We start from the raw sequence: 72,089 nt of genomic DNA, 5'->3' as shown, positions 1-72,089 counted from the left end.
ATGTAGTCAGTCTCTATAGTAGTGTTGTATGTAATCAGTCTCTCTGATGTAGTAGTCTTGTATGTAGTCAATCTCTGATGTAGTAGTCTTGTATGTAGTCAGTTTCTCTGATGTAGTAGCGTTGTATGTAGATAGTCTCTCTAGAGTAATGTTGTATGTAGTCAGTCTCTCATGTAGTGTTGTATGTAGTCAGTCTCTCTGATGTAGTAGTCTTGTATATAGTCAGTTTCTCTGATATAGTAGTCTTGTATGTAGTCAGTCTCTGATATAGTAGTCTTGTATGTAGATCATCTCTCTAGAGTAGTGTTGTATGTAGTCAGTCTCTCTGATATAGTAGTCTTGTATGTAGTCAGTTTCTCTGATATAGTGGTCTTGTATGTAGTCAGTCTCTGATATAGTAGTCTTGTATGTAGATCGTCTCTCTAGAGTAGTGTTGTATGTAGTCAGTCTCTCTGATATAGTAGTCTTGTATGTAGTCAGTCTCTCTGATGTAGTAGTCTTGTATGTAGTCAGTTTCTCTGATGTAGTAGCAATGTATGTAGTCAGTCTCTCTATAGTAGTCTTGTATGTAGTCAGTGTCTGATGTAGTAGTGTTGTATTGAGTCAGTCTCTCTATAGTAGTGTTGTATGTAGTCAGTCTCTGATATAGTCGTCTTGTATGTAGTCAGTCTCTGATATAGTAATATTGTATGTAGTCAGTATCTGATGTAGTGTTGTAAGTAGTCAGTCTCTCTGATGTAGTAGTCTTGTATGTAGTCAGTTTCTCTGATATAGTAGTCTTGTATGTAGTCAGTCTCTGATATAGTAGTCTTGTATGTAGATCGTCTCTCTAGAGTAGTGTTGTATGTAGTCAGTCTCTCTGATATAGTAGTCTTGTATGTAGTCAGTCTCTCTGATGTAGTAGTCTTGTATGTAGTCAGTCTCTCTATGTTAGTCTTGTATGTAGTCTGTCTCTCTGATGTAGTAGTCTTGTATGTAGTCAGTTTCTCTGATGTAGTAGCAATGTATGTAGTCAGTCTCTCTATAGTAGTCTTGTATGTAGTCAGTCTCTGATATAATTGTATTGTATGTAGCCAGTCTCTGATATTGTAGTCTTGTATGTAGTCAGTCTCTCTGATGTAGTAGTCTTGTATGTAGTCAGTCTCTGATATAGTAGTCTTGTATGTAGTCAGTCTCTATAGTAGTGTTGTATGTAATCAGTCTCTCTGATGTAGTAGTCTTGTATGTAGTCAGTCTCTGATGTAGTAGTCTTGTATGTAGTCAGTTTCTCTGATGTAGTAGCGTTGTATGTAGATAGTCTCTCTAGAGTAATGTTGTATGTAGTCAGTCTCTCTGATGTAGTAGTCTTGTATGTAGTCATTTACATTACATTTACATTTAAGTCATTTAGCAGACGCTCTTATCCAGAGCGACTTACAAATTGGTGCTTTCACCTTATGACATCCAGTGGAACAACCACTTTACAATAGTGCATCTAAGTCTTTTAAGGGGGGGTGAGAAGGATTACTTTATCCTATCCTAGGTATTCCTTAAAGAGGTGGGGTTTCAGGTGTCTCCGGAAGGTGGTCAGTCTCTGATATAGTAGTCTTGTATGTAGATCGTCTCTCTAGAGTAGTGTTGTATGTAGTCAGTCTCTCTGATATAGTAGTCTTGTATGTAGTCAGTCTCTCTGATGTAGTAGTCTTGTATGTAGTCAGTCTCTCTGATGTAGTAGTCTTGTATGTAGTCAGTCTCTCTGATGTAGTCGTCTTGTATGTAGTCAGTTTCTCTGATGTAGTGGCGTTGTATGTAGGCAGTCTCTCTATAGTAATATTGTATGTAGTCAGTGTCTGATGTAGTAGTGTTGTATTGAGTCAGTCTCTCTATAGTAGTGTTGTATGTAGTCAGTCTCTGATATAGTCGTCTTGTATGTAGTCAGTCTCTCTGATGTAGTAGTCTTGTATGTAGTCAGTCTCTGATATAGTAGTCTTGTATGTAGTCAGTCTCTCTGATGTAGTAGTCTTGTATGTAGTCAGTTTCTCTGATATAGTAGTCTTGTATGTAGTCAGTCTCTGATATAGTATGTATGTAGTCTGTCTCTCTGATGTAGTAGTCTTGTATGTAGTCAGTTTCTCTGATGTAGTAGCAATGTATGTAGTCAGTCTCTCTATAGTAGTCTTGTATGTAGTCAGTCTCTGATATAATTGTATTGTATGTAGCCAGTCTCTGATATTGTAGTATTGTATGTAGTCAGTCTCTCTGATGTAGTAGTCTTGTATGTAGTCAGTCTCTGATATAGTAGTCTTGTATGTAGTCAGTCTCTATAGTAGTGTTGTATGTAATCAGTCTCTCTGATGTAGTAGTCTTGTATGTAGTCAGTCTCTGATGTAGTAGTCTTGTATGTAGTCAGTTTCTCTGATGTAGTAGCGTTGTAGGTAGATTGTCTCTCTAGAGTAATGTTGTATGTAGTCAGTCTCTCTGATGTAGTAGTCTTGTATGTAGTCAGTTTATCTGATATAGTAGTCTTGTATGTAGTCAGTCTCTGATATAGTAGTCTTGTATGTAGATCGTCTCTCTAGAGTAGTGTTGTATGTAGTCAGTCTTTCTGATATAGTAGTCTTGTATGTAGTCAGTCTCTCTGTAGTAGCATTGTATGTAGTCAGTCTCTCTATAGTAGTCTTGTATGTAGTCAGTCTGATATAATTGTCTTGTATGTAGTCAGTTTCTCTGATGTAGTAGCATTGTATGTAGTCAGTCTCTGATATTGTAGTCTTGTATATAGTCAGTCTCTCTGATGTAGTAGTCTTGTATGTACTCAGTCTCTGATATAGTAGTATTGTATGTAGTCAGTCTCTGATGTAGTACTCTTGTATGTAGTCAGTCTCTGATGTAGTAGTATTGTATGTACTCAGTCTCTCTGATATAGTAGTTTTGTATGTAGTCAGTCTCTGATGTAGTAGTCTTGTATGTAATCAGTCTCTCTGATATAGTAGTATTGTATGGAGTCGGTTCTGGCTGTGGGGGCTGGAGTCTGTTCTGGCTGTGGGGGCTGGGGGCTGCAGTCTGTTCTGGCTGTGTGGGGCTGGGGGCCGGAGTCTGTTTTGGCTGTGGGGGTCTAGGGGCTGGAGTCTGTTCTGGCTGTGGGGGCTGGTGGCTGGAGTCGGTTCTGGCTGAGAGGGGCTAGGGAGCTGGAGTCTGTTCTGGCTGTGGGGGCTGGAGGCTGTTCTGGCTGTGTGGGGCCAGGGGCTAGAGTCTGTTCTGGCTGTGGGGGCTGGAGTCTGTTCTGGCTGTGGGGGCTGGAGGCTGTTCCGGCTGTGTGGGGCCAGGGGCTGGAGTCTGTTCTGGCTGTGGGGGCTGGAGGCTGTTCTGGCTGTGGGGGGATGGAGGCTGTTCTGGCTGTGTGGGGCCAGGGGCTAGAGTCTGTTCTGGCTGTGGGGGGCTGGAGTCTGTTCTGGCTGTGGGGGGCTGGAGGCTGTTCTGGCTGTGTGGGGCCAGGGGCTGGAGTCTGTTCTGGCTGTGGGGGGCTGGAGTCTGTTCTGGCTGTCCATTAGGGTGGCCAAGGGCCAGGGTCTAATGCACGTCTTCCTCCTCCTCCTCCTCTCCAAATTGGTTGCTCTCTCACTCTTTTTCTGCAGTTTCCATGGAGCAAATGAGGGTCTTGATTAGACCGGGGCTGTCTGGAATACTGCCTGTTCATAACTGCCCAGGCCAGATGGGGAGAGGGAGAGAGAGCCAAGGTCGTGCCCAGTGGTCCTGTGCCAGTAGAAAAATAGCCTGTCTGCAATGTCTCCTCTAGTAGGCTTTCTGTTTCATGGCAGTCTGTGACTCTGCACTATGTGTTAAAACATCAAATAGTTAGTCTAGTTTTCAACATACCTTTATTGACCTCAACTGTTAACATAACATGTTCCAGTATTTGAGTGTCCACGGTACGATGATGTAATCCCAATCTGGTGTGTGCAGGCTCACTCTCACTTTGCTGTGTTTTCTAGTAGAAAACAAGGATGGGAATGATGAATGTGTAGTAGTGTGTTCACTGGCAGCTTAGGGAAGACAGGGGCACAGTTCAAAAAGACTGCCAGTAACTTTTAATCCCCTGAAACAACATCACTCAGCAGCCACGACCATGGATGCATCTTAAATGGCACCTTATTCCCTATATAGTGCACTACTTTTGACCAGGGCCCATATAGGGCTCTGGACAAAAGTAGTGTACTAGGTAGGGAATAGGGTGCCTGTTGGGACACACCCATGTCTCGCCATACGTCTTAGTTACAATACTAATGCCCATTTAGCTATGCAACCCTGATTCGTTTAATTTCTTGAAGCGGAAATTTAATCTGTTCACCCCCAAATAAATTAGATTTGGTGTATGAACTTTTGGAAAGCTTTTAGCATGGACTCATCCTCTGGCTGTTGCTGGGGACCCAATAAACTGAAGCGGTGATGAACAGATGGAGCTGAGGTCCATGGGGCATGTGTGGCTCGTCAAACCAGACCCAAGAAACTTCCTCTTAGTTTTATTAATGCTACAGCACTGCCATAACGCGGCCCAAAATGGCTCCCTATTCCCTATATAGTGCACTTCTTTTGACCAGAGCCCCGGTGAAAAGAAGTGCACTATATAGGGAATAGGGTGGGATTTGGGACAGAGATCATGTTTAATCAGTTCAGAACACCTAAAATACCTGTAGCTTTGAGTGAATTCGTGTTATTGGTGGCTATAGTAATGACATTTTGGTTTATATGAGGGCAGAAGCAGATGAAAACCTCTCATGCCACCTGCTCTTGCTGTTTCTACCTGTCTTTGTTGGTGTGTATCTTCTCTGATCATGTCTCACTGCTTCTCTGTTAGTTCCCTCTGTAATTAATTGTTTTGAGACACCACTGTTGCTCTGGTAATCTAGTAAATATGAAATTACAACTTCCTCTCTGTGTGTTCCGTTTCAGGGTGAGGGTGTTTTACCACCACATGGGCGTGACCTCCGTGCAGGCAGACGATTGTAAGATTGTGAGCGGCTGAGGCGAGGGATTGGTCTGCTTCTGGGAGATGAGGATGGGAGCCAACCTGTGGAAGGTGGGACAAGAGAGTTCTTTCTCTTGGTTGTTTAGTGTGCATCTGTTGATACATCTATTTGTTTATATCACTAAAGGCAGGTAGAGTACTGACATGTGCTGTTCTGCACTTATTCATATCCTCATTTATGTGTCTTGCGGTTCCTGTCACTTGTACGCATTTAAAAAATATTCAGCAATATGCAACATTGACCTATCAGGCTGACATTGGCAGAAAACCAACAGGTGCATCAGTATTGATTGATCAATTCTCAGCTCCTTAGTGAATGTGTTTGGGTTTGTGTGTGTTTGGGTTTGTTTGTGTTTGGGTTTGTGTGTGTTTGGGTTTGTGAGTGTTTGGGTTTGTGTGTGTTTGGGTTTGTGAGTGTTTGGGTTTGTGTGTATTTGGGTTTGTGAGTGTTTGGGTTTGTGAGTGTTTGTGTATGTTTGGGTTTGTGTGAAAAATATGTTTAAAAAAAAATATATAAAAAATATTTAATTGTAAAAAATGGTGTTTGTTGTTTCTCCTTCCTGTCTATTTTCAGGCACCCAGTCAGACACGTCCGGTTCAACACTAGCTCCCTGATGACCACCAACCTCCCAGACAAAAGTCTCCACGAGGGGCCTGCATCACAGATGACGACCTCACAGCCTACTGCAGGTGACTGATAACACACAGACCCTCCCTCATCCCTCTAACACTGACTCCCGCTAACACTCTAAACCCTGAAGGCTGTTTGATGCTAATGCTATTCATAAACATGGCATACCCCGGTTCTAAGTACTTCCTCAGGCTGTCCTATCCCAATACAGATCCTTGCACAAGAAAATACTTCTCATACTTATAAGCTTTGGGCTTAGCGTACCTCTACTCTGATCTACAGAGAACATTATGCAGAGAGCATTGGCTCATTCTCTCTGTCCACACGACACAGGGGACAGAGAGTAGGTGTCTGTTGTTTAACTCACCTCATTCTCTCTGTCCACACGACACAGGGGACAGAGAGTAGTGTCTGTTGTTTAACTCACCTCATTCTCTCCGTCCACATTAGACACAGGGGACAGAGAGTAGTGTCTGTTGTTTAACTCACCTCATTCTCTCTGTCCACACCTCATTCTCTCCGTCCACACACAGGGGACAGAGAGTAGTGTCTGTTGTTTAACTCACCTCATTCTCTCTGTCCACACGACACAGGGGACAGAGAGTAGTGTCTGTTGTTTAACTCACCTCATTCTCTCTGTCCACACGACACAGGGGACAGAGAATAGTGTCTGTTGTTTAACTCACCTCATTCTCTCCGTCCACATTAGACACAGGGGACAGGGGACAGAGTAGTGTCTCATTTTTTCCAACTCACAGGGGACAGAGAGTCTGTTCTCACCTCTTCTCACCACACGACACAGGGGACAGAGAGTAGTGTCTGTTGTTTAACTCACCTCATTCTCTCTGTCCACATTAGTCCACATTAGACACATTCTCTCTGGGGACAGAGGGGACAGTAGTGTCTGTTGTTTAACTCACCTCATTCTCTCTCTGTCCACATTCTCTGTCCACGACGACAGGGGACAGAGAGTAGTGACACAGGGGACAGAGAGTAGTGTCTGTTGTTTAACTCACCTCATTCTCTCTGTCCACACGACACAGGGGACAGAGGGTAGTGTCTGTTGTTTAACTCACCTCATTCTCTCTGTCCACACGACACAGGGGACAGAGAGTAGTGTCTGTTGTTTAACTCACCTCATTCTCTCTGTCCACACGACACAGGGGACAGAGAGTAGTGTCTGTTGTTTAACTCACCTCATTCTCTCTGTCCACACGACACAGGGGACAGAGAGTAGTGTCTGTTGTTTAACTCACCTCATTCTCTCCGTCCACATTAGACACAGGGGACAGAGAGTAGTGTCTGTTGTTTAACTCACCTCATTCTCTCTGTCCACACGACACAGGGGACAGAGAGTAGTGTCTGTTGTTTAACTCACCTCATTCTCTCCGTCCACATTAGACACAGAGTAGTGTCTGTTGTTTAACTCACCTCATTCTCTCTGTCCACACGACACAGGGGACAGAGAGTAGTGTCTGTTGTTTAACTCACCTCATTCTCTCCGTCCACATTAGACACAGGGAAGTGATCTGCCACTAGGACTTCTCTGAAGACTCTTCCTCCCAGGCCCATGTTCTGCCCATCTGCAGTTCTCACTACGTAGAGTCATCTGGTTACAACATCGGCCGTTCCCTATGACATCCTGTCTTGCTCTTACCCTTCCTACTGACCCACGTACACAATCTACAACCAGGACTTTTATACACTGGCTCCGCCTCTGGACACTATATACTGTATGTTATGTGTGACTGCATTGTTCTGATATCCTGGTTAAATTGTTAAATTGATATTCCAAGATGGCGTAGCAGTAAGTCCTTTCGTGTCGTGTCTCTGTATATATCTCTTTCGTTTTTTTACATATTTTTCTTCGCTTATCTCCTTAAAAACTTTTTGCTAAACCTAAGCTTCCAATTACTCTCCTGCAACCCGCCTCACCCAATGTAGCTATTTTTCCTAAAGTATTTATATTTATATTTACTTGGAACCGGAACCCCTCAACTGAAGCTCAACTGAAGCTAGCCAGCAAACCACTAGCCATGCTAGCGGTCTTCAGCTAACCGGTCATCAGCTAACCTTCAGCCCGGAAAGCTCTCGCCAGTTCGAACAACGCGACTCTAACCAGAGCATAACGGACCTATTTTTTTTTTTTCATCCACCGATTTCTTCCCCGGATTCCCACCGCAAATGGAACATTTTTCAGCTGGATCTTCACAACTAGCTATCTAGCTATCTACAAACTGTTAGCTTGCTAGCACAGGCCTGCTAACCGTCTGCATCGCCGCGTCCCAAACACCCATATTTACTTTCTATCTCTTTTTGATTTTAATTTGTTTATACCTTCCGGAAACCTGCCTCACCCAATGTGATATGGAATCGCTATTATTTTTAATTTTTTAGAACACACTCAAGAACCTCCAGAAGCTAACTAGCTACAAGCTATTTAGTCATTGTTTGTTTTTTTTAACCTGGATAACACTCGGCAGTCCAGCTTCCCTGCCCCATCCACCGCTGCCCCCTGGACACTGATCTCTTGACCACATAGCTGATGCACGCTGGACTGTCCATTAATCACGGTACTCCATTCTGCTTGTTTGTTTTATCTGTTGGCCCCATTGCCTAGTCAACGCCATTTTACCTGCTGTTGTCGTGCCAGCTGATTAGCTGTTGTTGTCAAACCTACTGTTTTAGCTAGCTTTCCCAATTCAACACCTGTGACTACTGTATGCCTCGCTGTATGTCTCTCTCAAATGTCGATATGCCTTGTATACTGTTGTTCAGGTTAGTTATCATTGTTTTAGTTCACAATGGACCCCCTAGTTCCACTCCTCATACCCCTGATAACTCCTTTGTCCCACCTCCCACACATGCGGTGACCTCACCCATTACAACCAGCATGTCCAGAGATACAACCTCTCTCATCATCACCCAGTGCCTGGGCTTACCTCCGCTGCACCCGCACCCCACCATACCCCTGTCTGCGCATTATGCCCTGAATATATTCTACCATGCCCAGAAACCTGCTCCTCTTATTCTCTGTCCCCAACGCTCTAGGCGACCAGTTTTGATAGCCTTTAGCCGCACCCTCATACTACTCCTTCTCTGTTCCGCGGGTGATGTGGAGGTAAACCCAGGCCCTGCATGTCCCCTGGCACCCTCATTTGTTGACTTCTGTGATCGAAAAAGCCTTGGTTTCATGCATGTCAACATCAGAAGCCTCCTCCCTAAGTTTGTTTTACTCACTGCTTTAGCACACTGCTAACCCTGATGTCCTTGCTGTGTCTGAATCCTGGCTCAGGAAGGCCACCAAAAATTCAGAGATTTCCATACCCAACTATAACATCTTCCGTCAAGATAGAACTGCCAAAGGGGGAGGAGTTGCAGTCTACTGCAGAGATAGCCTGCAAAGTAATGTCATACTTTCCAGGTCCATACCCAAACAGTTCGAACTACCAATTTTGAAAATTACTCTCTCCAGAAATAAGTCTCTCACTGTTGCCGCCTGCTACCGACCCCCCTCAGCTCCCAGCTGTGCCCTGGACACCATTTGTGAATTGATCGCCCCCCATCTAGCTTCAGAGTTTGTTCTGTTAGGTGACCTAAACTGGGATATGCTTAACACCCCGGCAGTCCTACAATCTAAGCTAGATGCCCTCAATCTCACACAAATCATCAAGGAACCCACCAGATACAACCCTAACTCTGTAAACAAGGGCACCCTCATAGACGTCATCCTGACCAACTGGCCCTCCAAATACACCTCCGCTGTCTTCAACCAGGATCTCAGCGACCACTGCCTCATTGCCTGTACTCGCTACGGAGCCGCAGTCAAACGACCACCCCTCATCACTGTCAAACACTCCCTAAAACACTTCTGTGAGCAGGCCTTCCTAATCGACCTGGCCCGGGTATCCTGGAAGGACATTGACCTCATCCCGTCAGTTGAGGATGCCTGGTCATTCTTTAAAAGCAACTTCCTCTCCATTTTAGATAAGCATGCTCCGTTCAAAAAATGCAGAACCAAGAACAGATACAGCCCTTGGTTCACTCCAGACCTGACTGCCCTCGACCAGCACAAAAACATCCTGTGGCGGACTGCAATAGCATCGAAGAGTCCCCGTGATATGCAACTGTTCAGGGAAGTCAGGAACCAATACACGCAGTCAGTCAGGAAAGCTAAGGCCAGCTTCTTCAGGCAGAAGTTTGCATCCTGTAGCTCCAACTCCAAAAAGTTCTGGGACACTGTGAAGTCCATGGAGAATGTCCTCCCAGCTGCCCACTGCACTGAGGCTAGGTAACACGGTCACCACCGATAAATCCATGATTATCGAAAACTTCAATAAGCATTTCTCAACGGCTGGCCATGCCTTCCGCCTGGCTTCTCCAACCTCGGCCAACAGCTCCGCCCCCCCCCCCGCAGCTCCTCGCCCAAGCCTCTCCAGGTTCTCCTTTACCCAAATCCAGATAGCAGATGTTCTGAAAGAGCTCCAAAACCTGGACCCGTACAAATCAGCTGGGCTTGACAATCTGGACCCTCTATTTCTGAAACTATCCGCCGCCATTGTCGCAACCCCTATTACCAGCATGTTCAACCTCTCTTTCATATCGTCCGAGATCCCCAAGGATTGGAAAGCTGCCGCAGTCATCCCCCTCTTCAAAGGGGGAGACACCCTGGACCCAAACTGCTACAGACCTATATCCATCCTGCCCTGCCTATCTAAGGTCTTCGAAAGCCAAGTCAACAAACAGGTCACTGACCATCTCGACTCCCACCGTACCTTCTCCGCTGTGCAATCTGGTTTCCGAGCCGGTCACGGGTGCACCTCAGCCACACTCAAGGTACTAAACGATATCATAACCGCCATCGATAAAAGACAGTACTGTGCAGCCGTCTTCATCGACCTTGCCAAGGCCTTCGACTCTGTCAATCACCATATTCTTATCGGCAGACTCAGTAGCCTCGGTTTTTCGGATGACTGCCTTGCCTGGTTCACCAATTACTTTGCAGACAGAGTTCAGTGTGTCAAATCGGAGGGCATGCTGTCCGGTCCTCTGGCAGTCTCTATGGGGGTGCCACAGGGTTCAATTCTCGGGCCGACTCTTTTCTCTGTATATATCAATGATGTTGCTCTTGCTGCGGGTGATTCCCTGATCCACCTCTACGCAGACGACACCATTCTATATACTTTCGGCCCGTCATTGGACACTGTGCTATCTAACCTCCAAACGAGCTTCAATGCCATACAACACTCCTTCCGTGGCCTCCAACTGCTCTTAAACGCTAGTAAAACCAAATGCATGCTTTTCAACCGATCGCTGCCTGCACCCGCATGCCCGACTAGCATCACCACCCTGGATGGTTCCGACCTTGAATATGTGGACATCTATAAGTACCTAGGTGTCTGGCTAGACTGCAAACTCTCCTTCCAGACTCATATCAAACATCTCCAATCGAAAATCAAATCAAGAGTCGGCTTTCTATTCCGCAACAAAGCCTCCTTCACTCACGCCGCCAAGCTTACCCTAGTAAAACTGACTATCCTACCGATCCTCGACTTCGGCGATGTCATCTACAAAATGGCTTCCAACACTCTACTCAGCAAACTGGATGCAGTCTATCACAGTGCCATCCGCTTTGTCACTAAAGCACCTTATACCACCCACCACTGCGACTTGTATGCTCTAGTCGGCTGGCCCTCGCTACATATTCGTCGCCAGACCCACTGGCTCCAGGTCATCTACAAGTCCATGCTAGGTAAAGCTCCGCCTTATCTCAGTTCACTGGTCACGATGGCAACACCCATCCGTAGCACGCGCTCCAGCAGGTGTATCTCATTGATCATCCCTAAAGCCAACACCTCATTCGGCCGCCTTTCGTTCCAGTACTCTGCTGCCTGTGACTGGAACGAATTGCAAAAATCGCTGAAGTTGGAGACTTTTATCTCCCTCACCAACTTCAAACATCAGCTATCTGAGCAGCTAACCGATCGCTGCAGCTGTACATAGTCTATTGGTAAATAGCCCACCCATTTTCACCTACCTCATCCCCATACTGTTTTTATTTATTTACTTTTCTGCTCTTTTGCACACCAATATCTCTACCTGTACATGACCATCTGATAATTTTCACTCCAGTGTTAATCTGCAAAATTGTAATTATTCGCCTACCTCATGCCTTTTGCACACATTGTATATAGACTCCCCCCTTTTTTTCTTTCTACTGTGTTATTGACTTGTTAATTGTTTACTCCATGTGTAACTCTGTGTTGTTGTCTGTTCACACTGCTATGCTTTATCTTGGCCAGGTCGCAGTTGCAAATGAGAACTTGTTCTCAACTAGCCTACCTGGTTAAATAAAGGTCAAATAAAAAAAAATAAAAAAATCAAAATCGAATCAAAATCAAATTTTATTTGTCACATGAACAGGTGAAATGCTTGCTTACAAGCCCTTAACCAACAACCAACAATGCTTTAAGAAGTTTTAAGAGAAATAAGTCTTTAGTAAAAAATTGAAAGTAAAAAATGAAAATGACAAATAATTAAACAGCAGCAGTAAAATAACAACAGCGAGGTACAGAGTCAATGTGCTGGGGCACCGGTACAGAGTCAATGTGCTGGGGCACCGGTACAGAGTCAATGTGCTGGGGCACCGGTACAGAGTCAATGTGCTGGGGCACCGGTACAGAGTCAATGTGCTGGGGCACCGGTACAGAGTCAATGTGTGGGGGCACCGGTACAGAGTCAATGTGCTGGGGCACCGGTACAGAGTCAATGTGCTGGGGCACCGGTACAGAGTCAATGTGCTGGGGCACCGGTACAGAGTCAATGTGCTGGGGCACCGGTACAGAGTCAATGTGCTGAGGCACCGGTACAGAGTCAATGTGCGGGGGCACCGGTACAGAGTCAATGTGTGGGGCACCGGTACAGAGTCAATGTGTGGGGGCACCGGTACAGAGTCAATGTGTGGGGGCACCGGTACAGAGTCAATGTGTGGGGGCACCGGTACAGAGTCAATGTGCTGGGGCACCGGTACAGAGTCGATGTGCGGAGGTACCGGTACAGAGTCAATGTGCTGGGGCACCGGTACAGAGTCAATGTGCTGGGGCACCGGTACAGAGTCAATGTGGAGGCACCGGTACAGAGTCAATGTGTGGGGGCACCGGTACAGAGTCAATGTGTGGGGCACCGGTACAGAGTCAATGTGGGGGGCACCGGTACAGAGTCAATGTGTGGGGGCACCGGTACAGAGTCAATGTGTGGGGGCACCGGTACAGAGTCAATGTGTGGGGGCACCGGTACAGAGTCAATGTGTGGGGGCACCGGTACAGAGTCAATGTGCTGGGGCACCGGTACAGAGTCAATGTGTGGGGGCACCGGTACAGAGTCAATGTGGAGGCTATATACAGGGGGCACCGGTACAGAGTCAATGTGGAGGCTATATACAGGGGGGCACCGGTACAGAGTCAATGTGAGGGGGCACCGGTACAGAGTCAATGTGGAGGCTATATACAGGGGCACCGGTACAGAGTCAATGTGCGGGGCACCGGTACAGAGTCAATGTGCGGGGGCACCGGTACAGAGTCAATGTGCTGGGGCACCGGTACAGAGTCAATGTGCGGGGGCACCGGTACAGAGTCAATGTGCGGGGGCACCGGTACAGAGTCAATGTGCGGGGGCACCGGTACAGAGTCAATGTGCGGGGGCACCGGTACAGAGTCAATGTGCTGGGGCACCGGTACAGAGTCAATGTGCGGGGGCACCGGTACAGAGTCAATGTGGAGGCTATATACAGGGGGCACCGGTACAGAGTCAATGTGGAGGCTATATACAGGGGGCACCGGTACAGAGTCAATGTGGAGGCTATATACAGGGGGCACCGGTACAGAGTCAATGTGCGGGGGCACCGGTACAGAGTCAATGTGGAGGCTATATACAGGGGGCACCGGTACAGAGTCAATGTGCGGGGGCACCGGTACAGAGTCAATGTGCGGGGGCACCGGTACAGAGTCAATGTGCGGGGGCACCGGTACAGAGTCAATGTGCGGGGGCACCGGTACAGAGTCAATGTGCAGGGGCACCGGTACAGAGTCAATGTGCGGGGGCACCGGTACAGAGTCAATGTGCGGGGCACCGGTACAGAGTCAATGTGCGGGGGCACCGGTACAGAGTCAATGTGCGGGGGCACCGGTACACAGTCGATGTGCTGGGGCACCGGTACAGAGTCAATGTGCGGGGGCACCGGTACAGAGTCAATGTGCGGGGGCACCGGTACACAGTCGATGTGCGGGGGCACCGGTACACAGTCGATGTGCGGGGGCACCGGTACACAGTCGATGTGCGGGGGCACCGGTACACAGTCGATGTGCGGGGGCACCGGTACACAGTCGATGTGCGGGGGCACCGGTACACAGTCGATGTGCGGGGGCACCGGTACAGAGTCAATGTGCGGGGGCACCGGTACACAGTCGATGTGCGGGGGCACCGGTACAGAGTCAATGTGCGGGGGCACCGGTACAGAGTCAATGTGCGGGGGGCACCGGTACAGAGTCAATGTGCTGGGGCACGGTACAGAGTCAATGTGTGGGGCACCGGTACAGAGTCAATGTGTGGGGGCACCGGTACAGAGTCAATGTGCTGGGGCACCGGTACAGAGTCAATGTGTGGGGGCACCGGTACAGAGTCAATGTGGAGGCTATATACAGGGGGCACCGGTACAGAGTCAATGTGGAGGCTATATACAGGGGGGCACCGGTACAGAGTCAATGTGAGGGGGCACCGGTACAGAGTCAATGTGGAGGCTATATACAGGGGGCACCGGTACAGAGTCAATGTGCGGGGGCACCGGTATCGATGTGCGGGGCACCGGTACAGAGTCAATGTGCGGGGGCACCGGTACACAGTCGATGTGCGGGGCACCGGTACAGAGTCAATGTGCGGGGCACCGGTACAGAGTCAATGTGCGGGGCACCGGCAGAGTCAATGTGCGGGGGCACCGGTACACAGTCAATGTGCTGGGGCACCGGTACAGAGTCAATGTGCGGGGGCACCGGTACAGAGTCAATGTGCGGGGGCACCGGTACACAGTCGATGTGCGGGGGCACCGGCACACAGTCGATGTGCGGGGCACCGGTACACAGTCAATGTGCGGGGGCACCGGTACAGAGTCAATGTGCGGGGGCACCGGTACACAGTCAATGTGGGGGCACCGGTACAGAGTCATACAGGGGCACGGTACCGATGTGCGGGGGCACCGTACAATGTGCGGGGGCACCGTCAATGTCGATGTGCTGGGGCACCGGTATAGAGTCAATGGGGGGGCACCGGTACAGAGTCAATGTGCGGGGGCACCGGTACACAGTCGATGTGCGGGGGCACCAGTACACAGTCGATGTGCGGGGGCACCGGTACACAGTCGATGTGCGGGGGGCACCGGTACAGAGTCAATGTGGGGGGCACCGGTACACAGTCGATGTGCGGGGCACCGGTACAGAGTCAATGTGCGGGGGCACCGGTACAGAGTCAATGTGCGGGGCACCGGTACAGAGTCAATGTGCGGGGCACCGGTACACAGTCGATGTGCTGGGGCACCGGTACAGAGTCAATGTGCGGGGGCACCGGTACACAGTCGATGTGCGGGGGCACCGGTACACAGTCATGTGCGGGGGCACCGGTACACAGTCGATGTGCGGGGGCACCGGTACAGAGTCAATGTGCGGGGCACCGGTACACAGTCGATGTGCGGGGGCACCGGTACAGAGTCAATGTGCGGGGGCACCGGTACACAGTCGATGTGCGGGGGCACCGGTACAGAGTCAATGTGCGGGGGCACCGGTACACAGTCGATGTGCGGGGGCACCGGTACAGAGTCAATGTGCGGGGCACCGGTACACAGTCGATGTGCTGGGGCACCGGTACAGAGTCAATGTGCGGGGCACCGGTACAGAGTCGATGTGCGAGGGGCACCGTGTCGGGGGGGCACCGGTACACAGTCGATGTGCGGGGGCACCGGTACACAGTCGATGTGCGGGGGCACCGGTACAGAGTCAATGTGCGGGGGCACCGGTACACAGTCGATGTGCGGGGCACCGGTACAGAGTCAATGTGCGGGGCACCGGTACAGAGTCAATGTGCGGGGCACCGGTACAGAGTCAATGTGCGGGGGCACCGGTACACAGTCGATGTGCTGGGGCACCGGTACAGAGTCAATGTGCGGGGCACCGGTACAGAGTCAATGTGCGGGGGCACCGGTACACAGTCGATGTGCGGGGGCACCGGTACACAGTCGATGTGCGGGGCACCGGTACACAGTCGATGTGCGGGGGCACCGGTACAGAGTCGATGTGCGGGGGCACCGGTACACAGTCGATGTGCGGGGCACCGGTACAGAGTCAATGTGCGGGGGCACCGGTACACAGTCGATGTGCGGGGGCACCGGTACAGAGTCGATGTGCGGGGGCACCGGTACACAGTCGATGTGCGGGGGCACCGGTACACAGTCGATGTGCGGGGGCACCGGTACAGAGTCAATGTCGGGGCACCGGTACAGAGTCGATGTGCGGGGGCACCGGTACACAGTCGATGTGCGGGGGCACCGGTACAGAGTCAATGTGCGGGGGCACCGGTACACAGTCGATGTGCGGGGGCACCGGTACAGAGTCAATGTGCGGGGCACCGGTACACAGTCGATGTGCGGGGGCACCGGTACACAGTCGATGTGCGGGGCACCGGTACAGAGTCGATGTGCGGGGGCACCGGTACAGAGTCAATGTGCGGGGGCACCGGTACACAGTCGATGTGCGGGGCACCGGTACAGAGTCAATGTGCGGGGGCACCGGTACAGAGTCAATGTGCGGGGGCACCGGTACACAGTCAATGTGCGGGGGCACCGGTACACAGTCAATGTGCGGGGCACCGGTTCAGAGTCACGTGCGGGGGCACCGTACAGAGTCAATGTGCGGGGGCACCGGTACAGAGTCAATGTGCGGGGGCACCGGTACAGAGTCAATGTGCGGGGGCACCGGTACAGAGTCAATGTGCGGGGGCACCGGTACAGAGTCAATGTGCGGGGGCACCGGTACAGAGTCAATGTGCGGGGGCACCGGTACACAGTCGATGTGCGGGGGCACCGGTACAGAGTCGATGTGCGGAGGTACCGGTACAGAGTCAATGTGCGGGGGCACCGGTACACAGTCGATGTGCGGGGGCACCGGTACAGAGTCAATGTGCGGAGGTACCGGTACAGAGTCAATGTCAATGTGCGGGGCACCGGTACACAGTCGATGTGCGGGGGCACCGTACAGAGTCAATGTGCGGGGGCACCGGTACAGAGTCAATGTGCGGGGCACCGGTACACAGTCGATGTGCGGGGCACCGTACAGAGTCAATGTGCGGGGGCACCGGTACAGAGTCAATGTGCGGGGGCACCGGTACACAGTCGATGTGCGGGGCACCGGTACAGAGTCAATGTGCGGGGGCACCGGTACAGAGTCAATGTGGGGGCACCGGTACAGAGTCAATGTGCGGGGCACCGGTACAGAGTCAATGTGCGGGGGCACCGGTACACAGTCGATGTGCGGGGGCACCGGTACAGAGTCAATGTGCGGGGCACCGGTACAGAGTCAATGTGCGGGGGCACCGGTACACAGTCGATGTGCGGGGGCACCGGTACAGAGTCAATGTGGGGGCACCGGTACAGAGTCAATGTGCGGGGCACCGGTACACAGTCGATGTGCGGGGGCACCGGTACAGAGTCAATGTGCAGGGGCACCGGTACAGAGTCAATGTGCGGGGCACCGGTACAGAGTCAATGTGCGGGGCACCGGTACAGAGTCGATGTGCGGGGGCACCGGTACACAGTCGATGTGCGGGGGCACCGGTACAGAGTCGATGTGCGGGGGCACCGGTACAGAGTCGATGTGGGGGGCACCGGTACAGAGTCAATGTGCGGGGGCACCGGTACACAGTCGATGTGCGGGGGCACCGGTACAGAGTCAATGTGCGGGGCACCGGTACAGAGTCAATGTGCGGGGGCACCGGTACACAGTCAATGTGCGGGGGCACCGTACACAGTCAATGTGCGGGGGCACCGTACAGAGTCAATGTGCGGGGCACCGGTACAGAGTCAATGTGCGGGGGCACCGGTACAGAGTCAATGTGCGGGGGCACCGGTACAGAGTCAATGTGCGGGGCACCGGTACAGAGTCAATGTGGGGGCACCGGTACAGAGTCAATGTGCGGGGGCACCGGTACACAGTCGATGTGCGGGGGCACCGGTACAGAGTCGATGTGCGGAGGCACCGGTACAGAGTCAATGTGCGGGGGCACCGGTACAGAGTCGATGTGCGGGGCACCGGTACAGAGTCAATGTGCGGGGGCACCGTACAGAGTCAATGTGCGGGGGCACCGGTACATGATGTGCGGGGGCACCGTACAGAGTCAATGTGCGGGGCACCGGTACAGAGTCAATGTGCGGGGGCACCGGTACACAGTCGATGTGCGGGGGTACCGGTACAGAGTCAATGTGCGGGGCACCGGTACAGAGTCAATGTGCGGGGCACCGGTACACAGTCGATGTGCGGGGGTACCGGTACAGAGTCAATGTGCAGGGGCACCGGTACAGAGTCAATGTGCGGGGCACCGGTACAGAGTCAATGTGCGGGGCACCGGTACAGAGTCAATGTGCGGGGGCACCGGTACAGAGTCAATGTGCAGGGGCACCGGTACAGAGTCAATGTGCGGGGGCACCGGTACAGAGTCAATGTGCGGGGGCACCGGTACAGAGTCAATGTGCGGGGGCACCGGTACAGAGTCAATGTGCGGGGGCACCGGTACACAGTCGATGTGCTGGGGCACCGGTACAGAGTCAATGTGCGGGGGCACCGGTACAGAGTCAATGTGCGGGGCACGGTACACAGTCGATGTGCGGGGGCACCGGTACAGAGTCAATGTGCGGGGCACCGGTACACAGTCGATGTGCGGGGGCACCGGTACACAGTCGATGTGCGGGGGCACCGGTACAGAGTCGATGTGCGGGGGCACCGGTACAGAGTCAATGTGCGGGGGCACCGGTACACAGTCGATGTGCGGGGGCACCGGTACAGAGTCAATGTGCGGGGGCACCGGTACAGAGTCAATGTGCGGGGGCACCGGTACACAGTCAATGTGCGGGGGCACCGGTACACAGTCAATGTGCGGGGCACGGTACACAGTCGATGTGCGGGGCACCGGTACAGAGTCAATGTGCGGGGGCACCGGTACACAGTCGATGTGCGGGGGCACCGGTACAGAGTCGATGTGCGGGGGCACCGGTACACAGTCAATGTGCGGGGGCACCGGTACACAGTCGATGTGCGGGGGCACCGGTACAGAGTCAATGTGCGGGGGCACCGGTACACAGTCGATGTGCGGGGGCACCGGTACAGAGTCGATGTGCGGGGGCACCGGTACACAGTCAATGTGCGGGGGCACCGGTACACAGTCGATGTGCGGGGGCACCGGTACACAGTCGATGTGCGGGGGCACCGGTACAGAGTCAATGTGCGGGGGCACCGGCACAGTCGATGTGCGGGGGCACCGGTACAGAGTCAATGTGCGGGGGCACCGGTACAGAGTCAATGTGCGGGGCACCGGTACAGAGTCGATGTGCGGGGGCACCGTACAGAGTCAATGTGCGGGGCACCGGTACAGAGTCGATGTGCGGGGCACGGTACAGAGTCAATGTGCGGGGCACCGGTACAGAGTCAATGTGCGGGGGCACCGGTACACAGTCGATGTGCGGGGGCACCGGTACAGAGTCAATGTGCGGGGGCACCGGTACACAGTCGATGTGCGGGGGCACCGGTACAGAGTCAATGTGCGGGGGCACCGGTACACAGTCGATGTGCGGGGGTACCGGTACACAGTCGATGTGCGGGGGCACCGGTACACAGTCGATGTGCGGGGGCACCGGTACACAGTCGATGTGCGGGGGCACCGGTACACAGTCGATGTGCGGGGGCACCGGTACACAGTCGATGTGCGGGGGCACCGGTACACAGTCGATGTGCGGGGGCACCGGTACAGAGTCAATGTGCGGGGGCACCGGTACACAGTCGATGTGCGGGGGCACCGGTACAGAGTCAATGTGCGGGGGCACCGGTACACAGTCGATGTGCGGGGGCACCGGTACAGAGTCAATGTGCGGGGGCACCGGTACACAGTCGATGTGCGGGGGCACCGGTACAGAGTCAATGTGCGGGGGCACCGGTACACAGTCGATGTGCGGGGGCACCGGTACAGAGTCAATGTGCGGGGGTACCGGTACAGAGTCGATGTGCGGGGGCACCGGTACACAGTCGATGTGCGGGGGCACCGGTACAGAGTCAATGTGCGGGGGCACCGGTACACAGTCGATGTGCGGGGGTACCGGTACACAGTCGATGTGCGGGGGTACCGGTACAGAGTCAATGTGCGGGGGCACCGGTACACAGTCGATGTGCGGGGGCACCGGTACAGAGTCAATGTGCGGGGGCACCGGTACACAGTCGATGTGCGGGGGCACCGGTACAGAGTCGATGTGCGGGGGCACCGGTACAGAGTCAATGTGCGGGGGGGCACCAGTTAGTTGAGGTGTTTGAGGTAGTTTGTACATGTAGGTAGCGTTAAGTGACTATGTATAGATAAGAAGATTGAATGCGGTGCTCACTGTTGTTTCATCAGTGTTCCGTCTGGTTTAACCAGGATATGGGGTCTGCACAAATCAAACCAGCTTTTATAAATCTGTTTGATTTTCCAAACTGAATTAATTTTAAAATGTTGTTTGTGAAGGTAGTAGTCCATATTTATTTTTAAAGAAACTCATGTTTCCTCATAAAGGTGTAAATGTACATTCAAAGCATTGGTTTTGCTATCCACATTTTGTACAGTGAATTGTTTAATTGAACTTATGATGTCAAATAAATAAATTCAGAATAAATGCATTGTCATGATGGGATTATATTTAGTTAATAAAGAGATATTGAACTTCACACTGATACAGTATGCTCCATAAATTGAACAACAATCAACTAATCGTTCTGCTTAATTTACTTCAGTGGAACTGAGTAAAGTGCTTCTGTATTCACAAGAAGATGCACGCAAAACACAAATAATGTTGACATTTTTCATCACAATTTTTTATTTTTAATTTATAGAAAATGTATATAAATTACTGTCAAGGCTATTACAACTTCTTTGGGCACAATATCCATTTAATGTATTAGAAATTGAACTTAAACAAAGAAGTAGTACATTTAAGTGGTTATTCTTTGGTTTTAGAGGGTAGGAAGGTGAAACTTACAACTTAGAGAGTGCTGTAAGTCTCCCTACCAAGGCCATAGCAGAGGACAGTGTCCAGTGTTTCAATTGGAAAAGCACAGACATAATACAGCTGGGTGAAGTAGATAAATGAGTCCCAAGTCTCTAGCCCTGTAGGAATGCACTGTGCCCCGTGTCTCACGCTCTGAATGTGAGCCAGAATAATAGTGACCCTGGATGCCATTGCCAACTCTGATCCTCAGAAGTGATCCACATAACAGGTCATGTGAACATCTAGGCACTCAAAATGTTAGTACTGTAAACATAACATTGACATGAGGGGGGCGGTATGAAGGGAGGAGGGGGGTATGAAGGCTGAGGGGGGTATATGTAGATAATATTGTGCATTTACATGTCATGTATCACAATGTATTATTCTGATAATAATTTCCCATTAATAATTAAAAGTATGAAAACATTAGTGCATATTAATTGTATTTAAATATTAGTGCATATGAAAGGTATTTAATTACACTTTAGTGCATATGAAAAGTATTTGGCTTTATTACAGAGGAAGACGGGAGAGTCTAATTCAACAAAAACAGCAGTACCATAACGATGTCTCTTAAAGGAGACCGAGATTCATTTAGATTTTCCACATCGCAAGGTTGCAGTGTCCATGTGTAAGAAGCGAACATGCATCCTCGTCTCAATATCGAAGGTGTTTAGAATCTGAGGGGAGAAAGGGTAGTGGAATATAAGACTGATATGGCAGTATACAGTACATAAAGTATACAGTACAGTATATAAATAAACAGTATATAAAGTAAACAGTATAAAGTATACATTATATAAAGTAAACAGCATAAAGTATATCAAGTATACAGTATATAAAGTATACAGTACAGTATATAAATAAACATTATATAAAGTAAATAGAATAAAGTATACATTATATAAAGTAAACATGCATAAAGTATATCAAGTATACAGTATTTAAAGTATACCAGAATTTAAAGACACCAAATGTCACTGTTTTAATAGCTTGTGTTTGTATAACTCATAGTGAAATGGCATTTCCTTTTTTTTAATGAAACAGACCATTTGAATATGTTGTGCAATACACAGTAACACCATACCTGTAGAAAATTTTCAAAAGTGATTCCTTCATAGAATTCATCAGGTTCCTGAAAAACAAAGTAACCCAATTCAAGCAATATGGCATGATGACCTGTTCTTAGGCACGACACGAAGCAGTACACAGTAGAACGGTACTTTGTACTTCAAAATAAGGTGTGGTTCACTAATTAATCGCGCTATCAGCATATCTTACTCATATACCTACTTCATCAACTATTTGATCAGTAGTACAATAAAGCAGTGTTAGTGATTAACCCCGTTACCATTTTGCCCCTTGTAGTGCTTGCCACTTCCAGCATGGCAGCGTCTGCGATGGCTTTGGCGGTCTCCTGTCCGATAGTGCCAGCCTTAGATAGGAGCTCCTCCACCACCTAGATAGAAAACAGCACAATGGTCCATAAAACATTTATTCATTTATTGTGTTATCTTGAATTTCTGATGTACACGCAATTCAGCTTTAAAGCTGCCATGAATATTGGAATAAACTCAATTTATACTAAAATGGTCAATGATAAACCATCCATCACAAAGCGTCACAGGGATAGGAGTGCTGACAGGATCAGTATTGCGTTTTAGATCCTAATGTAAAAGATTACTATGTGGACAGGGGGACCTGATGTTTCATCAGCACTACTTCTCTGAGACACTTTGGGGGGAATTCCGACCCGAGTTAAACACACCCGTAAATGGAAAGTCCCTTATATGCACTTTTCTCTCTAAGAGTATACTGACCTTGAGAATAGCATGCTATTCACCCTACTGTTCGTTTGGGGTGGAGATCAAATAAATGAAGGGTTGGCTGTGGTGTCTACAGATACATCGGATTCTGACCTTGACTTAAATCCCACCTTTACATGCGCTGAAACTGTGAATAAGTGCGAGAAACCTGTCGGCTCCAAGTGGAACAACATCAACTTAATTTTTTTCTGATGGAAATAACACCATTCTCCATGCACTGCAATTTACAGATTGATAAGAACTATTGATAAGAGCTGGGTAAATGAGTAAGCCGTAACGACAGGACCATTGTCATCACAGTTCCATGATTATTAGGGTACATTTATAGGACTACTGTTCAACCCCTATTGTACACTGTTCTCACCTTCCAATATGTATGGATTGAACAATTGAATATGGTAACTTTCAGGATGAATCAAACAACTGTATTTTATTTGATTTTATTCATAAATACTTTCCTAACCCTAAATAATATACAAGATCAGAGTATTTTTAAATCTACCAATTGGTTCTGAAACAGAGATGAATATGCATATATTTAGATGGCTTTCATTAATTGATCCCTAATATTCTGAACCCTTCTCTCCATAAATTCTAGTGAGTCTGTCATGAAAATTCAAATTAAAGATAGGCATACACTAAATTCAAATTAAAGATAGGCCTACACTAAATTCAAATTAAAGATAGGCCTACACTAAATTCAAATTAAAGATAGGCCTACACTAAATTCAAAGGGATGGCTTCAGATAAATTTACTGAAAAACATATTGAATGAAAACTCCACGAGAAAATCTGTTGGCTAGCAAGTGGGAGGGGTTTTCAGCAGTTGAATTAAATGAATTCAGTGCGCCAAGGGAACCATGCCTGCAAAGCCTGTTAAGCACCAGCACAAGGTGAATACCAACTACTGAGAAGTGTGTAGGAAAGGCGTACATTTCCCATGTCTGAATCGGGCCCTTTGTGAATACAGGCCCTGGGCCTGGAGGACTATGGTGAGGAGAGAGAAGTAAAGGGAGGCGTTACCCGTCTGTACTCCTCCAGGTTGATGGTGCCGTCGCTGTCTGTGTCATGCATGTTGAACAGAACTGAAGAGACAATAAAGAGGAACAAGCTAAACAGTATGTTTTTTACCAAATATTTTCTCCCCAAATATAGTGTAACTTAAGGGTCTCTTAGTATCATTGTTCAGGGGAAGGATATGACTCTAATGGCTCTAATGACTCTAATGAATGATTTGCCTCTGAGATTCAGCCATGATTATGAGGATCAATACAGACTGGCTGGTGCACTTTAGGCCGTATTTAGATTCTAGACAAGAGTATGATTACTGAACTGAAACTTTGTTAGAATTCTATCTACGCTTGAAGAATAGCCCTTAGAATAGAAACTCAGAATATGTTATTTTTCTTCAATTATAAATCTTGGTGTTGACTTAGTATCAAACCCATGTATTCTGCATGACTCAAGACCACGTTAGCTCACTGAGTTAAAGCCTAGGCATTAGCCCAGGGTACTAACCCAAGTCTTAGACAATCTTACTTTACTCATCACCAAACCAAACTCACATCGTAGTTTCTCCCTCCTCAGGTTCTCCCTCTCCTCCTCCGTTAGGCCCATGGGTGCTGGGCGGAAGTGAGTCATCACCATAAGGAACTCCTCAAAGCCAATCTCCTGGACTGTACCCGTCTCATTCTGGTGGAGGTTTCTGTATCAGGATACAGAGGAGGCATTTAGCTGGTTAAACCAGGCTCACCAGTGAGGGCAGGGTTCAGTTTGGTTCAACCAAACAATTAGAGAGGCATAGAGTCACAGTTACATGGCAATTCACTGACTGCCATGTGCTGAACATGCTTCACGACTAAAGCCTTCACAGCATCACTGATTACTTCATGAACAAAACTCTTCTCTATGTGTAATAACTTGGTTATAACAGTCAATGGCAGTAAAGATGTATTGCATGAGTGATTTCAATATTTTCAATATGGTTTTTTATTTTATATATTTTTTACCTATTTGTCTCCCCAATTTCGTGGTATCGAATTCGTAGTTACAGTCTTGTCTCATCACTGCAACTCCCGTACGGACTCGGGAGAGGCGAAGGTCGAGAGCCGTGCGTCCTCCGAAACACAACCCAACCAAGCCATACTGCTTCTTGACACAATACCCACTTAACCCGGAAGCCAGCCACCACCAATGTGTCGGAGGATATTTTCAATATTACACTTTGGCTATATACTCACCTTTTATCAAAGAATGCATTAATAATTTGAGCCCGGATTGGATTGTTATCTAGAGCAGGGATGCTGGCCAAATCCTCTCGACTGCAGAAGAAACATGATATGACAATACGTTAGTAACAAGTAAACAGCAAAACAGAAAACATGACATGACAATACGTTAGTAACAAGTAAACAGCAAAACAGAAAACATCATATAATAGTTATTTACCTCTATTAATCAAAGTTAAAGGGCGTCTTTTTTTCTAAAGGTCAAGGTTATTGTTCTGTCAATACATATTATTTAAATTCAGTACAGTACAGAATATCAAAAATAAATACTTGCACACTCCCTCTTTCTTTCTAAAGGGAACGCATGTGCAATCTATCACTATGTCACTATGCAAGGCAACCTGCCAATGATGAGTGATTGTGTGTGTGTGTGTGTGTGTGTGTGTGTGTGTGTGTGTGTGTGTGTGTGCGCCTATGTCTGTGTGCGGCCATAACATAAATACCCACAATGCAACACATTCAAGAGGACTTAGCAGGCACTATTTTAGGCCTAGATTCAATCAGATCATGCGTTAACCGACGATAGCCGACACCCGCATAGCTGATGTTTTGGAGGTGTCGGAGGTGGAACTGCTGAGCAGCTGCTCTTGTTCATTGTCACGAAGCCACACTCATCCCACTAATATTAGTTCAGAAGGAGAAAGTGTGAGCGATATAGAAATAATGACACTCACATTTAAAATAATTAAACAAAATGATGAGGATTTCTATCGGCCTAATCGAGGTGTAGATTACATCTCACATTCAAGTGTTCAAACTTATAAACAAGGCTGCATGAGATTTCTCATAATGCGACTCCGTGCAGGCAGGTGTAGATTTACAGTGGGGCAAAAAAGTATTTAGTCAGCCACCAATTGTGCAAGTTCTCCCACTTAAAAAGATGAGAGAGGCCTGTAATTTTCATCATAGGTACACTTCAACTATGACAGACAAAATTAGAAGAAAAAAATGCAGAAAATCACATTGTAGGATTTTTAATGAATTTATTTGCAAATTATGGTGTAGGGACTGTAGGGGGGCGTTGGTGGACTGTATGAGGGCGTTGGTGGACTGTAGGGGGGCGTTGGTGGACTGTATGAGGGCGTTGGTGGACTGTAGGGGGGCGTTGGTGGACTGTATGAGGATGTTGGTGGACTGTATGAGGGCCTTGGTGGACTGTATGAGGGCGTTGGTGGACTGTATGAGGGCGTTGGTGGACTGTATGAGGGCCTTGGTGGACTGTATGAGGGCGTTGGTGGACTATAGGGCGTTGGTGGACTGTATGAGGGCGTTGGTGGACTGTAGGGCGTTGGTGGACTGTATGAGGGCGTTGGTGGACTGTAGGGGGCGTTGGTGGACTGTATGAGGATGTTGGTGGACTGTATGAGGGCCTTGGTGGACTGTATGAGGGCATTGGTGGACTGTAGGGGGGCGTTGGTGGACTGTATGAGGGTGTTGGTGGACTGTATGAGGACGTTGGTGGACTGTATGAGGGCGTTGGTGGACTGTATGAGGACGTTGGTGTACTGTAGGGGGGCGTTGGTGGACTGTAGGAGGGCGTTGGTGGACTGTAGGAGGGCGTTGGTGGACTGTAGGGGGCGTTGGTGGACTGTATGAGGGCGTTGGTGGACTGTAGGGGGCGTTAGTGGACTGTATGAGGATGTTGGTGGACTGTATGAGGGCCTTGGTGGACTGTATGAGGGCGTTGGTGGACTGTAGGGGGGCGTTGGTGGACTGTATGAGGGCGTTGGTGGACTGTATGAGGACGTTGGTGGACTGTATGAGGGCGTTGGTGGACTGTATGAGGGCGTTGGTGGACTGTATGAGGACGTTGGTGGACTGTAGGGGGGCGTTGGTGGACTGTAGGGGGGCGTTGGTGGACTGTAGGGGGGCGTTGGTGGACTGTATGAGGGCGTTGGTGGACTGTATGAGAGCGTTGGTGGACTGTAGGGGGGCGTTGGTGGACTGTATGAGGACGTTGGTGGACTGTATGAGGACGTTGGTGTACTGTATTAGGGCATTGGGTGACAATACCTTAGTGTCTCCTCATTGTTACTCAGCTGTCTGAATCTCTTGTTGATGTTGCCAATCTGCTCCAGGGAAACTGAAAGAAACCAATCACAGTAGTTTAGAGCAGATTAGCTTTATTGTTTTTCCAGATACACCGCCCTCCTAGACTGGTTGGATATCTTTACACTGCTTTTCATTTTCATTCAAGCTTTCCTTCTGGATTCTATCTGTTGTGAAATGCAAAACATGTCAATGAACTGTAGCAAAAAATAAGGTGCAAACAGGTACAGAACAGATAGACCTGTTCAGAACTGTGACAACAATGGGTCTACGACACAATCAGCCTGATGATAAAAACACAATCAGCCTGATGGAAAAACAAACACACTGGTGTGATTATATTTGCATTCAAAGGGAACGTTGAATTATTGACTTATGTGTGGGCTAATGTCTTCACATGAGCATTTGAATGTTATGGTTGCTAGATACAGTTATAGAACCACAGTTTGTGATATTTGGAAGAGGTTATTTAGCCGACAATAGTGTTTATTTTAAAGGAGGAACTTGCTTCACCTCTCAAATGGATATTTACAGGAGCAACAACTACTGTAGGTGAATATGCTTCAGTAACCACAGAACAATAGGCTACCACACACTAGACTTTGCACAGGCAGGTGTAGAGATTAATGTAGGTGGCGGTGCATTCATTGTCAAGATCTCCATTCTCACTTTACACACATGGTAATAAACTTAAGTTGGAATTTTATTGGAAACGGTCCATGATCAATCAGAGTATTATTATCAGTCTTCATTGAACTCTCTCACCCTCTCTTCTGAAAATCAGTCATTCCGTTTATGAAAGCAGCCAGCTGATAAGATTAGCAGATCAATGTTCCAAACACCTAGCTACCACTTCAAACCTGTACGTGCTATACACTGAGGGGAAGCCAACCTGTACTTCATCCACGTGTTATACACTGAGGGGAAGCCAACCTGTACTTCATCCACGTGTTATACACTGAGGGGAAGCCAACCTGTACTTCATCCACGTGTTATACACTGAGGGGAAGCCAACCTGTACTTCATCCACGTGTTATACACTGAGGGGAAGCCAACCTGTACTTCATCCACGTGTTATACACTGAGGGGAAGCAAACCTGTACTTCATCCACGTGTTATACACTGAGGGGAAGCAAACCTGTACTTCATCCACGTGTTATACACTGAGGGGAAGCCAACCTGTACTTCATCCACGTGTTATACACTGAGGGGAAGCCAACCTGTACTTCATCCACGTGTTATACACTGAGGGGAAGCCAACCTGTACTTCATCCACGTGTTATACACTGAGGGGAAGCCAACCTGTACTTCATCCACGTGTTATACACTGAGGGGAAGCCAACCTGTACTTCATCCACGTGTTATACACTGAGGGGAAGCAAACCTGTACTTCATCCACGTGTTATACACTGAGGGGAAGCAAACCTGTACTTCATCCACGTGTTATACACTGAGGGGAAGCAAACCTGTACTTCATCCACGTGTTATACACTGAGGGGAAGCCAACCTGTACTTCATCCACGTGTTATACACTGACGGGAAGCAAACCTGTACTTCATCCACGTGTTATACACTGAGGGGAAGCCAACCTGTACTTCATCCACGTGTTATACACTGAGGGGAAGCAAACCTGTACTTCATCCACGTGTTATACACTGAGGGGAAGCAAACCTGTACTTCATCCACGTGTTATACACTGACGGGAAGCAAACCTGTACTTCATCCACGTGTTATACACTGAGGGGAAGCAAACCTGTACTTCATCCACGTGTTATACACTGAGGGGAAGCCAACCTGTACTTCATCCACGTGTTATACACTGACGGGAAGCCAACCTGTACTTCATCCACGTGTTATACACTGAGGGGAAGCAAACCTGTACTTCATCCACGTGTTATACACTGAGGGGAAGCAAACCTGTACTTCATCCACGTGTTATACACTGACGGGAAGCAAACCTGTACTTCATCCACGTGTTATACACTGAGGGGAAGCAAACCTGTACTTCATCCACGTGTTATACACTGACGGGAAGCAAACCTGTACTTCATCCACGTGTTATACACTGAGGGGAAGCCAACCTGTACTTCATCCACGTGTTATACACTGAGGGGAAGCAAACCTGTACTTCATCCACGTGTTATACACTGAGGGGAAGCAAACCTGTACTTCATCCACGTGTTATACACTGACGGGAAGCAAACCTGTACTTCATCCACGTGTTATACACTGAGGGGAAGCAAACCTGTACTTCATCCACGTGTTATACACTGAGGGGAAGCCAACCTGTACTTCATCCATGTGTTATACACTGAGGGGAAGCCAACCTGTACTTCATCCACGTGTTATACACTGAGGGGAAGCAAACCTGTACTTCATCCACGTGTTATACACTGAGGGGAAGCAAACCTGTACTTCATCCACGTGTTATACACTGAGGGGAAGCAAACCTGTACTTCATCCACGTGTTATACACTGAGGGGAAGCAAACCTGTACTTCATCCACGTGTTATACACTGAGGGGAAGCAAACCTGTACTTCATCCACGTGTTATACACTGAGGGGAAGCAAACCTGTACTTCATCCACGTGTTATACACTGAGGGGAAGCAAACCTGTACTTCATCCACGTGTTATAGACTGCAACACTTTTCACTTCCAAAAATACTGTGATATTTGTTGGACTGTCAATTAATTTTTAGATACATAATTGACAGTGCAATATTGAAATCACAAATTATACTTTTTACTACAAAGTAAAAAATCTGACTATAGAGTAACCTGTAGACTCAACATATTAATCTTGCATGGAGCCATATTGGCAAGTTGCATGACATTCTATACATCTGGTTCAATAAACAGTGGTCCCTCTGACCTTACATACCACCACCTACCACCTTCTAATCAAATGTTCAATGGAATGACAGAAGGACAATCAACTGTAAGTGCTGTTATTGTGAAGTGGATACATCTAGGAACAACAACGGCTCAGCCGCGAAGTGGTAGGCAACACAAGCTCACAGAACGGGATCGCCAGGTGCTGAAGCGCATAGCACGTACAAATCGTCTGTCCTCGGTTGCAACACTCACTACTGGGTAGCAAACTGCCTCTGGAAGCAACTTCAGCACAATAACTGTTTGTCAGGAGCTTCATGCAATGATTTTACTTTTGCCTAGCAGCCGCACGCACACAAGCCTAAGATCACCATGCGCAATGCCAAGCATCGGCTGGAGTGGTGTAAAGCTCGCCGCCATTGGACTCTGGAGCAGTGGAAACGTGTTTACTGGAGTGATGAATCACGCTTCCCCATCTGGCAATCCAATAGACAAGTCTAGGTTTTGCGCATGCCAGGAAAACGCTACCTGCACCAATGCATAGTGCCAACTGTAAAGTTTGGTGGAGGAGAAATAATGATCTGGGGCTGTTTTTCATGGTTCGGGCTAGGCCAATTAGTTCCAGTGAAAGGGAATCTTAACTCTACAGCATACAAAGACATTCTAGACAATATTGTGCTTTCAATTCTGGGGCAACAGTTTGGGGAAAATGTTCCTGTTTCAGCATGACAATGCCCCCATGCACAATGCGAGGTCCAAAGAGAAAATGTTTTTCGAGTTCAGTGTGGAAGAACTTTACTGGCCTGCACAGAGCCCTAACCTCAACCCCATCGAACACCTTTGGGATGAATTGGAAAGCCAACTGCGAGCCAGGCCTAATCGCCCAACATTACCCGACCTCACTAATGCCCTTGTGGCTAAATGGAAGCAAGTCCCTGCAGCAATGTTCCAACATCTAGTGGAAAGCCTTCCCAGAAGGGTGGAGGCTGTTATAGCAGTAAAGGGGTTACCAATTCCATATTAATGCCCATAATTTTGGAATATATTCAGTGAGCGAGTGTCCATATACTTTTGGACATGTAGAGTATTTTCCCTTCATCAAAGTTTAGTCTGTTTATTGATAAATAAGGAGTTATTTTGCATTTGATTATAATCAAATAGAAAGTGAAATAAAACTGTTGAGAGTATTGTAAAGCCTAGGCTACTTACATCCAGTTCGATCAGCCAGATCTTGGAACTCGTGTTCAGTGCCCGCAGACTGCGAGGCTCCCATTGCGATTATTCTCAAAAGAGCTACAAATGCGCATTGAAGTTCTTTCAGGAGCGCACTATGATCTTAACCGCAGGTAAAACGCCTTGAGTTGTACTGTCCTCACTAGTACCAAGAAGCTCTTTCCTCTGCTTTCATAAGGAAGTTAGTAACCTACTCTTTATTATGGTCCATTGGGAGAGACGCTGTGCTGACTTCCCCAAGGTCCTAAAACAGTGTACCATTGTGGAGGAATATATATCGTTTTTTTTTTTACATGAGTCAATTCAGAATGAATCGACTGTGTCCTTGAATTAATTACTGGTAATGTGATGGATGCACAATCAGTCATTAATAGCAGAATGAGACTTTCATTTCAAATGTAATCTTTGCGTGTAGTGAAAAGGCATTGTCATTGAGTGTAACGTTACAGACCCTTATCTTTCAAAAACATATACCTACTATATTCTCAAGTCAGAGTACATTCTAGAAGAAATAACAGAGAAAAAAACTGCAGTAGGCTTATGTAATAACACAGTCAAGACCAAAAGAAACATTTTATTTATATTTATTAAGTCTGGCAACCCATTCCTGTTTCAAGTCATTGTAGTCCTGCAATGTTTTACTTGTAAATATACAGCATTTTTTAATAACACGTTCTAGAAATGTGAAAGCCATCCTTTCATAAGTGCATGAATCATTATTATAATGTAATGTGACAGAAGAAAAGAGGGACACCTTGTCAGTTGAACAACTGAATGTATTCAACTCAAAATGTGTGAGGAGAAACTGGAACGCTCATGTTCAGATCTTTTCATACTGTAACACTCATTTTCATACTGTAACACTCATTTTCATATGGTTTAATACTGTAAAGTTAATTTTCATATTGTTTCATACTGCAAGGTTCATTTTCATATCGTTTCAGACTGCAAGGCTCATTTTCATACCGCAAGGTTCATTTTCATATCGTTTCAGACCGCAAGGCTCATTTTCATACTGCAAGGTTAATTTCCATATTGTTTCATACTGCAAGTCTCATTTTCATATTGTTTCATACTGTAAAGTATTTTTTAAATATTGTTTCATGTGGAAGTGGAAAGAGACTAGGGAGTCAAGTCTGGGAAGACCTCTTGACAGATGTTGGAGAAAGTATATTGTGGTGGAGAGAGAGTAAGTGTTTCGATCTCAGTAAGTCTTCATGAAGTTAGAGAGAGAAAAGGGGCTTTGGCTTTGACTGGTGTTGGTTGGCAGACGGTGGTACAGCACATGATCCAGGTACTGAAGAATTAACGGGTCAGTATTCAAAATAAGCTTCTCAAGAGTAAGAGCGCTGATCTAGGACCAGTTTTGCCCTTAAGATCATAATGAATAAGATAATATGGACAGGTGGAGAACCTGATCGTAGATCAGCACTTTCTACTCAGACTCTGTGAATACCGATGGCCCTGATGGTTTTGGGGACAGGATGTTGTGTCAAGTAATAGAACTGGATGGGGAACAGAGGGCCCTGTCCAGAAACAACCCCTAGACCCTAGTAGTAGCTCCAGCCTGCCCTATAATAGGCTAGTAGTAATGCCTCCCTGTCCTATGAAAGGCTAGTCGTAGCGCCAACCTGCCACACAATAGGCTAGTAGCACCCTTAGCGGCATTGGCTGAAAGCGGATGTCTGGTTTTCAGGGATAAAGTATTTTCAACCTAACTTCCATTTCCCCTGAAAAACGGAAGTGAGGACTCCGCTCAGGCATCTTTCCACATTAGGTTAGGCTTGTGGTAGCTACAATCTGCCCTATGACAGGCTAGTTGTAATTCTGCCATATTGTTTATACACATCCAATCCTTTCAGATGTACCTGTGCCTAGGTGGTAGGAACTAGGGGTTGTTTTGAATGGGGCCGAGGAGTAGTGAAGGCTTAGCTATGTGGGCATGGTGTCCTGGTTCTCCTGGCTGTCCTGGTTCTCCTGGGAAGGTCCCTCTGGGCCATTGGGGCTCTCCTGTTGCACTGGGCTGGGCATCAGTCTGTGGTAGAGGTCCCGTACGGTGCCCAGGGTCTCTGCCATGTCCTCTGGGTAGCGTGTCTGCAGCTCCTCGTTGGCAACATAGTGGCTGTCATGGAACTCTGAGAAGTAGCGTCCCACCTCCGGGTGAGCGATCTCCAGAGGGGCAGAATGGGGCTCTAGATTTTCTAGGAGACGAGAGAAAAAGAGGCATAAAGATACTAAGTATAGTATCATTTAACAGGAAATCTCAAACTGAGCCGAGGCAAGTTACTGTACAAGATTGCTGCATATTCTGTGTACATTTGAAAGTATATAGGCCTACACCTTAGCAGCACCTTACTCATCCAGCATGTAGAACTCTTCAATAAGCATATCAAGTATTACATTTGTCATGTTTCTTCTCAGAATGCCTCCTTAACGAACTACCACTGCCCTGACATTGAGAATGACATACTGTACATGTCACTGAAAGATAATGTCTCTGGTATAGATGTACCCTGGGCAGCGTATCGGCAGGTGCCGTCCTGCACTAAGACGTTGTAGAAGGGCTGGTTAGCACCGCTGGACAGCTGGTGGACCCTCATGGTGGTAATCCACTCCTGGCTCATGGTGCACTTGGGGTCCCAGCCATAGATTGCACAGTTATAGCCAGACCTGGAGAGAAGGGGGACAGTCACACAGTGTCACACATGGGGAAAGGGCACACTACAGGTTTATAAATCACAATGATTATAATAAAAAGTATTATTCCATAAATAGCTATTCTGCCATTCAACAGAGTACAGTAGTTTTACATTGACAGTGTTAATCAACAGCAGAGGATGGCAGCTTTACCCAGATAGAGGGTGGTGGAGGACAAACAGCTGATTCAGGGATGGATGGAAGGATAAACAGATGGAAAGATTGAGGGATTGATAGACGGGAAGGATTAATAGACGGAATGGATAAACAGACAGACATGCAGACGGACTGTTTGCTCGGACAGGGAAGCAGGCAGGCAGACAGGCTGCTCGGACAGACTGACTGCTCAGACCCACCTCTTGTGTTTCATGATGAGGCCTACACTGTACTGCAGCTCTAGGTGTTCGGGGGCGCTGCGTCTCTTCACCTCTGGATCTACAGGGTGTTTCTTGTGTTGGATGTGTTCCAGGGTGTGTTGTACCAGATAACCCACTGCCCCGTGTTGGGACGGATCCAACGCCTGGATGTGCTGCAGGATGTCGAGGACCTGGAAGAGGCAGGAGAGGGGTCAGCCACCAGTCATTATCAGTTGGGGAAAGCTTGTCCTCTGCTCTGGACTGTAGTAAGCAGGTAGAGGCAGGTTAATGGTTAGAGCATTGGGCCAGTAACTAAAATGCTGCTGGTTCGAAAACCTGAGCAGACGAGGCAAAAAAAAATATCTGCCTATGTGCCCTTGAGTAAGGCACCCTTATTTGCTCCAGGGGTGCCGTGTAAAACAACACATTTCACTGGACATATCTGGTGTATGTGACAATACAACTTAAAAAAAAAAGAAAGGCAGACCAATTTTTGTTGTTTTTTCCACCAAAAATCTGCAGTATCAAAGCCAGTATCAAAGCCAGGGTAAAGCCATTTGGTCCAATTACATGTACACTACATGGGCAAAAGTATGTGGATACCTGCTCGTCAAACATCTCATTCCAAAATCATGGTCATTAATATAGAGTTGGTCCTCCCTTTGCTACTATAACAGCCTCGACTCTTCTGGGAAGGCTTTCCACTCGATGTTGGAAGAAAGTGTTCGATGGGGTTGAGCCAAGTTTTCCCACACTGAACATTTCTGTATGGACCTCGCTTTGTGCATGGGGCATTATCATGCTGAAACCGGGGCACAAGGGCTTTCCCCAAACTGTTGCCACAAAGTTGGAAGCACAGAATTGTCTAGAATGTCTTTGTATGCTGTAGCGTTAAGATTTCCCTTCACTGGAATTAAGGGTCCCGAACCATGAAAAACAGCCCCAGACCATTATTCCTTCTCCAACAAACTTTACAGTTGGCATTATGCATTTGGGCAGGTAGCGTTCTCTTGGCATCCGCCAAATCTAGATTCCTCTGTCGGACTGCAAGATGGTGAAGAGTGATTCATCACTACAGAGAACACGTGTTGAGCTTTACACCACTCAAGCCGACACTTGGCATTGTGCATGGGGATCTTAGGCATGTGTGCGGCTGCTCGGCCATGGAAACCCATTTCATAAAGCTTCCGACGAGCAGTTGCAACCGACGACAGACGACTTTTACACCATACGCGCTTCAGCACTCGGCGGTACAGTTCTGTGAGCTTGTGTGGCCTAAAACTTTGTGGCTTAGCCGTTGTTGCTCCTAGACGTTTCCACTTCACAATAACAGCACTTACAGTTGACCGGGGCAGCTCTAACAGGGCAGAAATGTAACGAACTGACTTGTTGGACAGGTGGCATCCGATGAAGGTGCAATGTTGAAAGTCACCAAGCTCTTCAGTAAGGCCATTCTACTGCCATTGTTTGTCTATGGAGATTGCATGGCTGTGTGCTCGATTTTATACACCGGTCAGCAACGGGTGTGGATGAAATAGCCGAATCCACTAATATGAAGGGGTGTCCACCTACTTTTTGGCCATGTAGTGTATTTGGGTTTCGTGGGGCTCAATTGGTAGAGCATGGCGCTTGCAATGCCAGGGTTGTGGGTTCGATTCCCATGGGGGAGTCGCTCTGGATAAGAGCGTCTGCTAAATTACCAAGATGTAAATGTAGATATGCCGTGTTGAAATATCATGCTAACCTTCTCAGGCCAGATGCCCAGGTGGAAGTAGAGTCTGGCCTGTAGTAGAAGGTACTGAACGTTGTCTGGGTTGATGGTGAGGTAGAGATCCAGAGAGTCTCTCAGCAGCTGGTAGGATTTTTCATTGCCCTCCCTGCATGACATGGCACAGTGATACACAGTGTTGTTTCATACCACAACAGCGACAGCTGAGTGTAGGAATGTATTTTTGACCAACTCTAACATTACCTCAAGGATGAGATCCTGAGGACAACATAGAAAAATCAGGAAAAAAAGAAACATTTGGATTGATTCAATTCCATGATGTACGGTTGGACATTTTCTGATGTCAGAAAAGCATAAATGATATATTAGTCCGAAAAAAAAACCATTCCTATGTTCATAAGTCTTACCCTCGTTTGCCGATGTTCAGCAGATTTCCCACCATCCTTAACAGCACTTCTGTTGTACTGATGGCATTGTAGTAGTCTGCAGTCACCTGATGACCAATGAGGTACTCGCACTCCTTAGCCGTCAGCTGCTTGCCTTTACCGAAGGCGTCAATGTACACAAAATCATAGATGTCCCCACTCCTGAATGAGACATGAGGTTTTATCAATACAAGTACAAACATGTTACTTTGACGCGGTTTCTGGCATGCAATGCAGACAATGCTACATCGGGTATATTGAAAACAAGCATTTTTGGGAGCGCAATACTGAATTTCACCCAATCATGAACTAGTTGAAAGCTAAACGTTAAACTATCCCATCAACATCAATTAATTTTATGATTGTCTCCATGCACAACTATGCCAGTGGATGGAAAAACGTATAGTCCTTGATCACTAAAAAAGCATTTGCCTTCCATTCACTTCCTCTCAGATTTTGGCCCCTTACCCTCTTTGTTGCTGGCACCAGCGAAGCAGGAAGTGATTGGGGAAGTTGACAGGCTCCAGTTGAACCCCCAGTTTCCTGGCCAGCGTCATGTAAAGGACAGAGAGGCTGATGGGAATGCCTGTCCGGCGGAGCAACACCTACGTAGGGAGGAGACATGGGAGTATGAGAGCCACATAATGTCTGTCATGTTTCTTAGTTGATTGATATAGCATTATAAAAGGTCCTATATAGACTTTCACTTTATTTGAATAATCAAGGCCAGGGCCCATTTTCACAAGGTCTCAGAGTAACAGTGCTAATCTTGGATCAGGTCCCCCTGTCCCCTACTGTTATTCATCATGATTGAAAAGACACACAGAAGTAAAACTCTGACACGCTTTGCGAATACTGGCCAAGGAAAACATCATCATCCATGTCCTCTATAACCTCTCTGAGCTACTGTACCTGGTGTATGTAGATGTTGAGAGGGTTGTAGTAGCTCATACCTGGTGTATATAGGAGTTGAGAGGGTTGTAGTAGCTCATACCTGGTGTATATAGGAGTTGAGAGGGTTGTAGTAGCTCATACCTGGTGTATGTAGATGTTGAGAGGGTTGTAGTAGCTCATACCTGGTGTATGTAGATGTTGAGAGGGTTGTAGTAGCTCATACCTGGTGTATATAGGAGTTGAGAGGGTTGTAGTAGCTCATACCTGGTGTATGTAGATGTTGATAGGGTTGTAGTAGCTCATACCTGGTGTATATAGGAGTTGAGAGGGTTGTAGTAGCTCATACCTGGTGTATGTAGGAGTTGAGAGGGTTGTAGTAGCTCATACCTGGTGTATGTAGGAGTTGAGAGGGTTGTAGTAGCTCATACCTGGTGTATGTAGGAGTTGAGAGGGTTGTAGTAGCTCATACCTGGTGTATGTAGGAGTTGAGAGGGTTGTAGTAGTCACACTCGTTGCCCTTGTACTGAAGCTGCTCGTATAAAACAGCATTGAGGGTAACGACCACCTGTCTCTGGAGATCAAAGTCATCTACAGCAAAACAATCGCCTAGAACCAGACACAATCAGAAAACAGGATCACATTGTAAAGTACATCAGTGAAGAATAGGGCTGAGAATTAAACAAAATTATACTTACACTCAAGACCTACAGATGAAGTCGGAAGTTTACATACACTTGCTGTAGTCATTAAAACTCGTTTCTCAACCACTCCACAAATGTCTTGTTTACAAACTATAGATTTGGCAAGTCGGTGCATGACAAGTAATTTTTCCAACAAATGTTTACAGAGATTATTTTACTTATCATTCACTGTATCACAATTCCAGTGAGTCAGAGGTTTACGTACACTAAGTTGACTGTGCCTTTAAACAGCTCGGAAAATTCCAGAAAATTGTGTCATGGCTTTAGATGCTTCTGATAGGCTAATTGACGTAATTTGAGTCAACCTGTGGATGTATTTCAAGGCCTACCTTCAAACTCAGTGCTTTTTTGCTTGACATCATATTAAAATCAAAAGAAATTAGCCAAGACCTCAGAAAAATTGTAGACCTCCACAAGTCTGGTTCATCCTTGGGAGCAATTTCCAAACGCCTGAAGGTACCACGTTCATCTGTACAAACAATAGTACGCAAGTATAAACACCATGGAACCACGCAGCCATCATACCGCTCAGGAAGGAGACTTGTTCTGTCTCCTAGAGTTTAACGTACTTTGGTGCGAAAAGTGCAAATCAATCCCAGACCAACAGCAAAGGACTGTTGTGAAGATGCTGGAGGAAACGGGTACAAAAGTATCTATATCCACAGTAAAACGAGTCCTATATAGACATAACCTCAAAGGCCGCTCAGCAAGGAAGAGGCCACTGCTCCAAACCGCCATAAAAAAGCCAAACTTCGCTTTGCAACTGCACATGGTGACAAAGATCGTACTTTCCCTAGAAATGTCCTCTGGTCTGATGAAACAAAAATTGAACTGTTTGGCCATAATGACCATCATTATGTTTGGAGGAAAAAAGGGGAGGCTTGCAAGCCGAAGAACATCATCCCAACCGTAAAGCACGGGGGTGGCAGCATCATGTTGTGGGGGTGCTTTGCTGCACTGGTGCACTTCACAAAATAGATGGCATCATGAGGTATGAAAATGATGTGGATATATTGAAGCAACATCTCAAAACATCAGTCAGGAAGTTAAAGCTTGGTCACAAATGGATCTTCCAAATGGACAATGACCCCAAGCATACTTCCAAAGTTGTGGCAAAATGGCTTAAGGACAACAAAGTCAAGGTATTGGAGTGGCCATCCCAAAGCCCTGACCTCAATCCTATAGAAAATGAGGCATACTAACCTGACTCAGTTACACCAGCTCTGTCAGGAGGAATGGGCCAAAATTCATCCAATTTATTGTGGGAAGCTTGTGGAAGGCTACCCGAAACGTTTGACCCATGTTAAACAATTTAAAGGCAATGCTGCCAAATACTAATTGAGAGTATGTAAACTTCTGACCCACTGGGAATGTGATGAAAGAAATAAAAGCTGAAATAAATCATTCTCGCTACTATTATTCTGACATTGCACATTTTTTAAATAAAGTGGTGATCCTAACTGACCTAAGACAGGGAATTTTTACTAGGATTAAATGTCAGGAATTGTGAAAAACTGAGTTTAAATGTATTTGGCTAAGGTGTATGTAAACTTCCGACTTCAACTGTACCTGGTTAGATATTTTAAAGGGCGAGTTAACTCTAAAATCAAGTTTGGCATTTTCAGAACAAAAAAGGATCATATGTCAATATGAACGTGCATGGACTCAAAACGACAGACTAATTATTCTGCTTCAAATCCACATGAAGACTATGTTTTGTTGCTTTGGAATACGCTCTTTGTATTCATTCCTAAGAGACACTGAGAGAACATGTGTTTCTCTCCAACTCCTCAGTCCAGACCAACCTTGTGTGACCCTCAGGCTTGGATGAGAGGGGTTCTTTATCCGCAGCATCTTCTTGATCTTGTCAGTGATCTCCTCCAGCTGGGAGGATATACCGTCCAATGACACATCTGCCAGGGGGTTACAATACTGGTCTACCAGCAGAGCTCCTACAACAGGAGAGGAGACAATCGGAGACTGTAAAAATACATGGTTAAAAGCTGGTTACACACATTCATTCTTATGACCTTAACACTTTTACTCTATTTATGTTATTTTCAAAAACCACAATGCAGAGGGAAACACAGACATTGGTTTTTTTCCCTAAACACCTCATTATTTCCAACATTATGCCCAAGATTCCCAACATTATTCACAAGAAGACCATGCTTACCAAGCTGTTTCTCTGAGTTTGTTAACACTAGTCACTAGGATAAGAGTGTATTGTGCAGTGCAGTGTGCAGTGCAGTGTATGGCTAAGCCCACTCCACATGTATGCTATTATGTCCATATTATTCAGCGTTACTTTGTTTGAGTGGTGTAAAGTACTTAAGTAAAAATACTTTCAAGTACTACTTAAGTCTTTATTTTTGGTATCTGTACTTTACATGAATATTTTTTATTTTTGGAAAACTTTTACTTCACTACATTAGAAAATAATGCACTTTTTACTCCAAACATTTTCCCTGACACCCAAAAGTACTCGTTACATTTTGAATGCTTTTCAGGGCAGGAAAATGGGCCAATTCACGCACTTATCAAGAGAACATCCCTGGTCATCCCTACTGCCTCTGATCTGATGACACACTAAACACACATGCTTCATTTGTAAACTGTGTTGGAGTGTGCCCCTGGCAGGCCATAAATATTTTTTTTTAAATAAAAAATGGTGCAATGTGGATTACTTAAAATAAGGAATTTTAAATGATTTATTTACTTTTGATACTTAAGTACATTTTATCAATTACATTTACTTTTCATACTTAAGTATACTTAAAACAACATTTTAGACTTTTACTGAAGTAGTTTTACTGGGCGACTTTCACTGGAGTCATTTTCTATTAACGTATCTTTACTTGTACTCAAGTATGACAATTGGGAACTTCTTCCACCACTGCCTTGTTTACACTGCAAATCATGAAAGTGTATTATCAACCTAAGTGCAATGTAGTGTATGGTTAGGCCCATTCCACGTCCATGACTCACCCTCTAGGGCTGACTGCTGCTCTGCAGGCTGCTCCAGAAACATCTTTAAACTCCTCAGGATGGTCTTCTGGCGCAGGAAATAAAGGATTTTCTTTGCATAGTACTTCAGTGTCAGGCTTTTCCTATGGGAGGCAGAGAGAGTGTGAAGAGAGATAGGAGAAAGAGTGAGCGAGGGAGAGAGAGCAAAAGAGGGAGAGAGCGCAAAAGAAGGATGGAGCAAGGGAGGTGAAAATGAGAGAGAAAGATAGATTGGGGAGAGAGTGATGAGAAAGAAGGCAAGAGAGGAGGGAGAAAAACAGATTTTCATTGTCCATTGTTACAACGCTCCAGGGAGGATTAACACAGAACACAGAATTAATGGCCAAAGATAGTTGTTGTGCTGGACTGGAGTGTGGACATGGTTCTTACCTCCTGTCTGAGTTGAGTATGGAGAGCAGCTCATCTTCACAGAAGTGCTCTGGGGCGCCGAGGGACTCGATCTCAGCAAAGCTGTCCCCCAGCACCTGTCCAACGCAAGGCTGCGTTACAGATCTCTGGGTTAGTGCTAGAGGCCAGCTCACACACACTCAAATACGGACACCACTACACGCACATGCACGCAGCCCAGGTGACACACGCTTGCATGTGCTCAACACACACACACACACACACACACACACACACACACACACACAATGCACATATACACCATCAGGCCAGCCCAGTCACATTGAGCCTGATGTGGTGGGGTTAGGATAGCCAATAAATACAGTATCTTTCATGCTCATTTTTTGCAATGTTAGTAACACCTCTTTCCGTCTCCACGAAGTACACAGAGCAAAAATATTAAATGCAATTCTAGGCCTGCCCAGTCATGTGAAATCCATAGATTAGGGCCTAATGAATATTAAAAATGTACTGATTTCCTTATATGAACTGTAAATCAGTAAAACATTTGAAATTGTTGCATTTATATTTTTGTTCAGTATAGCTAGGCTGAATCAGAATGACAATAACAATGGCAGCTTACTACTAAAGACATCACTTACAACTTCCGTGAAGAATCTCTGGGAGATGGATACAACTGTTCGTCGTATTTGTAGACCAACAGTGTGCCGCGTTCTGTATTCTTTCAGCCAATCACAGCACTCGTTCTGGCGGTAATGCTTCTGCAATCTTGGCCATCTGGGGAGTGTAGGAAAAGGGACTGCAGTCAGAAAGTTAAGGCAGACAGTTAGCCATATAAAGTATAGACTTGAGGTGTGTGACAGTCTGACACATGATCACTCACAATAAAACAATCCAAAAGCATCCAATGTCTGCAATCTGCATTAGGCTTCAATTTAGTGCTGAACGATTAACCAACATTTTTTTGGGGGGTTATTAAACAACTAATTGACCAACGTCGGTTCAATTACTTCAATTCTGTTTTAGTTTTTTTATATTAAATCTTTATTTAGCCAGGTAGGCTAGTTGAGAACAAGTTCTCATTTACAACTGCGACCTGGCCAAGATAAAGCATAGCAGTGTGAACAGACAGCAACACATTTCTCTAGAGAGAAATCAAATCATTCACAAAATAAATCAAATCAAGAACCATGTGGGATGCAGGGATTAAAGGAGTTGTAGTTTTCATTAAGCAAATATTCAACCTAGTTCAGATCAGAAATGTAGTAATTAACAACAATGGTCATAATCCCTTGCAGCAGTTGTTTTTGCAGTTCAGACAGATCAGAGAGGAAGAGGCAAAGCGAAAGGTTTTACTCTCGCCAAAATCAGTCCAAAACAACCCCAATGCGTTTCTATGGGTTTATTTTGGACCTAAGTTTGTCACCTGCCTTCCCACCTATGGGACAACGACTCCCATTGTTAGGGCGGAGACTTGAGCAACTCGTCATTAGATAGATCTCTGGAAGAACACACCTGTACATCTGCTACGTTACGTTAGATACACACAGACCACCTGAGAGAGGAACGTACACAACAACGACAAGAGGGCCAGAGACAATGTGAAAGTATGCCTTATCTACTTTGAAAAACTCGTAAAATGATTGTCTGACAGCTCTGCAGCACACTTTGGCAGCCTAGCTATACTGAACAAAAATATAAAAAAGGCAACATGTAAAGTGTTGGTCCCATGATTCATGAGCTGAAAGAAAAGATCCCAGACATTTTCCATATGCACAAAAAGCTTATTTCTCTCACATTTTGTGCACAAATGTGTTTACATCCCTGTTAGTGAGCATTTTTCCTTTGCCAAGATATTCCATCCACCTGACAGGTGTGGCATATCAAGAAGCTGATTAAACAGCATGATCATTACACAGGTCCACCTTGTGCTGGGGACAATAAACAGCCACTCTAAAATGAGCAGTTGTGTCACACAACACAATGCCAAAGATGACTCAAGTTGAGGGAGAGTGCAATTGGCATGCCGACTGCCAGAATGTCCACCAGAGCTGTTGCCAGAGGATTTAATGTTAATTTATCATAAGCCCCTTCCAACATTGTTTTATAGAAGTTGGCTATAAGTCCAACTGACTTCATGTGTAACCACGCCAGCCCAGGACCTCCACATCCGGATTCTTCACCTGCAGGATCGTCTGAGACCAGCCGCCTGGACAGCTGATGAGACTAAGGAGTATTGTCTGTAATAAAGCCCTTTTGTGGGGGAAAAAAACTCATTCCGATTGGCTGGGCCTGGCTCCCAAGTGGGTGGGCATATGCCCTCCCAGGGCCACACCCCTGCCCAGTTATGTAAAATTCATAGACTAGGGCCTAATTTATTTATTTAAATTTAGTGATTTCCTTAGATGAACTGTAACTCAGTAAAATCTTTGAAATTGCTGCATGTTGCATTTACATTTTAGTTCAGTATAGCTAGGCTAAGTCAGAATGACAACCACGGTAGCTAACTACTAAAGACATCCCAACTTCCTTGCATGTTGCATTTATATTTTTGTTCAGTATAAATAGGATGACTAAAGACAGTACAGTATGGGGATGACAATGTTAGATGGCCTGGCTGACCGCTACTGCCTGAGCAGATGAGATGGTGACTTGTAAGGAATGAAAAATAAGAAAGTAATCAAATAAAAACGAAGTAATATACACAACTGAAATAATACATAGTAATTTCCTATGTTTCTATTGATGTCTACCCAATGTGGACCTGATCAGAGACAATGGGATATTTTCTGTTTAGGCTGTGGAATTGCTATTAAAAAGCTCAGGAAAACATTTTAAAGTCATCGTTTCATAATGCATTTCATGTTTAAAAATAATAATAATCGAAACTGACCTCAAAAGGCACTACCTAAATTGCAAATGATATAAGTAGCTTGCTGATAGTTGGTGGCCTTCAAAGAATACCAATATATTCTGAACCACTACGTTACTGCATGGGACTCATGCAGAAAAACAAAGTGCCATGTCAAGCCAACTGATTTTTACAACAACTAACGTTACACAAGACCTGCAGTTCAATCACTGTATTTCCCACCATTCAAGGTCACACAATTTCAATAGCTGTCATCAGCGGCACAAGACAATAATTATGAAATTGTTATTTTGACTGAGACATTTTATTAGTACAGCTGCCTAGCTAAACTGGCTATAGTACCCACTGCTTTGTGTGATGTCAAATGTGGTGCATCAGCAGAAAGTCAACGGCTGTTAGACAGCTCCCTTTGCTTGCTCGCTATAACGGATCTGTTCTGACTGTACTGAAATAGATCTAATATTTTAGAGAGGCAACTGCGATTTAGATGCCAATTAGCGTTAGAGAGTCAACGCTCTAGTTAGCAAGATAGTTAACAAGATGATAATAATGTCAGTTCACCTGAGTTTGTACTGGTGTCCCCAGACCTTCCCCCTGCCGTGGCAAACGTCGTGTAGCCGCTTGCAGCTACAGGACACGTTGCAAATGTCGACATGTTTGAGGACAGGAAAGCATAAGATGTACTCAAGTAATTCGGCTGGCAGGTCTGTAAATTGTTTCTGTTCTATCTCGGAAACGAACCCGTTCAGGCTGGAGCACCCATCTCCTGCTCCAGACGTCGCCATCTTTACTGTTTACTCCGATTACCTCAATCCACAAGTCCGCCCCTTTCTGGCGCAGGGGGCCGAAATTCGAGATCACCCAAAACTGTCAATAGCGTCTCAAAACCGTCCGGAGGGGCACATTTGGAAGATTATTATTTAAAAATGTAAATTTAAATAGTTTTATGGAATCAATTCACTGTTGTTAGTAACAACAAGACACGTGTATGCTGCATATAGTAGTGATATATCAACATGCCATGGTTAATATGTTAGGATGTCAACAAATGTAATTTCAATTGTACATACACAAAGTATATCTGACCAAATTATGAAAGACAAGCATTGTCAATTTGAATTCCGTAAAGTAAGTGCGGAAATGATTGTTGTCTATCAACAATGACAAGCCACCGTGGTCTGACAACTTGGATGGGAAATTACTGAGGTTTATAGAGGACAATATTGGCACTCCTATTTGCCACATATTAAATGTAAGTCTAGAAAGTGTGTTCCCTCAGGCCTGGAGGGAAGCTAAAGTCATTCCGCTACCCAAGAATAGTAAAGCCCCCTTTATTGGCTCAAATAGCCGACCAATCAGCCTTTTACCGACCCTTAGTACATTTTTGGGGAAAATTGTGTTTGACCAGATCAAATCAAATCAAATGTATTTATATAGCCCTTCGTACATCAGCTGATATCTCAAAGTGCTGTACAGAAACCCAGCCTAAAACCCCAAACAGCAAACAATGCAGGTGTAAAAGCACGGTGGCTAGGAAAAACTCCCTAGAAAGGCCAAAACCTAGGAAGAAACCTAGAGAGGAACCAGGCTATGTGGGGTGGCCAGTCCTCTTCTGGCTGTGCCGGGTAGAGATTATAACAGAACATGACCAAGATGTTCAAATGTTCATAAATGACCAGCATGGTCGAATAATAATAAGGCAGAACAGTTGAAACTGGAGCAGCAGCACAGTCAGGTGGACTGGGGACAGCAAGGAGTCATCATGTCAGGTAGTCCTGGGGCACGGTCCTAGGGCTCAGGTCCTCCGAGAGAGAGAAAGAAAGAGAGAATTAGAGAGAGCATATGTGGGGTGGCCAGTCCTCTTCTGGCTGTGCCGGGTGGAGATTATAACAGAACGTGGCCAAGATGTTCAAATGTTCATAAATGACCAGCATGGTTGAATAATAGTAAGGCAGAACAGTTGAAACTGGAGCAGCAGCATGGCCAGGTGGACTGGGGACAGCAAGGAGTCATCATGTCAGGTAGTCCTGGGGCATGGTCCTAGGGCTCAGGTCCTCCGAGAGAGAGAAAGAAAGAGAGAAGGAGAGAATTAGAGAACGCACACTTAGATTCACACAGGACACCGAATAGGACAGGAGAAATACTCCAGATATAACAAACTGACCCTAGCCCCCGACACATAAACTACTGCAGCATAAATACTGGAGGCTGAGACAGGAGGGGTCAGGAGACACTGTGGCCCCATCCGAGGACACCCCGGACAGGGCCAAACAGGAAGGATATAACCCCACCCACTTTGCCAAAGCACAGCCCCCACACCACTAGAGGGATATCTTCAACCACCAACTTACCATCCTGAGACAAGGCCGAGTATAGCCCACAAAGATCTCCGCCACGGCACAACCCTAGGGGGGCGCCAACCCAGACAGGCTGACCACAACAGTGAATCAACCCACCCAGGTGACGCACCCCCCCAGGGACGGCATGAGAGAGCCCCAGTAAGCCAGTGACTCAGCCCCGTAACAGGGTTAGAGGCAGAGAATCCCAGTGGAAAGAGGGGAACCGGCCAGGCAGAGACAGCAAGGGCGGTTCGTTGCTCCAGAGCCTTTCCGTTCACCTTCCCACTCCTGGGCCAGACTACACTCAATCATATGACCCACTGAAGAGATGAGTCTTCAGTAAAGACTTAAAGGTTGAGACCGAGTTTGCGTCTCTGACATGGGTAGGCAGACCGTTCCATAAAAATGGAGCTCTATAGGAGAAAGCCCTGCCTCCAGCTGTTTGCTTAGAAATTCTAGGGACAATTAGGAGGCCTGCGTCTTGTGACCGTAGCGTACGTGTAGGTATGTACGGCAGGACCAAATCAGAGAGATAGGTAGGAGCAAGCCCATGTAATGCTTTGTAGGTTAGCAGTAAAACCTTGAAATCAGCCCTTGCTTTGACAGGAAGCCAGTGTAGAGAGGCTAGCACTGGAGTAATATGATCAAATTTTTGGTTCTAGTCAGGATTCTAGCAGCCGTATTTAGCACTAACTGAAGTTTATTTAGTGCTTTATCCGGGTAGCCGGAAAATAGAGCATTGCAGTAGTCTAACCTAGAAGTGACAAAAGCATGGATTAATTTTTCTGCATCATTTTTGGACAGAAAGTTTCTGATTTTTGCAATGTTACGTAGATGGAAAAAAGCTGTCCTCGAAATGGTCTTGATATGTTCTTCAAAAGAGAGATCAGGGTCCAGAGTAACGCCGAGGTCCTTCACAGTTTTATTTGAGACAACTGTACAACCATTAAGATTAATTGTCAGATTCAACAGAAGATCTCTTTGTTTCTTGGGACCTAGAACAAGCATCTCTGTTTTGTCCGAGTTTAATAGTAGAAAGTTTGCAGCCATCCACTTCCTTATGTCTGAAACACATGCTTCTAGCGAGGGCAATTTTGGGGGCTTCACCATGTTTCATTGAAATGTACAGCTGTGTGTCATCCGCATAGCAGTGAAAGTTAACATTATGTTTTCGAATAACATCCCCAAGAGGTAAAATATATAGTGAAAACAATAGTGGTCCTAAAACAGAACCTTGAGGAACACCGAAATTTACAGTTGATTTGTCAGAGGACAAACCATTCACAGAGACAAACTGATATCTTTCCGACAGATAAGATCTAAACCAGGCCAGAACATGTCCGTGTAGACCAATTTGGGTTTCCAATCTCTCCAAAAGAATGTGGTGATCGATGGTATCAAAAGCAGCACTAAGGTCTAGGAGCACGAGGACAGATGCAGAGCCTCGGTCCGATGCCATTAAAATGTCATTTACCACCTTCACAAGTGCCGTCTCAGTGCTATGATGGGGTCTAAAACCAGACTGAAGCATTTCGTATACATTGTTTGTCTTCAGGAAGGCAGTGAGTTGCTGCGCAACAGCCTTCTCTAAAATTTTGAGAGGAATGGAAGATTCGATATAGGCCGATAGTTTTTTATATTTTCTGGGTCAAGGTTTGGCTTTTTCAAGAGAGGCTTTATTACTGCCACTTTTAGTGAGTTTGGTACACATCCAGTGGATAGAGAGCCGTTTATTATGTTCAACATAGGAGGGCCAAGCACAGGAAGCAGCTCTTTCAGTAGTTTAGTTGGAATAGGGTCCAGTATGCAGCTTGAAGGTTTAGAGGCCATGATTATTTTCATCATTGTGTCAAGAGATATAGTACTAAAAGACTTGAGCGTCTCTCTTGATCCTAGGTCCTGGCAGAGTTGTGCAGACTCAGGACAACTGAGGTTTGGAGGAATACGCAGGTTTAAAGAGGAGTCCATAATTTGCTTTCTAATAATCATAATCTTTTCCTCAAAGAAGTTTGTGAATTTATCACTGCTAAAGTGAAAGTCATCCTATCTTGGGGAATGCTGCTTTTTAGTTAGCTTTGCGACAGTATCAAAAAGGAATTTCGGATTGTTCTTATTTTCCTCAATTAAGTTAGAAAAATAGGATGATCGAGCAGCAGTAAGGGCTCTTCGGTACTGCACGGTACCGTCCTTCCAAGCTAGTCGGAAGACTTCCAGTTTGGTGTGGCGCCATTTCCGTTCCAATTTTCTGGAAGCTTGCTTCAGAGCTCGGGTATTTTCTGTGTACCAGGAAGCTAGTTTCTTATGAGACATTTTTTTAGTTTTTAGGGGTGCAACTGCATCTAGGGTATTGCGCAAGGTTAAATTGAGATCCTCAGTTAGGTGGTTAACGGATTTTTGTCCTCTGGCGTCCTTGGGTAGGCAGAGGGAGTCTGGAAGGGCATCAAGGAATCTTTGTGTTGTCTGTGAATTTATAGCACGACTTTTGATGTTCCTTGGTTGGGGTCTGAGCAGATTATTTGTTGCAATTGCAAACGTAATAAAATGGTGGTCCGATAGTCCAGGATTATGAGGAAAAACATTAAGATCCACAACATTTATTCCATGGGACAAAACTAGGTCCAGCGTATGACTGTGACAGTGAGTGGGTCCAGAGACATGTTGGACAAAACCCACTGAGTCGATGATGGCTCCGAAAGCCTTTTGGAGTGGGTCTGTGGACTTTTCCATGTGAATATTAAAGTCACCAAAGATTAGAATATTATCTGCAATGACTACAAGGTCCGATAGGAATTCAGGGAACTCAGTGAGAAACGCTGTATATGGCCCAGGAGGCCTGTAAACAGTAGCTATAAAAAGTGATTGAGTAGGCTGCATAGATTTCATGACTAGAAGCTCAAAAGACGAAAATGTCTTTTTTTTTTTGTAAATTGAAATTTGCTATCGTAAATGTTAGCAACACCTCCGCCTTTGCGGGATGCACGGGGGATATGGTCACTAGTGTAGCCAGGAGGTGAGGCCTCATTTAACACAGTAAATTCATCAGGCTTAAGCCATGTTTCAGTCAGGCCAATCACATCAAGATTATGATCAGTGATTAGTTCATTGACTATAATTGCCTTTGAAGTAAGGGATCTAACATTATGTAGCCCTATTTTGAGATGTGAGGTATCATGATCTCTTTCAGTAATGACAGGAATGGAGGTGGTCTTTATCCTAGTGAGATTGCTAAGGCGAACACCGCCATGTTTAGTTTTGCCCAACCTAGGTCGAGGCACAGACACGGTCTCAATGGTGATAGCTGAGCTGACTACACTGACTATGCTAGTGGCAGACTCCACTATGCTGGCAGGCTGGCTAATAGCCTGCTGCCTGGCCTGCACCCTATTTCATTGTGGAGCTAGAGGAGTTAGAGGCCTGTCTATGTTGGTAAATAAGATGAGAGCACCCCTCCAGCTAGGATGGAGTCCGTCACTCCTCAGCAGGTCAGGCTTGGTCCTGTTTGTGGGTGAGTCCCAGAAAGAGGGCCAATTATCTACAAATTCTATCTTTTGGGAGGGGCAGAAAACAGTTTTCAACCAGCGATTAAGTTGTGAGACTCTGCTGTAGAGCTCATCACTCCCCCTAACTGGGAGGGGGCCAGAGACAATTACTCGATGCCGACACATCTTTCTAGCTGATATGCACGCAGAAGCTATGTTGCGCTTGGTGATCTCTGACTGTTTCATCCTAACATCGTTGGTGCCGACGTGGATAACAATATCTCTATACTCTCTACACTCGCCAGTTTTAGCTTTAGCCAGCACCATCTTCAGATTAGCCTTAACGTCGGTAGCCCTGCCCCCGGGTAAACAGTGTATGATCGCTGGATGATTCGCTTTAAGTCTAATACTGCGGGTAATGGAGTCGCCAATGACTAGAGTTTTCAATTTGTCAGAGCTAATGGTGGGAAGCTTCGGCGTCTCAGACCCCGTAACGGGAGGAGTAGAGACCAGAGAAGACTCCGCCTCTGACACCGACCCGCTTGAAAGTTTCTGTCGGCTGAATGAGCGACACCGGTTGAGCGTTCCTACAGCATTTCCTTCCAGAAACCGTGATACAATGCTATTTTACAATAAACAAATTGACAAGAGACTTTCAGCACGCTTATAGAGAAGGACATTCAACAAGCACCGCACTTATGACTGATGATTGGCTGAGAGAAATAAGTCGCTCTGGATAAGAGCGTCTGCTAAATGACTTAAATGTAAATGTAAATGATCATAGTCTGCTGCTGGAAACGCGTATGTGTTCTGGCTTTACACGTTTTCACAAACGGCCTACATAAAGCTGTCCCAACAGCAGTCTAAACACCTTACCACCGCTACACCTGGCTATCAGCAGAGCCTTGTCTGGCAGCGAAATTGTTCATTCAGCCTAATTTACTGCCTTTTAAATATATATAGCTGATATGTCTGACTTGCTTAAACAAATGTGGTTTCTAATAACAATTGAGAAGTACAAACTATGGCACAGGGGAACGATAAGAGGATAAGATGCAATTTCGATTAGGACATTAATGAGCGTGCTAGGACAGCCATAGTCTATATAACTATTTGTTTAGCACTTTTCAAATGTACAGTGACAGTATTCAGAACATGGGGCATTCTTGGTGTTCTCCCTGTACACCAAGTCAGAATAGGATAAATAAAGGGGGCATATAAGCAGACAATGAAAGCTCTTACAATATTCAATTATTACATTTCTCTAAAACAGGTTATAGGCTGCATGTGCACGATCAAGTCAGAACAGTAGGTGAAATTAAGAGGGGTAAATAAACCAAATTATTAGGGTGAGGTACATGGGCTACTAACAGTTTACTACACAACATACACTTAGTATTACTTTCTTAGCTACAGTATACATATCTCTCCCTGGTATATTACATCATTTATGCAGCAGCATACAATACATTTTTGGACCCCCCTTGTTGTGCGGTGCTCACTTGAACAGGAAGGTGGCATGGTGGTCCTTCATGGGCAAATATTGTCATCAAAGTCTGGCATTCTCTGGAGTTATGGTGATTTCAAAATAACTGGGATCTCAGAAAAAAGCTAAATCGAATCATGATGATGTCATTGATCTTCAGGTCATAGCTCTAGAAAGATGCCGGATTTACAATTCTGAGTTGGATGACCATTCAAATCATATTTTTCCAATTGGAGCTCGTTTATTCCCGACTCTCCAGTTGTCTTGAACTCACTGAAGTCAAGTTAACAGATGTTTTGGGCACAGGACAAATCATGCTTCATTGACAGCATGGCCAATGTTGAATGTTTATCATTTTAAACATAGAAAAGAGCCCCTTAATCCCAGATTTGGGATCACACAGCTACTCCATTGAATAGCAGGCTAGTGATTGCTTTGCAATGCTTGCAGTTAGCCACTGTCACTGATTCCTTCCAAACCACTCACTGTTGAATTTGCGATTTCCAACTTGTTATGTAATGCTCATGTGCAGTGGCCGATGAGCACCGATACCCTTTATCTATAATTTCTCTTCAGTATTTCTATTCATATGACAAGGATTAAAAAGGATTTGCCAGTAGATTGTCGACTTGATTCATGATGATGACTGCTAGCTAAGATTTTGAAAGTATGATGTTGACATGATCAGTCCAAAGCTACTGTACATGTAATGTGATTTAACATAATTTTATCTGTGGCCAATGACCTTTGAGCCTTCTTGGAGGGGCACTTCCAATGTAACTCTATGGCAGCACCCAAGGGGCTAGAATTTTCTAGGAGACCCTTAGACTTGGCGGTGACGTAGTGTCCCCAGGAGTGGCATTACATTTATCCCAGCAGCATACAATCCTGCATACCACTGCTGGCTTGCTTCTGAAGCTAAGCAGGGTTTGTCCTGGTCAGTTCCTGGCTGGGAGACCAGATGCTGCTGGAAGTGGTGTTGAAGGGCCAGTAGGAGGCACTCTATCCTCTTGTCTAAAAAAAATATCCCAATGCCACAGGGCAGTGATTGGGGACACTACCCTGTGTAGGGTGCTGTCTTTCGGATGGGACGTTAAACAGGTGTCCTGACTCTCTGAGGTCATTAAAGATCCCATGGCACTTATCATAAGAGTAGGGGTGTTAACCCCAGTGTCCTGGCTAAATTCCCAATCTGGCCCTCAAACCATCACGGTCACCTAATAATCCCCAGTTTACAATTGGCTCATTCATCCCCCTCCTCTCCCCTGTAACTATTCCCCAGGTTGTTGCTGCAAATGTGAACGTGTTCTCAGTCAACTTACCTGGTAAAATAACGGATAAATAAAATAAATAATTACACTGAGCCAATCACAGCACAACGCTCTGTATTTTCTGCTGGCTTGCCCCACCACCACAGAAAGCACTGAACTAGATTGAAACACCTGCATTCTGGAGCTGCCTTACTCAATAAAGCACAAAAGAGACCATGTTTGTATGCGGCTTAATTAAGTCAATGATATATATATATATTTTTTTTTAACATTGTTTGCAAACTGGTATGTGACAAGTATTATGCCAAAATAACATGCAAAACAGACAAGCCCCCCCCCCCAAAAAAAACAATAAGATTTTATTTATTTAGCTAAAAATGTGGGTCAGAGCCCCACCTGCCCTGAATGGAGGGTTGCCACTACCTGTCTAACAGAACAGAGAGGGTGTTCTTTAATGGAATCCTCTCCAACATAATCCAGGTAGAACCAGGAATTCCCCAGAGTGGCTGTCTAGGCCCCTTACTTTTTCAATCTTTTCTAACGACATGCCACTGGCTTTGAATAAAGCCAGAGTGTCTATGGATGCGGAGGACTCAACACTTTACATCTCAGCTACTACAGCGACTGAAATGACTGTAACAATTAACAAAGAGCTGCAGTTAGTTTTAAAATGGGTGGCAAGGAATAAGTTAGTCCTAAATATTTAAAAAACTAAAAGCACTGTATTTGGGACATATCATTCACTAAACCCTAAACCAACTAAATCTTGCAATGAATAATGTGGAAATTGAGCAAACTGAAGTGACTAAACTGCTTGGAGTAACCCTGAATTGTAAACTGTCATGATCAAAACATATTGATACAACAGTAGCTAAGATATAGAGAAGCCTGTCCTTAATAAAGCACTGCTCTGCATTCTTAAAAGCACTATCAACAAGGCAGGTCCTACAGGCCCTAGGTTTGTCACACATGGACTACTGTTCAGTCATGTGGTCAGGTGCCACAAAGAGGGACTTAGGAAAATTGCAATTGGCTCAGAACAGGGCAGCACGGCTGGCCCTTGGATGTACACAGAGACCTAACATTAATAATATGCATGTCAATCTCTCCTGGCTCAAAGTGGAGAGATTGACTTCTTCACTACTTGTATTTGTGAGAGGTATTGACATGTTAAATGCACAGAGCTGTCTGTTTGAACTACTGACACACAGCTCGGACACCCATGCATACCCCACGAGACATGCCACCAGAGGTCTCTTCACAGCACCCAAGTCCAGAACAGACTATAGGAGGCGCACAGTACTACATAGAACCATGACAACATGGAACTCTATTCCACATCAAGTAACTGATGCAAGCATTCGATTCAGATAATTTTTCAAATAAAAATACAGGCACAGACACATGCATACACACCCACAATAGATATGTGGTAGTAGAGTAGTGGCCTGAGGTCATATACTTAATATGCGTGCTTAATGTGTTCTGAAATCTGTTGTGAATATATTGTAATGTTTTTTAAATTGTATAAACTGCTTTAATTTTGCTGGACCCCAGGAAGAGTAGCTTCTGCCTTGGCAGGAACTAATTGGGATTCATAATAAATACAAATACACACACACTGTTAATTTGCTGGCTGACACCTTTTTTTGTCTGTACAGTATACTGTACGTATTCGCAGTATTTCACAGTTGTGTTCTTCCATTTTGTTCTTTCTATTTTAGTCAACTAAACATCCAGCAGATTGCCAGTTAAATAAATCAGCTTCTTTGGGAAACGTGTTGCTTTGATGGGCAATGTATCCATGACTACTTATCAAGTCATCTGGAAAAAAAGACCCAGTTGTGATTTTTGCTCTAATAAAACTATGAGCAACTTCCCTTCAGACAGGATGAATGTTGATCCTGTTACGCCTAGAGATTAGGATCTCTGATGTAGAGCTGACTGACACATGGCCCTACAATTGTGCAGTAACAGGTGTATGGGGTGTAAGGATAATGAAGTTGAATTTGACCATCATAGGTAGCCCTATCCTCTGATCATCCTTATCCATTCCTGGCTGAATACTTATCCTCTGATCATCCTTATCTATTCCTGGCTGAATACTTATCCTCTGATCAATCCTTATCCATTCCTGGCTGAATACTTATCCTCTGATCATCCTTATCTATTCCTCACTGAATACTTATTGCCAAATACTGCAGCATTATGTTCAATCATGTTCTCTTATTTTACCAGATAAATCACATTATAAATAAACAAATTACAGAATATACTGGTAACAATTTTTGTCTAGGACCATAGTTAATGCACGTGCTATACTATATGTACATCTTCATTTCATGTGTTGACCAACAGGTGTTGATGCTGGTACTCATAGGAGGTCTGTAATTTACTGGGCTTCTCATCACTTGCCACAGTTCCCGAGTGGCGCAGCGGTCTAAGGCACTGCATCTCAGTGATAGAGACGTCACTACAGAACCTGGTTAGATCCCGAGCTGTATCACAACCGGACGTGATGGGGAGTCCCATAGGGCGGCGCACAATTGACCCAACATCGTCCAGGCGGTAGGCCGTCATTTTAAAATAATAACTTGTTCTTAACTGACTAGTTAAATAAAGTTGAAATATAAATAAATAAATCACCAGGTGTATATGTCAGGTAACATAGTGCTCCTCTTCTGATACCTCAACAATAACATGTCACACAACAGATATACCACACCACACCCTACATTCTCTACACATTTGTGATCATCACTTATATCTACACTTCACCATTCAATCCCTCAAACTAGTATAACAGTGATGATTGTCTCTTTCTGATTGAATGGGTCTAATATTGACAGATTGGGTGATGGTGGGTTGTTACTATTAGTATACTGTGAATGTTGTATGTTCTGCTGCACTTGTATTCATTCAGGGATATTTATGTCTCTCTGTGTTTTCAGAGACAAGCATCGGTGGCCCAGGAGTCTGCAACTCAAAGGAGAGACAGGGAGAGGAAGTCAACTCAGAGAACGTTCTTAATTCACGAGAGAGCAGGACAGGATTAATGCATGATGGGAGAAACAGTGTCATGTACCCACAGCTTGCTTTTGCTTCTATTAACTAATTTATTCAGCATAATCAATGGCTTAACATCCAGTATTTGCAGATATAAATCAAATGTAGATTGATATGAATGTAAATGTCAGGTTGATCTTCACTGCTTGTGATATAGATAAGGGCCCACTGTGTACTGAACAATAAACTTTGTGCTATTGTCAATAACTTTGCTTACACTTAACGTACTAACAATACAAACATTTTACTAAGCTACTGACCGAACCTATGACTCTCTCGTTTAGCCAATATCACCTAGGGCCTACTGAAGGCTAGTCAAAATACCAGTATAAACATCACACAAGCATAGTTCAAAATAACATCACCTCATTTACACAAGGCAAAGTGGTAGTGACATGAGTAGACAGCAACGACAGTCCTATGTACAGACCACTGTATAAGATAGAGCTTCTTCAAGCTGTATCTCATAGCTCACAATAGCCTTACATGTACTGTGTAAGTAGACACTCTATGGATGTTTGTAGCAACCACCACAAGGGGTGATAACCAGTGGTTATTTAAAGGGTAGTCTTGGACATGAAAACATGCTACAGCTTCCTCAGCTGTACGTAACATTTAAATGTCAGAGGGAGGTGTGTGGTGGGGTATGAAGTATAACATGACCTGATGGACCTCACTCTTTCCTTACTCTTATATGCTCTGATCATGAAGAGTCTGACGCGCTGAACATCTGGACACACACACACACACACGCTGTGGCTGTACAGCATTTCATGGTTGTCTTCTTCCAATGTTTCTTCTTTTTTTAGAGTCAGTTAAATAAATCAGCTTCCTTGGGGGAAACAACTACTCTGGAAAAAGGACAGTGTTATTATTGTGGAGAGAAAGGTGTTGGCACTGGTCCTCAGAAGAGGGATTTGCTTTCTTGGCCCTTTCGTCTACTACCACTTCCTCTAGTGCATATATGTCAGGTATGAGAAACCTTTAAAAAATATGTACTAAGGCATTCATTTTATTTTATCGATCCGATAGTGAGAGGATGACAGTGGGGAAAGATAGAGAGAGGTTGTGTCAAATGCGGTCTGACAGGGGCATATTTGTTAACGATTGTTTGATTGTCTGCTGTGCTTTTAGTCATTGGTAGATTATGTCTGTGTCTTCAGAGACCAGCGCCAGGTCAGGAGACTGCAACAGATAGGATTCAGATTTAGAGGAATAAATCATCATATTTTTGCTGCAACTCAAAGGAGAGACAGGAAGAGAAAGGTCAGAGAGGCCTTCATTCCCTGAGAGCAGACAGGCTTGACGAATGATTGGGAGAAACAATGTCAAGTACACAAACATTTTGAATACTAATTTACTCAGTATATTGAATAGCATAACATTGCAGATAGAAAAGCTTTTCTTAAACCAGATTGATGTCCACTTCATGTTAATTTGCATCCTCTGTTTAGGTTTACAATGAACAACCATTGTGCTTATGTAAAGGACACCACACTGCTGGCAAGTACTACTTTCTCCCAATTCGGCACACACCTGGCGCGAACTCGGTTTCACCGAGGGGATTATTTACCTTTATTTAACTAGGCAAGTCAGTTAAGAACAAATTCTTATTTTCAATGACGGCCTAGGAACAGTGGGTTAACTGCCTGTTCAGGGGCAGAATGATAGATTTGTACCTTGTCAGCTCGGGGGTTTGAACTTGCAACCTTCCGGTTACTAGTCCAATGCTCTAACCACTAGGCTACACTGCCGCCCCAATACTTCAGGCTGAGGAGTAAGTTTTACACATCCCAATGTGCTATATTTACACTTTAACTTACTAGCAAGAAAAATGTTTTGCAAACTGACTGAAGAGAACCGATGACTCTATCATCACCAATATAGGGTCTACTGTTGGCTACTAAAAATACTAGTATGATCAATGTCATTCCCATCTGTTGTATCACCAGAATATGTCGCTGTATGCTAAAGTTACAACCAAAGAAGAATCATGCCACTTTTAATCACCTCTACACGAGTAAAGTTACATTTAAACTTACTTTACTGGTTTTCTGTGCAGTTTGTTCTTCAGCAGCTTCAGACAAAATATCCACAGGATACTATTGTTTACCCAACCTTTTAGAAAGCCGGTAGTTATATCATTCGGTTTGGCACCTAGGTAAAGATTTTTATGTTGGATATTTGGTACTCTCTCGTCAATAGCTTTTGAACCAATTCAAATAAATAAAATAAAAAAGACAAAAAGTGTGGATTGTTCCGGAAATCCTCCCCTGATTTAGAATATACCATTTTCATGGCATGCTTGGTTCAATACAGTATATCTACCTGCTCTCTAAAAAGTTGGGTAAACAGTTTGAGCAGCTGAAGGACAAACCCCACAAACAGACATGGAGTTCAATGCCCCTTCTTCTGTTTCGCTCTCAACAGGCTCCCCCTATCTCCCTCCCTCTCCTTGAGCAGAGCACTTAACCCTAATTGCTTCTGCTCTGAATAAGAGCGTCTGCTAAATAACAAAAATATAAAATGTACCACAAGATGGCAGTGAGTATCTATGAATGTCCTTCTGGAGAAGTGTGACTCAAACTTTACAGGAATCGCTCACAGTGTAGCCAAATTCAGCAAGGTCTTCCTTTCTTATTTATCTTCTCAGATGCATGGAAACAAAGGCTTGCAGATAGATGTCCCACCTCTAAGTTGTTCTTTCAGGTTACTTACAGTACAGCTGACAGACCCAGCAAAAGGGGGTAATGAAAACAGTGATCCTATCATACAATATAAATCAAATTGGAAATGATAGGCTTTAGGATAATACCTGTGCAGATGTATAGTATTGAATAGGCCTTATATTACTTTTAGTCCTCTATGCCTTTCAGGCCCTGTAATGCAATTGACTCCCATAGAAGCCAGCTTAAGGCAATGAACATTGCCTAGAGCCCTTGGCTATGCAAAGAACGCATCATAATAATAACTTGGAAAGGACATCAGTACAGGGCAAGCAGCCTGGACCAAGGTTGGAATGTAAATTAGTAATAACACAGATTTGCAGAATGTAAATTGCAGGTTTGGGCTGACTGCTGTCTGTACCGGGATGATAATTGTATAAATTATATGCTTGGTAAACAGTAATTATTGAGCGTTTGGCCATTTGAGGTGCAGAGTCTTAGAAGTGCTTTACTTTTCAATATTTCCTTGTGCATAGAGTTGTATGGTTTGTTTAACTTTGCAAACAGTGTTTTTTGAGGAAAGAGGACATCATTTCAAGGAGTCTGTGAAGGCAGAAATCACATGGAAAAAGTGGTAAGGTCCAAAAAACAGATTTTCACCAAGTCAAATTCATTTAATGTGTTAAGAGGTTTCATGATGCTTGTATCTACACCAATGTAGATTGTTTTATACATCAGTTGGCGTCTCTATAAGCTTCAATATGAGGTCCTAAACTTACCATGAAAGTTTATCCTTGTAGCTGCGTGGGCTAACATAATCAAAATGTTTGCCTTTTGGTAAGTTGAGCCAATGGTTGAGCCAATAGCATGTGGAGCAAATTGAAGTGTTTTCTTCCCAGGCATAAGGCAAGGAAGGCATTATCACTGGGATATTTGATTTATTTAACCTTTCTTTAACCAGGTAGGCAAGTTGAGAACAAGTTCTCATTTACAATTGCGACCTGGCCAAGATAAAGCAAAGCAGTTCGACACATACAACAACACAGAGTTCCACATGGAGTAAAACAAACATACAGTCAATAATACAGTAGAAAAATAATTATATATACGATGTGAGCAACTGAGGTGAGATAAGGGAGGTAAAGGCAAAAAAAGGACCATGGTGGCAAAGTGAATACAATATAGCAAGTAAAACACTGGAATGGTAGATTTGCAGTGGAAGAATATGCAAAGTAGAAATAAAAATAATGGGGTGCAAAGGAGCAAATTAAATAAATAAATTCAGTAGGGGAAGACGTAGTTGTTTGGGCTAAATTATAGATGGGCTATGTACAGGTGCAGTAATCTGTGAGCTGCTCTGACAGTTGGTGCTTAAAGCTAGTGAGGGAGATAAGTGTTTCCAGTTTCAGAGATTTTTATAGTTCGTTCCAGTCATTGGTAGCAGAGAACTGGAAGGAGAGGCGGCCAAAGGAAGAATTGGTTTTGGGGGTGAACAGAGAGATATACCTGCTGGAGCGCTTGCTACAGGTGGGTGCTACTATGGTGACCAGCGAGCTGAAATAAGGGGGTACTTTACCTAGCAGGGTCTTGTAGAAGACCTGGAGCCAGTGGGTTTGCCGACGAGTATGACGCGAGGGCCAGCCAACGAGAGCGTACAGGTCGCAGTGGTGGGTAGTATATGGGGCTTTGGTGACAAAACGGATTGCACTGTGATAGACTGCATCCAATTGATTGAGTAAGGTGTTGGAGGCTATTTTGTAAATGACATCGCCGAAGTCGAGGATCGGTAGGATGGTCAGTTTTACGAGGGTATGTTTGGCAGTATGAGTGAAGGATGCTTTGTTGCGAAATAGGAAGCCAATTCTAGATTTAACTTTGGATTGGAGATGTTTGACGTGAGTCTGGAAGGAGAGTTTACAGTCTAACCAGACACCTAGGTATTTGTACTTGTCCACATATTCTAAGTCTGAGGTAACAACAGGGCCTGGTCTATGATTTAAAAAAATACAAAGTGTTTGTTAGGTGTTAAGTCTGTTTGAAAATATGTTTAAAATGATTAAAAGACAAAAAGTGATTATGATTGTGTTGATTTGTGTTCGGGAAATAAATATAGACATGGTTTTATATCATATTTAATTCAGTAGAGAAATTTGTAGGCAGTTTAACTTAGGCTACCCTGTCCCATGGCTCAACTTACCCCGTAAATTATGCTAAAAAAAACACTTTTTTTCAGGCAAACTATGTTTTTAAAGCTGTAATGTTTACATTAATTCTGATTATTTCCAGGCATACTAAACATTCTGTTAAAAATAATACTATATTTCCCTTGACGAAGCACATTTTTCCCCCAACTTACCCTTCTCTCCCCTACTATTAAAATGGAGCACGTTGATTATAGCTTTATATTATAGCTCTATACCAGGTGATGTCAGAGAAACTCCCCAAAAATTGTCAGACTCCGGCAACTCAATTCACAGACTGTTCTCTCTGCTACCGCACGGCAAGCAGTACCGGAGCGCTTAGTCTTGGACCAAAAGGCTCCTGAACAGCTTCTACCCCCAAGCCATAAGACTGCTGAACAGTTAATGAAATGGCCACCCAGACGATTTGCATTGACCCCCTTTTTGACATTTTTTTTACACTGACCTTCTTGCACCGGCTCTATGCACATTCACTCTACCAACACATTCACACATACTACACTGACAAAAACACACATTTATAGTGACTGAGACACACACACGCACACACACACACACACACACACACACACACACACACACACACACACACACACACACACACACACACACACACACACACACACACACACACACACACACACACACACACACACACACAAACCTGCTGAAGTAAAGGAGCTTTATACATTTTAACCACGCTACTATTTTTGTTTTACTTTTGAACTATTTATTGTTGGGAAAGGGCTCGTAAGTAAGCATTTCACGGTAAATGTCTACTACATCGGTTCTATTCGGCGTGTGTGACAAATACATTTGATATGTCCAGCCTGAACAAATTTAGTTGTAGCCTCTCAAGACTCTCATGACTTCACTCTCTGCCATATTTGTAGTTACACTTTTTGCTCCGTCAATCATTCACTCACATTATGGGACTGTTCCCAATCCCAAATAGGTTATGTAGTGCTGTATGTACCCTACTGGAACATAATAGAACAGAATAGAATGTTGAATTTACTGTCAATCCATTCTTGCTACTATCTGGTTTTTCAGGTTAAATGGAAAGGATCTTTTGGATCTGGTGTGCCTGGCTCTAGGACAGAGACATCTGGATCTGGTGTGCCTGGCTCTAGGACAGAGACATCTGGATCTGGTGTGCCTGGCTCTAGGACAGAGACATCTGGATCTGGTGTGCCTGGCTCTAGGACAGAGACATCTGGATCTGGTGTGCCTGGCTCTAGGACAGAGACATCTGGATCTGGTGTGCCTGGCTCTAGGACAGAGACATCTGGATCTGGTGTGCCTGGCTCTAGGGCAGTGAAAGATCTGCTTATTTGGGTTCCAGTATGATGTCAAAATCTCCCACACAGGTTAATATGTTGGTTGGTACTCAGTGTCCTCCCTTTTGCTTGTGAGGTGAATTGAGATTTAGTTCTGTTCACCCACCATATACGTCGTCTTCCAGGGATGTCATGGGCCTGGCAAGCAACTGTCAGGCTAATTGTGTTGTAAAAATATAAAATCTAAATGGTGTTTATGTTGTTTTCATCTGTCTCGCAGGTTTTGGACCACAATCCCACTTGGATTTATGTTAAAAGTTGAGTGAAAGTGGGGCGCTGGTGAGCAGCAACATGTGAAGATGCGTTTTCTTGGTGCTTCTATCTTGGGCAAACTATTTACTATTAATACTTGACCAACACCTCAGGCTCTAGGACAGAGACATCTGGACCTGGTGTGTCAGGCTCTAGGACAGAGACATCTGGACCTGGTGTGTCAGGCTCTAGGACAGAGACATCTGGATCTGGTGTGTCAAAATATTTACTATTATTACTTGACCAACACCTCCCCCATTAATTTTGTAACATTTAATTTGGAATCAAACCCAATTTATGGAATCGAACCCAAGGATTTTACCAGGCGGTCAAGCTTAGCCAAGTGTATGCTCATCTTAAGTCCGGACATTGTAATTACTTCGCTACTACTGTCTGTTTATTGCCTTACCTCCCTAATCTTACCTCATTTTCACACACTGTATATGGATTTTTTCTATTGTGTTATTGACTGTACGTTTGTGTATTCCATGTGTAACTCTGTGATGTTGTTTGTGTCGCACTGCTTTGCTTTATCTTGGCCAGATCGCAGTTGTAAACGAGAGCTTGTTCTCAACTGGCCACCTGGTTAAATAAAGGTGAAATAAATAATAATAATAATTAAAAATAAAAATAAATCTCCAAGAGACCATTCTCCAGTCCAGCGACCGTGATAAACTAAAGAAAGGATGGGTAGACCAAATATTTCACTCCAACTTTGGTGCTAAGGCCAGAGGGGTAGCCATCCTTATCAGAAAAGGAACCCTGTTTGTCTCCTCCAAAGTAATTTCAGATACTAATGGCAGATACATGTATATTATAGTGATGGGGAAATTGTTTACCACACAGGTTATTCTAGCTAACCTCTATGGTCCTAATTGGGATGATGCTCAATTTCTCTCTGACCTCATCGCAACACTTCCTGACCTTAACTCATCATTTGACATTGTGCGGAGATTTCAATTATGTATTGCATTGCATCCAAGTCTAGACATATCCAGACCGAAGCCCAACAATGTAATTTCAAAATCAAGCGCAGTAATCAACTAATTTCTAGAATCCCATAATTTGTCTGATCCATGGAGGAGCAATCCCACTTCTAAACCGTACTCCTTTTTTTCTCCTGTCCACCGCTCATACTCTAGGATAGAATTTTTCCTGCTGGACAATAGCCAATATCACAGCATCATTATCTCAGATCATTGCCCTGTCCAGCTAGATATCTGCTTTCCGGGACAGTACTCTGTCACAGCACGTGTGGCGACTTGACCCACTACTACTATCCTGTAGTGCCTTTAAAACATACATACAGTATCAACTCACATTAATGTCTCTTTACAGATCAACTGCACCCCTGACATGTCTCACTCTACTATGTGGGAGTCGTTAAAAGCATATCTAAGGGGCTACATTATTTCATACACAGCGTTTGACAACAAACAGAGCACCAAACACTTATCGGAGCTATATGTCAACTCATTCTAGATGTGGACTACAGATATGCCTCTTCTCAGACTCCTGAACTCTACAAAGAGAGACTGCTACACCAATCGGAATTTGACAATCTTTCCACCAAACAGACAAAAGCAGCTTCTGTTTAACTGTTACGGCTAGACGTGCCGCTAGCGGGACACCTCGACAACATCCGGTGAAATTGCCAAGCGCGAAATTCAAACTACAGAAATAATAATATTTAACATTCATGAAAATACATGTGTAATACATCAGAATAAAGCTTAACTTTATTAATCCAGCTGCTGTTTCAACATTTAAAAACATTTCAACCAGGCAGGTGTGACACAAAAGTCAGAAATAACGATATAATAAATGCCTTACCTTTGAAGATCTTCTTCTGTTGGCACTCCAAAAGGTCCCAGTTACATCACAAATGGTCCTTTGTTCAATAAAATCCCTCTTTATATCCATAACAACTCAGTTTAGGTGGCGCGATTCAGTCAATAATCCACCGGTTTCCCTCCTTCAAAATGCATACAAAATTAATCCCAAACATTACTAGTAAACTTTTCCAAACAAGTCAAACAACGTTTATAATCAAACTTTAGGTACCCTAATACGTAATTAAATTATATAATTTAAGACGGAGAATCGTTATGGTCTTTACAGGAGAAAAATAACAAAGAACGTGCTCTCACCCATACACTTGGAAACACTACAGCCAAAATTGGAGCCACCTAGAAAAACTACAATTTCTGGCTCATTTTTCCAAAAACCATCATTAAACTCTTTCTAAAGACTGTTGACATCTAGTGGAAGCCCTAGGAACTGCAATCTGGGAGGATTTTTCCTTAAAATAACGGTGACAGCCATTGAAAATAGTGGTAGGCTGAATATTTTTTTTGGGGGGGTGGTTTGTCCTCAGGGTTTCGCCTGCCACATCAGTTTTATTATACTCACAGACATTATTTTAACAGTTTTAGAAACTTTGGAGAGTGTTTTCTATCCAAATCTACCAATTAAATGCATATCCTAGCTTCTGGACCTGAGTAACAGGCAGTTTACTTTGGACATGCTTTTCATCTGGATGTCAAAATACTGCCCCCTAGCCCAAAGAGGTTTTAAGTCGAGGCAAAAATTCTATGAACATGTGGAGAAAGCTGGCAGGTTGTTATCTCACCAGCTTCGACAATCCGCTGCAAGCAGCACCATACCTGAAATCTGTGTTGCATCTGATTTAACTTCCACCAATCCCAAATAAATCAACAATCAATTTAAGCAATTCTATTCTGCTCTTTACTTGTCAGAGGCTCTCCTGACATCTCGTATGCATGCATTTCTAGACAATCTGGACATCCCCTGTCTCAATTCAGATGAAAAAACCAACACGGATGCCTCAGTAAGTGATGATGAAGCACCTCTGGCAATCCAGTCCATGCAGAGTTGTAAAGCCCCTGGGCCTGATGACTTCCCTATTGCATTTTATAAAGCATTCTCCTCTAAACTATCCCCAATCCTCAGCTCAATATACAATGAAATCCTTTCTAGTCAGAAACTGCCACAGACACTTACCCAGGCAACTATTACGGTTTTGCTTAAAAAAGACAAGAATCCCCTAGACTGTGGCTCATAGTATCCTATAAGCCTTTTGTGCTGCAATTATAAATTCTCCCTAATGTCCTCTCGCACCGTTTAGAGACAGTGATGCCTAATGTAATTAACTCTGACCAAACCGGATTTCTCTCAGTTAAGCAATCTTTCTATAATATGCGGCAGCTATGTAATGTTCTTTATTCTGCCCACTCAACTCTCCAGCCAGAGTTGTCATCTCTCTTGATGCTGAAAAGGCTTTCGACCAGGTTGAGTGGGAATATCTATTTACAGTACCAGAGAGATTTGGGTTTGGCCCGTCTTTCCTTTCCTGGATTAGGATTTTGTACTCGTCCCCAGTGGCTTCTGTTCACACCAACAATGTTACCTCCAGCTACTTCCCTCTCCACAGGGGGGCCAAGCAGGTTTGCTGTTTATCCCTTTTCCTATTTGATATGGCTATTGAGCCTCTTGCTATCGCCCTGCGGGCGGAGGAGAGGATTAAGGGGCAACATATCTCACAAGGTGTCCTAAAATGCAGACAACCTTATTTTATACATCTCTAACCCTGTGGAGTCTATACCCTATTTCTTGGACATGCTACAATGTTTTGGGACATTCTCTGGTTATAAGTTAAACCTAACAAAAAGTGTGCTCATTAATCAATTAGCAGACGGAATTGGGTATGCCAATTTCTCATTTAAAGGTACAGCATCAGGTCTTTACTCATTTGGGGATAAAGGTCACACACTCATTTAACCTGTTCTGTTTAAACCTAACTTCAAAACACCCATGGAGTGCACTAAGCAGGATTTCATAAGGTGGTTGTTTCTTCCCATTTCATTAACAGGTTGCATTCATTCTGTTAGGATGACTGTACTACCTATGTTTTTGTACTTATTTGAAATTATACAAATTTTTCTGCCAAAGTCGATGTTGAAACAACTGGACAGCTACATGAAGTCAAATCCACGAAATCCACAGGTTTATCTAGAGAGACCTAAACCCAAAGGCGGATTGGGCCTTCCCAATTGTTTTACTACTACTGGTCAGCAAATATCTAAATGTGTTTATTGGGTTTCTACATTTGAAAACAAGGATGGCCCAACTAGGGCCATCATGGAGTTATAGTCAAGTCTTCCAACTTCTCTGGTCCCGCTTCTGTGCTCCCCAATGCCCATGAGATCACTGGTCACCATAGCAGCACCCACTCGTAGCACGCGCTCCAGCAGGCATATCTCGCAGGTCATCCCCAAAGCCAATTCTTCCTTTGGCCGCCTCTCCTTCCAGTTCTCTGCCTCCAATGACTGGAACGAACTGCAAAAATCACTAAAGCTGGAGACTCTTACGTACCTCACTAGCTTTAAGCACCAGCTGTCAGAGCAGCTCACAGATCACTGCACCTGTACATAGCTCATCTGTAAATCCAATCTACCTCATCCCCATACTGTATTTATTTACCTTACTCCTTTGCACCCCAGTATCTCTACTTGCACATTCATCTCCTGCACATTCTACCATTCCAGTGTTTAATTGCTATATTGTAATTACTTCGTCACCATGGCCGATTTATTGCCTTACCTCCCTTATCTCACCTCATTTGCACAAGATGTATATAGATTTTTCTTCTGTATTATTGACTGTATGTTTGTTTTACTCCATGTTTAACTCTGTGTTGCTGTCTGTTCACACTGCTATGCTTTATCTTGGCCAGGTCGCAGTTGTAAATGAGAACTTGTTCTCAACTGGCCTACCTGGTTAAATAAAGGTGAAATAAATCAAATAAATAGAAAACCTTGGAACCCATGTTTTGAACCCCATTGTTAAGAACTCCCTTAAAATCTGGTCCCAATTCCAAAGTCACTTTAGCCTTAAACAAGCAAGCGACTTCTCTTCATTAACTAATCCCAGCGTCACAGATTGACACGGCATTCCAGTTCTGGCACAGGAATGGTCTGATGTTTTTTTGTGACCTATTTGTTGAGAATACATTAGTCTCATTCGATACTCTGAGGGTTGACCATAATATTCCCAATACCCACCTTTTTTTTAGATACCTGCAAACTCGCAGCTTTGCCAAAAAACATGTCCCTTCATTTCCACTCGAGCCTACTAAGTGTCCAGTCAAGAGGTACTTAGACCTTAACCCTTATCTTAAGGGCACAATCTCCAGATTATACGACATAATACAGAACATTAATCCGCCTTCCTTTGCAAATACAAAATCTGCATGGGAGCAAGACGTAGGTGGCGAGCTACCAAATGATATATGGCAAAGTATTGAGCGTATCCACACCATTTTGCATAAGGCATGGGCTTATTCAGTTTAATGTTTTTCACCGTCTCCATTACTCAAATGACAGATTGCCAAAAATATAACCAAATGTTGACCCCAAATGTCTGACATGCCACCAGAGTCCATCGACTGTAGGACACATGTTTTGGTCATGTCAATCTGAGTGGCCTCTGGGAACCCATTTTTTTAGGCATTCTCACATATGTGTAATACAACTGTTAGCACCAACTCGGTCACTGTCATTTTTGCGGTACTTCCTCCAGACCAGAATGCTACCACTCATCGACGCTAGCTCATCGCCTGGTCCTTTTTCACTGGAAGTCTGCAAAGCCACCCTTCTTTATGCAGTGGGTTAAGGAGGTGATGTCATCTCTGCCTCTGGAGAAGGTACACTACGCTTGGGTTCCAACAGAAGTTTGACTTAACTTGTACCCCATTAATACAATACCTGGAGAGCCTGTCTTTTACTTAGTGTAACTTGCATAGTTTGGTAAGAAGTCATGTTTATTCTAGTGGCTATTTGTGCTGATAAGAATATTTATTAAACTTTTCCCCCCGTTGTTTTTGTTTCTATTACTGCTTGTTTCTGTTTTTCCTTTCCTATTTAACTTACCTATATAGATGCCTTAGTGGGTGGGTGGTTTGGAGGGAGGGAGGGAGTGGAGGAGATGGATGGATAGGAGAATGAGGGGTTGGGGTTGTACTGTTTTTGTTATATCTGAATCTCTAAATAAAGTAATAAAATAAAGTTCAGTGAAAAACATACACAATTCCTTTACATTGATGACTTTTTGCTAATCCAATTAGTTTTCCATGTTGATTCAACTTCATCCCATCGATTTTTTTGTTGTTGAAATTATGTGGAAACATTGTTGATTCAACCTGTTTTTGCCCAGTGGGATGTGTCCAAGGAGGAACCAATCACCCTTAATTTCCTGGCCAAAGTTTTACCCTGAGAACGCAGAGGAGTTGGTTAAGGACACCACTCAGCATCTCTTCTCCCTACAGGTGAACAACGATTGGCACACTCATTCCTGCTCATCAACTCAATTCATATCTATATCAATGTATGAAAGACACATGTTTAAGGTAGAGCTGGCCACCAATAAGGGAGCCTAGCTCTAGTCATTGTTTGAAGGAGGCTCATTTTCAATACTTTTAAAGACTTGAACAAGCGTATATTTCTCTCTTCGGATATTAAAATAAAATAAAAAATGGTTTGGATTCTTCCCCATCTCCTTCAATAACCATTCAACTTTACCTCAGGGGCCTGTCCATAAAATTGACACTTACTGACATATCTGCTTCTTTTAATATTTTAATGTTTACAAACCTGAAATCACCAAAGACTTCAGCTAAGTCCAAAATGGCAACCTATTCCTGACATGGGCCCATAGGACTGTGGTCAACAGTAGTGCACCATCTAGGGATTAAGGTTCCATTTGGTAAGCATTGTTCTTCTTCTAAATCCTGCAGATTGCGCATCTTCAACCTCAGGAGGCTGAAGAAATTTCACAAACTTTTACAGATGCACAATTGACAGCATCCTGTCTGGCTGTATCACCGCATGGTACGGCAACTGCACTACATGCAACCGCAGGGCTCTCCAGAAGGTGCTGCGGTCTGCCCAACGCATCACCGGGGGGGGCAAACTACCTGCCCCCCAGGACACCTACAGCACCCAATGTCACAGGAAGACCAACAAGATCATCAAGGACATCAACCACCCGAGCCACTGCCTGTTCACCCCACTATCATCCAGAAGGCGAGGTCCTTACAGGTGCATCAAAGCTGGGACCGAGAGACTGAAAAACAGCTTCTATCTTAAGGCCATCAGACTGCTAAATAGCCATCACTAGCCGGCTTCTACCCGATCACTCAACCCTGCACCTTAGAGGCTGTTGCCCTATATACATAGACTTGGAATCACTGGCCACTTTAATAATGGAACACTAGTCACTTTAATAAATGTTTACATAATGTTTTACTTATCTCATATGTATATATGATTTTTTTTATTTTTTTTTTTATTTAACTAGGCAAATCAGTTTAGGACAAATTCTTATTTACAATGACGGCATACCCTGGCCAAACCCTAATGATGCTGGGCAATTGTGCCGCCACCCTATGGGACGCCCAATCATGACCGGTTGTGATACAGTCTGGAATCGAACCAGGGTCTGTAGTGACGCCTCTCGGGAGCCTCGTATGTATTCTCTTCTACCGTATTTTAATCAATGCCACTCCGACATTGCTCAATCTAATATTGATATATTTCTTAATTCCATTATTTTACTTTTAGATTTATGTGTATTGTTGTGAATCGTTTTTAGATATTACTGCACTGTTGGAGCTAGGAACACAAGTATTTCGCTACACCCACAATAACATCTGCTTAATATGTGTATGTGACCAACAAAATGTAATTTGTTTTGAAATGTAAAATGCGACTGACATTCCTCTCAGAGCATACTGCTGCATTACTGTCTGTCTGGGCAGTGACAGTGCAGCTTTTAAAAAATGTGTTCAATCTTCCCAGTGTCTTTCCTCACTTCGCTGGCCACTTTTAAGAATGTTAAAAGAAATACCGAGGTGTATTTCAGGTCAGTTTACTTCAGAAAAGCTTTCAATGTTTCAGTGAGAATCATATAGTCATTGCAGACCTTGAGACAGCATGAAGAGACATTTGGCTCTTTAGGCACTCAGCCCATCAATGTAATAATACTCCATTAAATAAACGGTTATGGGCGTTCTCACAGTTCTTTGAACAGTGATCCCATTGAAATGGGTATTATAACCCAACTGAAGCTACATCACTGATCTCTTCAGGCAGACTGCCAATAGAGGGCAAACTTTCACATCTAGTTATTCTGGTTACTACAGTGTGAGCGACAGAGCCCTCTCAGCCAGAGCCCTCTCAGTAATACACTTTGCCATTATCCCTCTCTGATTGTGTTCAGCCATGTGGAATCAATGCACTGCATATTACCACTGTTCTTTCTCCCCTGTCCTCACACTATGTGGGGAATTCCTTCCCAAAACGCATCCTATTCCCTATATTGTGCATTACTTTTGACCAGACTACCCATCGACATCAAAATTATCAGAAACATCCAAAATATTTTGATTTATTTTGTAGTCTGAACAAGCATTTATTTTGTCTTTTTTTAAATTTAACTACGCAAATCAGTTAGGAACAAATTCTTATTTTCAATGGCGGCCTAGGAACAGTGGGTTAACTGCCTTGTTCAGGGGCAGAACGACAGATTTTTACCTTGTCAGCTCTGGAATTCGACCTAGCAACCTTTCGGTTGCTGACCTGTTAACTCTTCCACCCTATTTATTGCTATCTTTACCCATGATTATTATTATCGTTATTATAGTTGCTACCTCAGAGGCCTGTCAGATCCACAACTGGAAAAGACGTTTAAAGACCCTCCGCAGGTAGTCTTCAGATGCACCCCCAACATCCGTCAAATGATGTGGTGAGGTCTACCGGTGCCACGTATCATCTTCCTAGACAATGTCCCGGACCGTAATTATAGATGTGGCCGATGTACTCAGTGTAACTTAACGAACAAATGCACAATGTTCAAGGGCGTCATTACGTTTTCCACAAAAAATGTGATATACCTGATCTAGTGTACTTGTGGCCTATGCTATGAAGGAAAAGCAAAAACGAGCTCTGAAAACAAGCATAGCAGAACACAGGCGTTATATCAGGACACTTGACCAGAGAAACCCTGTGGCTGGGCATTTCATGGAGGCTCATCACAACAGTAGCTCTTAGATACATTGGTGTCGAACATTTTAAAGACTCCTTGGGGGGGGGTATACTGATAATCTGTTATTGAGAAGAAAATTGTAATGGATCCACCGTTTGTGCACCATGTCTCCTATAGGTGTAAACCAAGAGTTTGACATCAGACCATTTTTTACATGAATATGTCACTTTGATTTGTCATGCCTTCCAGGTCTCCTACTTGGTCATTTTAAATTGCATTGTTTCCATGCCCACCATGCGTCATGTGCGTAGTGGTCATGTGAGGTGAAATGTGTGTATTTTGGGGTTTGAGCACTCAGTTTGTTTGACTTGACCAAGATCCGTTTCAGATCGAAACATTGTCAATAAAGCTGTGAATTGGCAGCTTCAACAGTGTGCGTGTCTCCCACATGTATCAATGACCACATTAGGTGTTAAAAGCTCAACTAGCCACATTTATCAAATCAAATTTTATTTGTCACAGTTGCCGAATACAATAGGTGTAGGTAGACCTGACTGTGAAATGCTTAATTACAAACCCTTAACCAACAATGCAGTTCAAGATATAGAGTTAAGAAAATATTTGCTAAATAAAATAAAAATAATAAGTAACACAATAAAATAACAATAACGAGGCTATATACAAGGAGT

At 44.7% G+C, this 72,089-nt stretch overlaps 2 protein-coding genes and 1 long non-coding RNA gene across 5 annotated transcripts; 1 reads left to right on the top strand and 2 right to left on the bottom strand.

The window, feature by feature from the left end:
- The first annotated feature begins 4,933 nt into the window (after window positions 1-4,933).
- On the top strand, window positions 4,934-10,001 carry LOC115140337 (uncharacterized). Its single transcript, XR_003865224.2, has 3 exons — window positions 4,934-5,056; window positions 5,580-5,695; window positions 7,151-10,001. It is a non-coding gene; the product is annotated as an uncharacterized LOC115140337 (long non-coding RNA).
- Window positions 10,002-20,758: 10,757 nt separating this feature from the next.
- On the bottom strand, window positions 20,759-31,429 carry LOC115140335 (calcineurin B homologous protein 3-like). The gene is made up of 8 exons (XM_029678674.2): window positions 31,165-31,429; window positions 27,086-27,155; window positions 25,025-25,105; window positions 24,350-24,489; window positions 23,808-23,869; window positions 22,310-22,417; window positions 22,046-22,093; window positions 20,759-21,638 (listed from the first exon to the last, which is right to left on the bottom strand). Exons 1-8 carry the CDS (start codon window positions 31,226-31,228, stop codon window positions 21,549-21,551), a joined length of 663 nt encoding a protein of 220 aa, XP_029534534.1. The 5' UTR covers window positions 31,229-31,429; the 3' UTR covers window positions 20,759-21,548.
- Window positions 31,430-31,756: 327 nt separating this feature from the next.
- LOC115140334 (F-box only protein 21-like) lies at window positions 31,757-45,043 on the bottom strand. Of its 3 annotated transcripts, none has more exons than XM_065026815.1 (13): window positions 44,799-45,043; window positions 42,007-42,142; window positions 41,387-41,496; window positions 40,979-41,100; window positions 39,796-39,942; window positions 37,759-37,895; window positions 36,864-37,000; window positions 36,378-36,557; window positions 36,214-36,228; window positions 35,986-36,118; window positions 34,242-34,432; window positions 33,701-33,858; window positions 31,757-33,389 (listed from the first exon to the last, which is right to left on the bottom strand). In XM_065026815.1, exons 1-13 carry the CDS (start codon window positions 45,020-45,022, stop codon window positions 33,121-33,123), a joined length of 1,959 nt encoding a protein of 652 aa, XP_064882887.1. In that variant the 5' UTR covers window positions 45,023-45,043; the 3' UTR covers window positions 31,757-33,120. The 3 variants fall into 3 exon arrangements, with proteins under 3 accessions (XP_064882887.1, XP_064882888.1, XP_029534533.1); XM_065026816.1 differs by having other exon boundaries at window positions 41,387-41,481; XM_029678673.2 differs by lacking the exon at window positions 36,214-36,228.
- Window positions 45,044-72,089: the final 27,046 nt, after the last annotated feature.

The sequence above is a fragment of the Oncorhynchus nerka genome, linkage group LG13 (assembly GCF_034236695.1).
Source record: "Oncorhynchus nerka isolate Pitt River linkage group LG13, Oner_Uvic_2.0, whole genome shotgun sequence".
Classification (NCBI taxonomy): Eukaryota; Metazoa; Chordata; class Actinopteri; order Salmoniformes; family Salmonidae; genus Oncorhynchus; species Oncorhynchus nerka.
The sequence above is the reverse complement of the archived record's forward strand: the minus strand, read 5'-3'. Positions and strand labels throughout refer to the sequence as shown.

What these genes read in the sequence shown, in the direction of transcription:
- LOC115140334 (XM_065026815.1), bottom strand. Translation starts at nt 45,022, where the DNA reads ATGGCGACGTCTGGAGCAGGAGATGGGTGCTCCAGCCTGAACGGGTTC. An exon ending in TCAACTCCTACATACACCAG is followed by an intron (nt 37,001 to 37,758) that starts GTATGAGCTACT and finishes CTCCCTACGTAG; the next exon opens with GTGTTGCTCCGCCGGACAGG. An exon ending in CTGCCGATACGCTGCCCAGG is followed by an intron (nt 33,390 to 33,700) that starts GTACATCTATAC and finishes CTCGTCTCCTAG; the next exon opens with AAAATCTAGAGCCCCATTCT.
- LOC115140335 (XM_029678674.2), bottom strand. Translation starts at nt 31,228, where the DNA reads ATGGGAGCCTCGCAGTCTGCGGGCACTGAACACGAGTTCCAAGATCTG. An exon ending in TCTGGCTGATCGAACTGGAT is followed by an intron (nt 27,156 to 31,164) that starts GTAAGTAGCCTA and finishes GGTTTCTTTCAG; the next exon opens with TTTCCCTGGAGCAGATTGGC. An exon ending in GAGGAGGGAGAAACTACGAT is followed by an intron (nt 23,870 to 24,349) that starts GTGAGTTTGGTT and finishes TTGTCTCTTCAG; the next exon opens with TTCTGTTCAACATGCATGAC.